This window comes from Harpia harpyja, chromosome 2 (assembly GCF_026419915.1).
Source record: "Harpia harpyja isolate bHarHar1 chromosome 2, bHarHar1 primary haplotype, whole genome shotgun sequence".
Classification (NCBI taxonomy): Eukaryota; Metazoa; Chordata; class Aves; order Accipitriformes; family Accipitridae; genus Harpia; species Harpia harpyja.
The window spans coordinates 62,249,624-62,321,712 of NC_068941.1; the positions used below are offsets into that span (position 1 = coordinate 62,249,624).

The 72,089-nt window shown below is 38.3% G+C and overlaps 2 protein-coding genes across 3 annotated transcripts; one reads left to right on the plus strand and one right to left on the minus strand.

Annotated features, from left to right (window-relative positions):
* Nucleotides 1-22,527: 22,527 nt before the first annotated feature.
* Nucleotides 22,528-30,486, plus strand: GNPDA2 (glucosamine-6-phosphate deaminase 2). Its single transcript, XM_052780147.1, has 6 exons — nt 22,528-24,144; nt 24,446-24,543; nt 25,037-25,219; nt 25,553-25,737; nt 25,833-26,007; nt 29,439-30,486. The coding sequence occupies exons 1-6, from the start codon at nt 24,017-24,019 to the stop codon at nt 29,495-29,497; spliced, it is 828 nt and encodes a 275-aa protein (XP_052636107.1). The 5' UTR covers nt 22,528-24,016; the 3' UTR covers nt 29,498-30,486.
* A 1,797-nt stretch (nt 30,487-32,283) lies between these two features.
* On the minus strand, nt 32,284-55,008 carry GUF1 (GTP binding elongation factor GUF1). Of its 2 annotated transcripts, XM_052780148.1 has the most exons (18): nt 54,630-55,008; nt 53,438-53,549; nt 51,713-51,861; nt 51,419-51,499; nt 49,628-49,705; nt 46,430-46,513; nt 45,870-45,934; nt 44,666-44,869; nt 44,168-44,212; nt 42,940-43,079; nt 41,515-41,638; nt 41,022-41,154; nt 39,358-39,501; nt 38,211-38,344; nt 36,592-36,693; nt 34,474-34,593; nt 33,620-33,656; nt 32,284-32,635 (listed from the first exon to the last, which is right to left on the minus strand). In XM_052780148.1, exons 1-18 carry the CDS (start codon nt 54,765-54,767, stop codon nt 32,498-32,500), a joined length of 2,028 nt encoding a protein of 675 aa, XP_052636108.1. In that variant the 5' UTR covers nt 54,768-55,008; the 3' UTR covers nt 32,284-32,497. The 2 variants fall into 2 exon arrangements, with proteins under 2 accessions (XP_052636108.1, XP_052636110.1); XM_052780150.1 differs by lacking the exon at nt 44,168-44,212.
* Nucleotides 55,009-72,089: the final 17,081 nt, after the last annotated feature.

A 72,089-nucleotide genomic window follows, 5' to 3' on the forward strand; every position in this document is an offset into this window, starting at 1 on the left:
AGAAGCAAGACTGAGTAACTTGTCATTCTGAAAGTGGTGAGACTTGCTCAGAACGACTGAGCAAAGCAGGAGAGCATGCTGCAGTTCCCATGGGAAACTGGAGACTGAAAGAGCAAAGAAAGAGGGGTATTTTTTTTTTTTTTTTGTAGGGAAAAAAGACACCTTCTTTCTTCCAGTTTGTTCAGTGAGGCAAATTACATTGCACCAAGACATGCATAGAAACAGAGATCCATATTCAATGTTATACAGTGCATAGGTCCATCAGGTTTGCACTAGCAGCAGGCATATAGCTGCTTTTAAATCTTCCTTATGCACCAGAACAAAAGCAGAACCTGTGTTCCCACAGTGGGGAAAACAGTCCTGACTCCTGTGAGAGGTGGCCTGCAAGGGGGATTATAGAGCAATCTGTATGACACTTGGCAGGTCAGAGTAGTGTTTCTGGCTTTGGGTGTCTGTGTATCTCCTTGACACAACTTGTTGGGGGACACTACTTCTCTAGACTCATTTCAAACTGTTCTAGTCCTGCCTGTTTTAACCTAGCCCTAGACAATGTTATTCAGGGCTCTAGTTTCAAAACAGCACAGAATACTACAAGGAAACCCAGCTCTCTCACACCTACCTTTCCTTGGGTCTCCTTCCCATCAACCTAGTTAATTTACAAATATTTAAACTTCCCATTAGTATTTCCTCAAGGCAGATCCTCTCTTCATCCCCAATAGCTGTGGTGGTAGAATAACCTATTATTACTGTGCCTTTAGCCTCTTCATCTCCCTCTTCTATAGAATCAAGATAGTTTGGGGTTTGTTTGGGTTTTCTGGTTTGTTTGTTTGTTTTCTGCAAGACTGACTCAGTCCCTCCCATCAGTTTGCAAATACCATCATTTGGGAGGAAAATCTGGCATGCTTCTACATTGAGTCAAGAAACCCTTAAGAAGCCTCTCTCCCAGGACATGGTTACTTTCTCTTTACTTAGATCTTTAACTGTGGTAAGCAAAGAATGATTTTAAATCACTTTTGTTGCATAAGTGAAGAGATCACTTTTTAATGGTTCAGGTTTTTATATTCTGCTATAGTATATACATTAAGCTACTGCACTCCTAAAGCAGTAGTCTTGTGTCTTCAATGTTATTAACTTTAAGAATTACTTTAAAATTCAGTCTAGGCAGAGAAAATGAAAATTCAATATTCAATACTAAAAATGAATACAAAATTAAGACATTTATTTCAGGCAGTGTAATCTTGAGCATTTGCTGTCTCATACCCTTTGACTGCACTCAGAAATGAACACCCACAAGAACATTATTATTCCAAAAGATGTAAAAAAGATATAGCTGTTTTTCTTACTTCCAGCACATGCTGTGTATTTTCCTTCTGCAGTTTTTCTCAATCATCTCAGGAACTGAATGTCCATACACATGTAAAGCTGCTCCCCCCCCACTTAGGAAATTTCAAGGGACAGGTGCTTTGAATTAGTTTGGCTTGCAATGAAAGACAGCTATACTAACTCAAATCACTTGTTAAAGTGTAATAGCAATGACAAGTTTACCATAGATTAGTCTGCTTTTAAGTACCTTGTTGGCAAGCCTTAAAACTGGGAATACAGGCTTTTATTTAAACCATAGATATTAAGAGTCAGGATGACTGTTTAACTTGAAAACTGTAGCTGTAGGTCAAGGCAAAGTTTAGTAATTCAGGATCCTTAAAAAAGGAGGAGATGAGCCTGACCACAGTATTTCTCTAGAGGGTAACGGCTTCACTAACACCTGCTTTTTTTTATTTCTTTTAATAATTCAGACTCTAAGAAAGAACATATTTCCCCTCATATGCCAAAGTCCTTTCCTATTGTTTTTCAAAGATAGTTCTATAAATATCATTTCAGTTAGCTTAAAGACATTCAGTTGATCTTTCTACAAACTGGCTTAAAAATAACTATCTGTGTCTGTTTTACAGACTTTGTGTCCCATCTGGGTGACCAAGTGATACCACGATCAACTGTCATTGGACCTTGTTTTTAGAGAGAGCTCAGATATGGATCCCTGACACCTCCCTACAGCCAGTTTACAATAACAAAGGAGGGAAGGGCAATAGATGAAGGGACCCTGATGCGCACCACTTTACAGACCTTATTCCGTTAGTTGGGCTTCCAGGTGTACCAACATGAGAGAAAATGCTGGGAAGTGGGGAAGGTGAGTGTAGATCTGAATAAACTTGGGAAGTGGGGGATACAATTAAACCAGGGAACACAGAGGAGAGAAGCAGGGACAGCAGGTGATAGACAAGCAATGTGATGAAATCCTGTGTGTCTTCAAAGTGTGGATGACCTCAACAAGCTCAAGGCACTTGACAGTATGAAGATCTGAGGTGAATCTGCTGGACGTCCAATTCCTTTAGGAAGAGGATGTTCCACTATTTCTACGGCTGGATTAGTGTAAAAGTGCTGATAAGAAAAGGCACCTTTCTCAGATCCAAAGATAACTGGAAAAGGTGTAGGAGTTTTCTGTACCAACCGTTTCTCTCTAGACCTGATTTATCTAGATGCTTAACATATTTAAGAAGTTAAAACCATAGTGCAACTACACTGTGGTTTTAGTGCAATGGTATCTACTTACTAAGTTTGTCTCAGTTATAACTGATGTTTTTCCTGAAAAAGATCTTCCATTGTCTGCACACAAATCCATATTCCTCTCACTTCTAAAAGACTTCAAGTGTGGCGTGACTAACCTGTCTTTCCTTGACAAGAAGCTACATTTCCAATGACCCTCTTGGGATTACCTGTTTTCAAATATTGAAAGTCTGCTGTCTTACTGATGTAAGACTCATCTCTGCAATGTACCAGAACTGTTTTCTGAAGCAAAGACCTAACAAACATATGTCTGAAGTCTTGCCTTTGAAGGACAATTTCCACACCAAAACTCAAGCTCCACGTTACTATTTTCTCAGCAGGGTAAGATCCTTCATCCCCATCACTCATTCCTGACTTTGGTAGCAGATTTAGCATTTTTTATGGGAACGATTCTGTGGCAGTACTGTTAATGAAATCTGCTAAAAGAGTCAAATAAAACAGGTTGGGTGAGCCAGGAAGAAGGAGCTCTGGGTTTTTTTCCTTTTTAAATGGATCATTTAGCAATCTGGGTACATCCAAACTGTTGAATCAGCCCAACTGAGGGGACTGATAACATCCCAGAAGTGATGAAGGAAAAGGGGTTGGAACTTCTTAAACTAGGTTAGTCACCAAAAGAGTCGTAACATGGATCTACAGTTTCTTTCATGCTTTTGTAATATAGAAAGAAACTGTGCCTCAGACAAAAATCATGGATAAAACTGTAATATATATTCATAGGTTTTTATTATGTCTCTGTAGATGTGTGTCAGTCACTCACTGATCCCTATAAATTACATTTCAAAAAGCAGTTGGGCATGCAAATAGGATCTCTAAGGGGAGCTAGTAGCACAGCTTACAGATGGCATTAGTGAAGCAAGTAAGAAAGATATTACTAAAGAAATCATTACTTTTTAACTGTAATATTACCCACCTCTACATACAAAGATAATGTGGTAAATTGCTGTGGCTGAGAGCTGCACAAAATGAAAAAAGCAAATTGAATACTTGCTAATTTGAGATTTAAATGTATATATTCATGTAGCAGAATGATGGCTTTTTCCAAAAGTTCCAACTGTGAATATCTTCTGTATATTGTGCTGTGTATACCATGGGATTAACCTGAACAATCCCATAAAAAACACTAAAATGCACTTATTTCCTGCTAAAGGTCAGTGTTAGCAACATATATTGGTGTGGAATTGCCCCTCTGCACATCCCAAGTGGCAAGGATACAGCTGCCTTAACGTAGGCAGCTAGACCTGGCTTGAACATTCATCCCCTCACATTACTGCTACCCTGTTAGCACCTGTACCTAGCAGTGTAGATTCTTTCCGATCATATATCACAATTCTCTCCTTCACCCACAGAACATGCACAGGTTGTGTCTAACCTGTGATTAACAGTTCCCTGCCATCTTCATCCCTGACATTACTGTTTACAGGCCATTATTTCCAGGTGAGCCCAGATCACAATTTGACTACCAAAAGACCTCAGATGTGGCACAGCACTGCTCACCCTGTATTGTAAAAGCATGAGCTTTACACAGCAATAAGCCTAAAAGAAACCTCATTACATAGCAAGCTGCTCTCAAAAGGTCTTTCATAATGCAAAATATTTGTATGCAGTACTCTTCATCAGAATGTAATGGAACAACACAGAAATGCCTAACTGTGAGTTGAACTCAGGTGTCTGGCTTAGAAATATACTTCATACAAGTGCCAGAAAGTCCATGAAGTCTACAGAGGAAGAATCCAAGTAATTGTATGAATCATTTTGTATTGAAGCTTCAAACTAAGTAATATGCAATGGGATCTACAATACGCTCTCTCCAGCAGGTGAGAGTTAGTTATTAAGGCCTGAAGTCAAGATTTAAATTGAATGACTGGGGGGAGAGGGGTGTGAATGTGTACAGTGCTTCTCAGTGCTAACTGAACTATAATTTAGCAAGAAGCATAGCTGAAGAGCAGGATGGGAAGGCATAACAGCAGCTGTACAACATTTTTCTTAGCATCTCCCTTGTATGCAGTCCCCATAAGTAAAAAAAAAGGCATCAGATTTATCTTCTGACTTCATTCTCTTTCTCTGAAATTTTCCAAGGTCTTATCTTGCTACCTTTTCAATCCTTCTAAAATGCTGCTGTTATGTAGGTGCTGTACTGGGGCCAGACTTTCAAGGCTGTTTCCTACATTCCCAGTCCCACTTGTTTTTTTGTTCTCTTCCCCACTTTTTTCAAACCACCTTCCACATTATGTATTATTCCATCCTTCAGTTTTGCTCTCTCCCTGATGGGATATCTTCATCTTGCATGTTTCTAAACAATTAATGCTTTGGTACATGTAGCACTTCATAATATATTTTTCATTCTTGCACCATTTCAGGAACTTCATTAGCATAATGGTAGGATAGATGCATATTGAACTAGAAGTTGATTTAGTGCAGTGCTCTCGGTTCCTATTGTAAGGTCACAATTGGATTTCATTAGAGACTAAGAGTAAAGCTGCTGGCATACACTGTTATTGTTTGGTTCTTATTTAAGCTTTTGAAAACAAAAATTAGCATTTAAAATGCTGAGAAGAGTAAATTACTAAGCCCCTAGGCACCAGAGATATTCACCTAGAAGGACTCAAGGTAGGTCAAGTCTCTCAGCTATACTGGTTTACCCTGGATTACCTTGGTATCTGCATTCATGCTACACCATGCAGTGGGATTCTTTCCACACACAACTTTGTTGACACCAGCAGCCAACTGGTGTGTGCTTTTGCACAGCAGTTGTGCGCTCAGATTGGATTCCCTCCAGCCAGAACCAGGGCTGGCACTGAATCACAACTGCACAGTGGCAGATCAATCCTAAAGTCATTCCTGAAGAAATCTCTGTTCAACACATCAGTGCAACCCCATATCTAGAGGTGATGACACACCAGTGCTGAATCTTCCCCTGACCTCAGGAGCTTTGGATTTACTTTGTTTTGTTTGTTTCTTTCAGGGCACAGGTTTTTGCCTCATAGAAATGTAATAAAAATAGTGCCCAAATAAAGATTTCTGGTTGCTAATTCAGATCACAGAATTAGGCTTTAATGTTGTTCAGTTACCTATTCAGTGGCTTTGACTTATGGCAAAGTGACTGATAAAATGTCTCAACAGAGTATAAGATGATGGTGATGCTAGGTCATGACCAGCTAGTAGCTCACTGACCTTTTAAACTAAAACAGGGATGTGATTAATTTAAAGAAGTCCTCAACATGTTAGTGAATCTGGTTTTAGCTTTGGAACAACCCTGTAGTAGTGGCAAGGTGGCACAAGAGTGAAGTCTTTCTTTCCCCTTCTGAGAAGCCTGTGTATCATGTCACATACTGCTAGACCCCAATGGGAACAGTGACAAAGCTGTAGCAGTTGGCTGCATGTAAAGCCCCTGCAGAAGATGGCAGTGCCCCAGCCTCGCTAAAATCTTTCACCAGTTTCTTTGTACAGGACACAAAAGACTCCAAAATGCACTTTCAGTGTTGGCATCTCAATGATCTTTAGGTGGCTCCACCTTGCTGATAGCTTGACAAGTGCATGCTCCACCTTGCAGCTTCATGAGGAAAAGACATTGTCAAATTGTTGTCAACAGTCTGCCACTGTCCAGGTATAGCCTCATTATCCACCATGGAAGTGAGTATGCAGGTGCTGCCATGATGCAGACTGTCATCATGACACATATTGCCCTCTCATTCTGAATTCTGGAGCTGGTGCTCCCCACCCCCTGCCCTGAGCACTGCACAGATGGGCAGTTCTGGCCCAGATTTTGCTGTTCACATGAGGTAAAGCAAGCTGTATGGCCATATATTCAAACCACATGGAACCCTTGCTCCGAGACACAAGTTTGCATAAAGCCATAAACTTACTCATGCCGTTTGATTGAAAACTCTTGCCAGTCTTCCAAAAACAGAACACTGAGTCTCGAGGATTAGGATCAATCAGATCATTGATCTCTGTAACCACAGCACTGTCCTGAACACATGATGGCATTAAAGGTCTGCATAGTAAGATCAAAGAGGGGAAGACAGCAAAGGTGAGTTTTCCTAATTCGCAAGAAACTGAACAGACTGCAGAACAGACCAAAAGAAAAGAAAGCTTTGGCTAGAGAGACATGAGTCAGAGGCCGGCTGCCTCTGAGCGAGGCACACAGATGAATGCTTTGCATTGCCTGTTAGGTGGAAACACAGGGTGTACACCCAGGGCCAACTGCTGGCATGCACTTCACTGCTGGAAAATGCATAAGGAGGACGTAGAGTCCTGAATCAAAACAGTTCTCATGAAATTGAGCATAGGTCACTCCCTTCACTGCCTGAGGTACAGGCACCCTCTGGGATACACTGTCAACTGTTCAATCAGTACATTACTCTTACTTTAAATATTGGATTTTTGGATTATTTTTAAACAGAAAAGACTCCATGAGATGTACCAGCTGAATTACATACAACAGAAGGAACACAAGTTTCATCCAGTGTAGCTTGCATGCATCCATCATTTCTAGGGCACAGAAGAGTTTATTCTTCAACTTCTTTATTTAGATAGGCAAGCCGAGTGTAAAGGATTGGTAGATTTCTTGTAGGATAAACTGGTATATGTTACATATTTTTTGGCAATTATCAGCGGTCTACCAATTTTGCATTTTAGAACAAATCCCTGAGCAGTTCTCCAGTACCTGTGGGTAACCCACATTTTCAGTTTTTTATGATGATTTATTTCTATTGATATACTAGAAATAAACATGATTTGCTTATTTCTAAATAGATCTCAAACTCATTTCAATGCAGTTTCTGTTAGCAAAGGATTTAACTAAACAGCAAAGGCTTCCATCAGAAACCTCAGCTGTCTCCCCTTCAGAGCAGCACAGTTGATGAAAAGGCATTCTTTCATATATCCTTGTAGAAATAAAACATTCCTCCCATCTTCTCAGTACTCAATCATGATCGTCTTCATCTTCACTGCTGGTGAAGTGGAAAGACCTGGAAATGGGTTCTGTTTCCTTTCTGACAGTGCAGATAAGTGATTTCATCTTATCTGAGCATCGCCCATTACTTTCCCTAGCTTTGTAGCTATCCTGAATCATTTCCTTCTATTCTGTGCTTTCACCAAAATTAGAGAAATTGAAATGCTTTGAAGGATCAAACTTAAAGACACTTGCACTGATGCTTACAGTTACAAAGGTCATTTGGCACTCGTGAAAAATTATTTGCGGCAGGAAGTGACACTAAGTTTTCTTTCCCTTCCTTCCCTCCTGCTCTGGCTTTGTTGTCCTTCTGATATATCTTTATTAACTCTTCAACAGTTTGAGAGGAAGAAAAACCATTGCAGTTTTTCATCACAAGGTCAAGAGCAGTATTTTTCTCTTATTCTTTATAACAGATTTGCAAGTAACTTTTTGTGGCTGCAACTTTCTGTACTTTAACCATAACTCTCTTGCAGAAATGTTGCAAGAACCAGAATTGTTCTTAAAAAAACCCATAAAAGATAGGAGGGGGATGGCAGAGAGAACCATTTTAGTGCTGAGATAGAAGTTACCTCCCTCTGTGATATCCCATGCACTTCTTTTCACACACAACTCCTTCTTCTAGGCGTTAAACTAAATCCTACATTCAAAGCTTTTATGTCCTACTTTCTTTTACTATGATTTTGGAGCAGTTTCTGTCTCTATCCTGTCTTTGTTAGATGGGTCTCAGGCCCACTCAGAAAATTATACCTAATGGTTATTGAACAGAAAAGGTGAACCATGCTTAATATTCTCAACATGCAGCTAGCCAGAAAAATGGGAAAAGCAAGCTGTTTTTCTTCTCTTACACAAGGAGAAAAAAAACTTATCAAGACTGAAAGACTGCGACCTGTTTTGTCTAGGGATGGGAGAACTGAAAGGAAACATCACAGTGGTCTTCAAAGAGAAGAAAGGCTTCTGCAATGACAAAAGGAATCCTTGATGCCACGACCTTTGTGTAAGGAGCAAATGTAATCGTATCAAATTACACAAAGTGGAAATTTAGGTTAGACATCAGAAGAGACATTACAATAGCAAGGATAATTGAGCACTGAAGGAGACTATGAAATAACCATCAGAGAAGGTTTTAAAAAACAGGCTAGACAAGAAACAGTCTGGAAAAATATGGCTACAACTGAAGCTGAGTAATGGACTAAATGGTGTCTTAAGGTCCCTCTGAGTCCAATACTTTTTAATGACTTTGTGATTCCACATAGACTTATGGCCTATTCATATGGCCCTGGATTATTTCCCAGAAGTAAAACTAAACACCCAGAAATATTTAATCTCTATTCTATAATAAAACAACACATACTGCAGTTTTTCCTCCTGATCAAAAACACAAGTGGGAAGCCTTGATCTGTGTCATGTACCTGGAGGCACTGGCAAGTACCTTTCCTCTTGTTGCTCACCTTCAGCACCTGCAGTATGCCACACAGTCCACTGCATTTTTTGGCATGAAGACCTCCCACCACATTTTCCAGAATGTCTCATTTAGCCCCAAGTGGTCCAAATTTGCTCCTGGTATGGAACATGAGGTAAGTGACAGAGACAGCAGCAGAATGGTCAACAATTCAGCCATTTTATTAATGACTATATGAGTGTTTTATCACACATATTATGCAACTGTACTTATGACTGCATAGCTTCAATGACACCAGAAGAGAAAGGACAGCACAATACAATAGCAAAAGAAGAAAAATAAGCGCTTCCTTGAAACATGATCAAAAGATCTTGATTTCATGGTCGGGTTGCTGTTGTCTGAAGGGATCCTTATCATACTGCAAATTACGTAAGCCAGCACTAGGAGCAGCAAACAGTGGACTAAAAAAGCACTCTCCGAGCTTTCATACACTGAGTTTGCACAAAAAGTTCACATAAAAATCTGTAGGTAGAAAAAGCATTTTAGGAGAACACAGACTCCTACGTTCAGAGGAGCAACCCAGAAAATCTCTGCCATTCTTACCTCGGTTCTCGAGAACTGCAGAGCACAGTTTTCTAATGTCTTGGTGTTCATTTTATGGCTGGAGTTGTTTGCAAGCCAGAAGGTCAGCATTCAGAAGCTAAATCACCTACCACATCTGTCTGTGCACCTTGCATTGCTGATGGACTCTTGATTGGCACTAACACATACAGAAAAAGCCCAACTGACCACTTTTGAGACTCACCACAAAGTGATTATCTGTGATAAAGGTGCTATAATTTTACCCAGCTGTAGAAAGGAGCATAGGGTATTACTGAGAGATCATCCCAGACCATGTGTGTTACTGGGAGACAGAGGGATTTGGGCACAGCAGGTCAAATCTTGGTGAAAACCCTGAACTACCTTGCACACACCACTTACCAGTTTGAAGCCCACAGCAGCCTCTGTGATTTCTTTTGCAGTGATTTTGCTATTTTCCAGGGAAAAAAAATTGACTTTATCAATTAAAGTTCAGGGCTTATCTTGGCATTCCTGCTGCATCTCCAACACATGGCCAAAACCCACCAGTATAAACTTGCCTGTAACTTCAAGGAGTCTGAATAAGTTCCTGTAAGAAATAACCCTCCAGCGACAGAGTATCTGAAACGCTTTTGTCCTCCTACCTACAAAGCAGCAGGAACAGTGGTGTACGACTATGTGACTGTTTTCACTGGACTGTGGCCTTCACAGCCAGGAGCACACGTAAACACAGCCAAAAGGCCAAAGCTTGTATCAATATGCTGATAGTCTCGAATGACTGTCACATATCATGTGTATTTAACTGTGTCAAGAAGAGAGTTTTAGTTCCTTATTGTCCAGTATGTGGTTTCCACAGAAGTTCTCAGGTTCTGGACATTTTTCTCCCCCACAACTGTGAAAAAAAAAACCACACCAAAAAACCCACTCTTTTTTTAAAATACCACACTTTTTTTTACCTTTTTATTTTTTACTTTTTTTTTTTTTTTTTTTTACGTCAGAACTATCCTCCTAGGATGATGTGTGCATCCCACTTTTAGCCAACGTCTGTGCCATAATAACATCTCCATGACATAGCATTTATTGAAAATGACAGCCTGACAGATGGCAGGGCAAACCCTTTAATCCTAGTTCTCGACAGCATAGTACATTGCACATCTGATGCCAAAGAATGTTTTCCTCATGTATGCGAAGCCATGTGCTCCCTGAAGCCTTCAAATTCCTAAAGCTACAACGGAGGTGTCTCAGTTGTTGTAAAAAGTACCATGCACCCTCAAATGGTTAATAAAACTTCTTTGGTATGATATATATTGCATGATATAGCACCTTACTAGCTGAAGAGCTAGACAGAAAGGAAGAGGGTAAGGGTGTAAGTGGAGGAGAAAGAAAATTATAGATTTGAGGAGAAACTGTCAAAAAGTTCCTTCCATGCAACTGCCAGGAAACAGCAGCTGACCACTGTAAGAGGCCACAGGAGAAAAAATGGCCTTTTATGGAACATCTTTCAGGTCACCAACTGCCAGAACTAGGAAATCAGAAAAATGAGATGGACAAGCAATTTCTATAAATTATGCACTACAAAGAAAAATGCACATTTTTCCCAGATAACAATAATTAGGCCCAAGGGGAAAAAAAAAAAAAAAAAGAAAAAAACCAGCAACAACAATTTCTCAGTTTTTCTGCCTATTTCCATATGAACAACATGGATAAATTCAAAATGTAGGCTAGGAAATGTGGATTACAAATGATTTTACAAGCCTTTCTCTGAATCAGAATTTTACTTTACAATTCCTGTCCAAAATAAATTTTCAGACTTAAATAGCACAGCATAAAATTTCTTTGTGACCCTCTGCATTGGAGGATCATCAGAGGACTTTCCAAGCCAAAAGTCTGGGGTCTCCCAACTTGGGAGACATGCAGGAAAGATGTACAGTTCAAGCAAGTGCCATGCCTTTCAGAACAATCTTGGGGACTATGTGGTGAAATATGTAACTGTTTAGTTGCTGCTTGCCCTAAATACATTGCTTTACCAGGGTGTCAGCAGCTGGGACTCAAGTGAGGGGCACCAGATTCAGAGGGTCTCTTGCCCAGCCCATTACCTCTTACTGCACACAGCTTGTTGCGTACACGCATTGCCCCACAAACCAATATGGTCATGCAGACCAGCCACCCCATGATTTGGGGGAGAAGTGGAGCTAGGAGGCACTTGAACTAGGAATTTGGGAAGAAAAGGAAACCACTACATTTGGGCTTTGATGACGAAACAGAAGGGTGAACTGGAAAAAGAGGTCAGGCAATCTCTCTTGGGGAAGTTCACTAGATGAGGTGGGGTAGCACAATGCACAGCAAGAAGCACAATGAAACTTGTACAGATAAGAGGCTTTGCAAATTGAATGCATGTGCATGACTGAAAACCTGTAAGAGGCCACTATGTAACTTAAACACTGACAAAAACTTCTTTTTGGACCATTATGCACAGAGATGACACCCAATGCATACATGATGGGCTTTCCATTCCGGAGGCAGTAGGACCATTCTTCCTCTCCATATTGCCTCCTCTCTCCAGTGGTTCTCTCCTGCAAGCCTGTCTTCACTTTTCTCTTAGGGTCTCTCATCTTTTCTTTGTATTTCCAGCTTACACTGTTTTTCCACAGCATTGACCAACTTCATCTCAGTTGGCTTCTGCTGCATCAGGAATGCTCCCCATCTGTAGATAAGTTTGCAAGCCAGCAAATTTTAATTTCTTTTTCATAAGAATACAAGAACAGCTGTACTGGGTCAAACTAAAGGTCCATCTAGCCCAGAAGAATGTTTTATGATGGGAGAAGGAATTTAGCATTGTGGGTGCCATTTGTTTTTGAACTGGAAGCAGCTGAAAGGATGGAGGCAACTGTCCCTTATTCTTAGTCAAAGAGCATTTGACATATTCCCAGAATGAACACAGAAGGTCTTTCAAGTGGTCTTGCAAGTGGTCATTTGTATGCAAAAAAAAATCTGTGTGATTTGTTCTTAGTACACTCCTACTATACATCAGCAAATCAGTTAAGAGCAGACTCCTTCCAACCATTTGTAGATTTTTGTTTGTGGATTCATGCCTTGCCTAAATTGAAATCAGCAGGAGCGTCTACTCCTAGACATAATCTGACTGTGTCAGTTGCCAACAGCAATTACAGAAACTCATGGGGAACATTGGCTGCAGTTTACAGAAACAGATGTCAGTTGTAGCAACACAGGCATGAAACTGAATTTCAGAGTGCAAGCAGCCCAAAGTGCCCCATGTAAGTTCCAACAGCTCTGGCCACAAATCAGACCAACAGCTAAAAATCACAATTTTCAACCATCATTCACATTCAGAGCACTCCCTACTTTCATTTGCCTAGTGGAATCACATACATATCACAGTATTAAAATGCTTTTTCATTTCCTAGTAAGGTTTTATAACCTTACCAGAGGTATGAAAATTAGGGAGGTGGAGATGTGACAAGCAAATAGAAACACAGGCTCATTTCTGTTAGAGGAGAACAGTCATTCTTGGAATAAGGCTAATAAAATTTAGAGATTAATTGTACTGGCAAATTTTTTTTAATCTACTGAATATTAAAGCAAATGGCAAGAAAAGTTTCTGCAAGTTTTGTGCTGTCATCACTCACAAATGTACACCCTTTTAAATTCACACCTTCTGCATAGGTGAAGAGAAGAAAACATTTTGAAAATGCTAAATAGGCTAATCCAAATCATCAGTACGGGCAGGTCTACCTCCATGTTAAGATCTGGCCTGAGCCTGCCCCACCTTGTCTTCTATTCACAATCTTATTGCCACAAGCACAGTCTCCTGTCCTTCCAAGGTAAAAACCCTAAGATGAGACCAGGATCAACACAGCAGGGTGAGTTTTACCACAGTTTTGTATGCAGCACAAGTCAGGCCCAGGATCACAACTTCTTCAAACACTTTACAAACCTGCAGGTCATCCCAGCTCCCAGAGTATGTCCTATACTCTCTCAAAGTACCCCTTGCCCCTCAGAGAAAGCCACAGGAGGTAATATGCAGCCTGTTTTCTGCATTATCTAAATGTCCTGGGGGAGTGCTAGAGCAGCCTGAAGCTCCCCAAGTACTAGCTGTTGTCCCACTAAACACAGGCAGCAACCAGCCTGAAACTTCTGAATGGAGTTCAGCACAAAGCACAAGTTTTCCACTAACAAGCAAAACAGTCACATCACTGATAACACACAAATTAACTGAAATTGGGCACTGTCATAAACATTGCCCAACAAAATGAAAATAACCTGATACCAACAAGCAGTGTGACAGCTCCAGAAGCCTGGGACTAGTTTTATACGGAGCTAGACAAATTACTCGCTGAAAACTGTCTTTAGCAGTTGTCTACATAGTTCAAAGCAAGACTAGGAGAGGCCCTATCCTTCCTGCCAGAGGAAGATGTCAAGCATGGTAAAACCTCAGCAGAGGAAGACTATGAGAGGAAGGTGGAATAAGAATAGGTGTGATCTTTAAGGATAGCACACTGATCATGGAGAGTCACACTCATATAAAGTCTTGTGTGCAAATTCTTAACCAAAGACCAGTGACATACCATAACTCCCTGCTCGGGTGAGTCTTTTGGCCATTCCTACGCCACCCTTACATCCATGCCCACAGGGAGAGAGGTTACTCTTTTTGTCAAATTGTCTGCAGGTGCAACTCCAGGTGTCGAGAGCTCAGCAAACAGTAGACATCCTAAGCATTTGCCCATGCTTTCTTGCCTTTCCTACTTTGTGACTATGTGATTTGCCTCCCTATGCTCCTAGAAGATGCAGGAGATGCTGGAGTGGCAGATCCTTTCTGCCTGCTCTGCCTACCTAAGCCAGATCCTGGCATAGTTTCAAGCTTCCACGAGTGGCTGCTAAAACCAACATTTAAAGTCAAAGGTAATGTGAACCACAAATTTATTTCCCTTCCTAAACTGCACTAACCTTGAGGTGAATAAAGACATGCACTTTTTTTCATATTCTGTCTTTTGTGCCAGCATTATCCCACTTGTAGAATATGAACAGATTTTATAGGTTTTGAAGTAAATGGGTTGCATTCTATATATTTTTAGATCTTAAAAAAAGAATATGTATTTGGAAAGCCTGGCTCTACAAGGACTTCATTAAAGAAAGGATACAGTGTTAGAGAGTCAGGGACAATTCTGGCCTCAGGTCTTTCAAATCCTCTGCCTACTGATCACCACCCCCTTAGCTTGAGAGGTGGCAATAGACATCAAATGAGTCAAATAAAATAATGGGCTCTTTCTGTTTGGTACAATAAAAGATACTTTGTGGGGGCTTTGTCATGTCCAAATATCCTCTCTCATCCCATGTTTCATCACTCAAACCAAACAGACTAAGGTAGCTTTAGGACATACAAATAAATTTCCAAAGGGAATATTTAACTTTATAACAATTTTTATCTCTCAAAGTGCAAAATTACACTAACAACTCTTAGTGTTGACACTAACAACACTTAACTCTCACATTGATGAGAATGATCAATCAGTACTTTCCAGTGCCACGGTCCGAGGGAAGTCTTGACTGGTCCCAGGATGGTGGTAGGATGGGTGGGAACGACCCCAGCCACACACCTGCATTCCTATAGGTGACCCCTGGGTCCTCATATGAGAACAAAAATCACAGGCAAAAGAAAAAAAAAAGTCAGCTATGCATTAAGAGAGAAAAAGGGGTTGTAATCGGGGCTCACATGGAGGCCCACTGTTTTGTCTCTGGAACTGCATGAAGCAGGTACAGCCACAAACATAAGGTCAGCAGACATCAGCTCTGGGGACGGGCGGCCGCTCCCGTTTGCAGGGATTAAAAAAGAATTCTCCCGGGAGAAGAATTTGTGTAAGCCTTCTCTGTTTTCCCAGTTCATTTGTAACATCCCCAGGCTGGGCAAGAACCATTATCTTCCCTTTCAGGAAATAATGACCAAAGTTGATTATTATCGTTTCATGCCAACCCGAAGCAAAGAACCAAGGCAGTAAGCCTATAAAGAGGACAAGGTATTTAACGTGGAGTATGTCACAAACTACTGATTTGCAACGCTGAATTCAGAGGTTAAGACCACCACAAAACCACAGCAGAAGCTGAAAGACGCTCCGTAAGGGAAGGCAGCAAGCTGAAGAGGGAACACCGCACAAACCGGACCGGACCGGACCGCACCGGACCTGAGGCAAGGCGCGCGGCGGCGGCGGCCCTCTGCTGCCACCTGGCGAGCGCCCCGCGCCCCCAGCCCCACCGCAGCTGAACAGGGCGGCTCGTTTCACGTAAAGTCAGCCTGCTGAAATAATGACATTTTAAGAGAAAAAAAAAAAAAATATTAAAACGAAAACGCAGAGGATGATATTTGAAAGGTTTACTCAATACAGAGAGAGATAATAAGTCCTAACTACATTTCTTGAAGCTGTTTTACAACTCCTGTCTTTCCAAGCTTTTCTTAAAAAAAGACAAAGTCGATTTCATAATAGGATGCAACGTTATTCTCCTTACAAGTACTAATAAAAAACACTGAGCATGATTTTTCTGGTTATCTCCCATTGTCTTCAAAAGCCTAGCATGAAACTTTAAATCCTGGGTTAGTTTTGCACAAACACTGTCAAAGGAGAACATTTTCATGAGCACTAGGGACTCACAGAGTTTCTTGATACTCATAAATTACATATACGCAGAAACATGCCCAAGCACTGAGCTGACTGGCACGGGATGGCCTGTGGATAAGCTAGTAAAAAGTTTGCTGGCTGCAAAAGCAGGGAATGTATTTCCCATGCGCGTGGCTGGAACGGGGTGAAGTATTAAACAAATCCTGCATATTTTTGTGCCCAATCTCATCAATATCTCTACAGAAACACCTACTACCTCCGCTGCTTTCTCACTGGCTTTGTGCAGCATGTGGCAATATGCCATTCTAGATGCAGCACTCAAGATCAGGGTTAGTCCCTCCTGTTCCTCTGTACTTTACCGTGGCCTCCGTATCCTCTCAAAACATGATGGTAGAGGAAGCAGAGAAGTGCAGGCAGCTGCCTATTTGCCTGACAGTATATTGTGACACAGGACTACAGATACACTGTGTCCCTGTGTTGTGACTTCCTGAGACAAGATAATCAGAATATTGATTTTCCCATCATGTGTGCAGTTAAAATGGAAAGCCTATTCGCATAAGAATCTGAAATGACCGATGCTAGCTAAATTTTGAGATGCTGCCACCTGGGCTGCAATTCATTTGACTCCATATTCATATATTCACTCCATATTCACTCCATATAAACCTCCATATTCATGCCATTCAAATTTTTCTGAAGGAGATGCTTAAGATTAGCTAGAATTCAACCACCCAGGACAGATGTCTTATACCCCCCCATCACTCAGCAGATCGCATTCTGGCGATTGTCCTGCAGATGGTGTGAATCAGCCCACCCACGCTTTAATCAGGCTGCCTAACTGGGCAGACAAGAGTCAGCACCCTGAGCAAATACCCATACCCAAATTGCTCGTCATTCACTCTTGCTCCTTAACAGCTCTCACAGCACCCCGTGCAAAAAGACCTCAAAAAAAAAAAAAAATCACTCTTCTTCACTTACAAAACTTCCATGAAGCACCACACCAAACAGGATTCCCTGTAGAGAATCAGACCATGGGAGGAGCAGATTAGGAGAGGGGAGACAGATAAGAACGGACAGAAATGGTGAACATCTAAACTGTGCACTGTGAAAGGAACAGGCTTAAACAGTAGCTGAGAGCACTGTCAGAAATTTCTCTCGACACTATCCCTGCATACATCAAGAATGTTCCCCACTACAGGGGCACAGCTAACCATCGATTTATGCACTCATACCTATGAGGCAGCTGACACTCACATCAGTAACAAGGGAAAGATCTGATCTGGAGGCAATGTAGCACGCAGCTCTGCCTGCTGGTTCAAGCAGAGATGCTTGTGGAGAAATATCCTCGCACTCCAGACACACATGGGAAAATGATCAGCATCCGCTCTCTCTATGTGGCAAAATGAAGTAGTACTGAGTAGCAAACTCCAGCACTGAACCCTTACTCTGAAAAACTGAATACTTTACCAGCAATGAGGTAACAGGGTGAGGGTACAATATTTAAATCACACGCCTCTCCCCTCATCACCTTTATTGCTTACTCTGTGTGATTGACTCTCATGTTCAGAACCAGTTGGTACTGGGTAACTGTCTGTTTTGGTACAGGTTCTATCAGAATCCATGTAGGAAGCACCAACACGTGGCAAATAAGAACAGAAATGGAAAACAAAACATAGGGTGCTTCTCTGTAACTGTGTATAGTTTCACAAGCTGACTCAAAGCCTTGCCTATGAAAATTAAGATGGTGCTAAATACTAGCTAGATGCTTCATTTGTGTCTCTGTTGGCATATTCCTGGTGTTGAAAATATTCTGATAAAGAAATTAAAATCCAATTATATATATATAAGAGTTTGGTTTGATTAAGAAGTAGAAAATGATTGCTTTTAGGTATGGGAATGTTAAGTTTGAAATGTAGTCATAGGAACTTAGGAACTTTAAGAAATGTACTATATGTGACTATAAGAATACAAGTATTGTCTAAAATCAGTTAACCACAGAAACTTTGACAAAGATTTATTGGTTTATAGTGTTTTGTTCTAGGAAGCTAAGGAAACCGTCATGGACACCAGTTTGCTGCTTGGAAACCCCTTACCCCTCCCATCTCGATCTGAGTATCGAGGATTCTAATCAGTAGAGTTAAGAAAGATTAACCAATGATTGTTTTAACATAAGAATATTAATAAAATGGTGTGACTGAAGGACCAATCAATATAAAGGTTAAATTTAAGAATAGACATAGTATACATTTTTATGTAAACTAATATAGATGATAGTGAGAATCGTACTGCGCAGAATCACCTGAGAGGTCAAGAAGCGGACAAGTGAGGAAGACTATAGAAGACCACCAGAGGGCTTCTGAAGACCACCAGAGACCTTTACTGCGCTTGCGTAAAGGACATTTACATATGTTAATAGTTTCCCGGAAAACTAAGGATTATGTATAACATTTCTCGGAAATCTAGTGAATATGTATAACAGGTATACATTTAACCTGCATAGTTAAACCAGACAGGTGCACACGATAGGTGGAGCGATCCCCCATGTGCCCAGCGCTGCAATAAAGGAGTGCCTGCTTCTTAACTTCTCATTGCTGTTAAGGAGTTTTATTCCGGATTTCGGCAACACTGGCATCACAGAATCTTATGTTTCCTATTTTACTGGAAAATCGTTCCAATGGGATTGTTGCAGAAAACATATCCAAAAGACATCACATGCCATGTACTCCCTGGCTCATAGAAATGTGGTGAGATCTAACCAAGGCAGCTTTGAAGAAAGCTGTTGACAAGCACAGGGATGCATGAGCATGTGAAACTATCTTCAGTCTTTGTGAGCAGTAAGCAAAGCGGCCAAGTGGATTTAGTCCCCTCAGGCTTATGTCCAGAAGACAAATGAAATTACCAGAAATTCAGCATGCTTTAGTCACAGGAAAACAGAAGGCTATTGACCTTGTGGCATTACACGGATTACCAGGGGTAACTACCACTTTCTTCACATTCTTTTAGAGCTCTGAAAATTTAAAAAAAAAAAAAAAACCACAAAAACCCCCTTCTCTCCACAGCAGTTTTCTTCCTTGTCCCCACACAGTTATCACCCTCTAAAAGGTTTCAGTTGCTATGTTATTTTGTATCCTTATTCTTGATTTGCACACTTGTTACACAGCAGAATTTAATTTGGCAAGGTGATAAGAAGTAGTATTTTTTTTAAGTCTTTTCATCAATTACTTGGTTCTCAACCTCTACATTTAATGCCTTAGCAAATACCTTCATTGCAACCCTTTTGGCTGCTTCTCAGAGTCTTTCCTGCATGTCAATGTCCATTTGAGTAATTTTCCTTCATAGGTCCCAACTTTGGGCAGGATCCTTTGTTCTTCAAATTAAAAAGGAGGGGATCTGAAGGAATAGCTGCCTTGTTAAAAGACTGGATTCAGCCTAAGTTCAGGTGGCCCTCCTTACGTAAAACTCGATGCAGCTTGGTTACTATGGAAGTACATCCAGTTTAAATTCCTAGACACTTAAACACAAGTTTAAAAAAAGCAGCACAAAAGCCACCTGATCACAGCAGATATATAAAAATAAGATCACCATGACTAGAGTAAATGAATTAATACTTAACAGAAGGGGCCACTAAGAAAAAAAGGAAAAAAAATTATCACAGAAAGACTGTTTCCAGAAACAACAGAAAGACTCTGGGATTTTAAATACCATGACTGTGAGGTTTTAAGAAATCTCTAGTCATGCTACTCAATGAGACTTAATAAGGAATTAAGACTTTGCCTAATTGCTAGCAACAACATTCAGTGCATATAGAGCATTTTGCATCTGCTACTAATTAGAAAGGAAAATCTGAAGAATGACTTGGGGAAAAATCATACCCTAGGCGTTAGCATGCTAGCAAGGAGAGGCAGAATTGAATATGCTCACAAAGGACATGGAATTTGTCTGAGAGTACATCTAATAGAAGCAGTTGATAATATTGCCATGTCTGCTAAAAAGCAACAGACACAGAAGGTTGTTCAGAATTTAGAGACAGCAGGAAAAACTGCAAGAAGATCCACTGAGCATAGAACAGTACATCACGTATTCTCTGACCTCCTGGAGAATATGCAACATGGCGGAGCCTATTATCCGAATTTTAAGAGTTTTTCATTAGTGATGAACAAAGTGAATTTTCAAGTTGTGGCAACGAACAAAAGTGGTGTGAAAGATCTCAGTTTCCTATAACAACTTCACATGCAGAGTGATGAACAAAGCCAATGGACTACAGTAGGATAAGGAATATATGGTAGGGTCATACCTGCAGGGTAGAGCTAGGAATGGGATCAGAGATGGGAAGCCTGAAAGTTAAATGACTCTGTTTTGCCAAGGGAAAAGGGGATATTGAAAACAGCTGCTCTTGCTGTACCATCCATTTGGGCATGCTCCATTCTTACCTTGTCAAGGTAGCAGGTAGCAAGTGTACACTAGAGTAAAAATCCTCAGAAACAATTTGCCATCTTGAGATCAGGGTAGCTGGTAAAGATTTTAAGGGAGTAGAGAAGCCCATTGTTGCTACCTTCAGCTACGAGCTGGCAACACTAAGGATGCAAAGAAAGTGAACAGACAATCCTAGCAGGATAGCAGGGAGCTGATGAAGAGAGAAGCACAGTTGGATACTTGACAATGAGAAAACAATTAAGTAATATCTCACATTGAGCGTACATTTCAGAGCATAGGGCTCACCAGGGGAAGGGAAGTATCTCCCCTACAGTTCTGGGGATATGATTTCAGGCCCATAGGTACCTAGGTGTGTAGTAATACCAAAGAAATGTGTTAACTAGTCGGCTATATGCAGAAGTAGTTTACCACTGAAATGTTACACATGGCCCATATAGGTCGGAAAAACCAGAACTGAAATCTAGAAGCAAAACTTAGGTTGTTAGATAGGATCTGATAATCACCGCCTCTACTGCAGCATACTCTGAAACAGCAAGAGCAGCAGAGGTTCAGAGCATGACTCAAAAAAATGGTGCAAGAGGAAACAACATTCTTTAGGACCTGGTAATGTTTCTGAGATAAAGATTTTATAGGAAGAACAGGCACGAGCTATATCAAATTGCTAATATTTGAAAGTTAAATTCAAATAAAGGGCAGATTTTGAAACAAAGGATATTTTTATTAGTTGCCTGCTAAGCCCCAGAGACTCCAGTAAAATACATTTTTCCTCACAAGGTCGCAAACGCACCTTTCATGCCCTTGGCAAAGCATTACTCAATCTTTCTAAGCTACCTTGCAGTAGTTCTAGTCAAGCTACCAGAAAACGTATTACTATGTTCACATGAGCATGACTATGGATTTTTTTTACACCCCCTCCCCCTTTAGCCTTCAAACGTGATGTTTTTCCTCAGTCAGTTATACTCCTGCCCAATAAACAGATTCATCCTGGTCTTCTAATATGGTAAGGCCTCAGTGAAGCCTACAGCATGTGCATACACATGCATTCAGCATTATGTAGCTTGCTCTTTTACATTTTCTCTCCTGTTTCCCTACTCGATTCTGAAGAAGCACCCTTTAAGACTATTAACCCTTTCCCAACCAGCAAGATATATCACACTGTAGCTGTTTAGATTATAGCTTACTACATCTATAAAGTTACTTGACTGTTTTTAAAGCAAGAGAAAGAAGTTCATGGTTTACCTATTATTTTCACAGTAACTATGAACAGCCTCTTTTGCAGCTACTTCAAGCAAATACCTAAGTTAAAGGGGAGCTTTCCTCATTAAGATCATAGTGTACCGCCTGCTTCCAGCAAAACAGGGGCTCCAAGAAAAGGGCTCATGCAAAGACCCTACTCTAGTTCAGTCTACGAAGCAGACAGTTAGTGCTTTTACGGCAGTCTCTACCCACCCCACGCCACCAGCAGTTTCCTAGGTCCCTCTCTGAGGGCAGGCGCCTCCTTCACCCATGCCCTGCCCCCGCAACGGGCGCCAGGAGACACACGAGAAGCCCCCGATGCCCTCCCAAGACACGACACAGCCCTGAGGGCCCCCAAAACCCGCCTTGAAGAGGCCGCTGCCCCCGCGCCTGCGCGGCACCGCCCACTCGCGAAGCTATTTCCGGTCCTCGCCAGGTGTTTCCGGGTTGCGCGCCGGGCTCCGTTGGAGGCGGAGGGCCGGGTGGCGGTCCCCGTCGTCCTCCCTCCATCCTGGTGCTGCTTGTGCGGCTGCGGTGGGCTCTCCTGGGGGTGAGCGGGGCCGGGCAGGGTCGCGCTCGTTGGCGGGGTGACGCTGGGCCCTGCTGCCGGCCGTGGGGGATGCAGCGGTGCCCGACAGGCCCCCGGGCGGTGGGAGAGGGGGAGGCCGCGGGGCCCGGGGCCGGCGGGGCGGTCCGGCAGTAGGTCTCTTCCGCTAACAGTGTAGATTCACCAGTTCTGCCGAAAAAGTATTAGCCGACAATCCGCGGTGGTTCTGGTGCCGTTCGCGGGTCGCTCCTTGTGGAGAGCATCACCGTGTTCTCAGGGTAAAATCGTTAAAGCTTTATCAGGCCGCCCTACGGCCACGGGATCTCTCTCTGGTGGCCTGTTTTTCTGTCCTCCTTAAGGAAATGTGAGTGTTAACTTTTTCGGTACCTGTGGAATAGCGTTTCCTCTGCAAAGGTGAATTTGACTTGTCATGGTTTTACTGTCCCGGGAGAGGAAGCAGCACAGTCAGCGCAACACAAGGTGGTGTTCGCTTCCTTCCTTGTTTAGTGGGACGAACAGAAGTTACCCTGTTAAGCACTGCTGTAGTTTAATTCGTATTTCTTCTAAAACTGGCCTCTCATTTTGGGTCAGCTAAGAGTAGTGTGTGCTACTGGTGGTTTGGCACTTAGTTGGCCTTAAGCTTCTGACAGCTGTGCTGTTTTCTGGCTAATGCCAGGCACGCTAAGACGGGGGAAGAGTAGAGTAGTACATCGCTAACTGGCCAAAGAGCCTCAGTCTTTCTGATAATTACCTGACTCTGTTAAGCAGAAACTCATGGAAAAATGAGTTTTACTTAAATGCGAGAGATGCTCACATACTTTTAACAGCCAAGCTTGTTTTCTAGATTCATCTTAATAGTTGATGTAGTTGTACTCAGGATCAGAGCCTATAAAGAACGACTGGCTGACTTCTGTTTAAAGTTAGGTTGAAAAGAAAAAATGTGACCTCATAGGTATTTTTTCCTGTGAATTGTAAGGATTTCAAATATCTCTAATGCTTTAACATTTTTTTTGCAGATTAATAAACTTATGGAAGCATTATTGTGGAGCTAGAATGGGAGTGAAAGGAGTTTTAATTGTTTATTTCCAATTATGTATTTTGAATATAGAAGCATGGGGTTATTCTGGACCCTGTTTTTGAAATTTTAGGCATTCAGCTGGTCATAAGAAACAGGAGTTAATCTCAGTGTTTGTTTACTTAGTTGTTTGCTTTTATTTCAGTCAGAGTATTTCCTCTTTTCTAACAGTAACAACTAATTAAAAGATTGAAGTTCAAAATGGCTTGTTCTTGTTTTGTTTTAGCTTTTTCCTACCAGTTACTTCAAATTAGTCTGTGAATTTTAAAAAATATTTTGACTGTAATCTATCACTTGGATTCTCTAGCTTTTTTTTTTTGATTGTCCAACAGTCCAGCTTGAACTAGGACTGCAAGAGTGCAATATGCTTATGCAATTAAAATATTCTTTATTTAGCACTATGAGTATAAAAGTTAATTTTCTATCTCTTCTGGTAATCTAAGAGTTTTACAACTATTCATATGGTGCTTATTTTTAACACTTTGACATTTTCTCCAGGTTTAACTTCATTTTATCATACAAGTTCCTCACTGCCATAATGAGGCTAGTAATTCTTGAAGATTATGATCAGGCTAGTGAATGGGCAGCAAAATACATCTGTAATCGTATTATTCAATTCAAGCCAAGTCAAGGAAGATATTTCACGCTTGGTCTACCAACAGGCAAGTTTTATTCAAAGCTTGTGTAAATGACTAAACCTAGAACTAGTTTGTATCATTGCTAACAGACAGAGTATTTAAAAGAACACAAATATATTTTTGGTAATACTCCCAACATTTTTCTTTTTAAATATGGATTTGATTTGTGTAAAAAGTTGTGATAAAGTTTGAGAAGCTGAGAAATACAAAATGAGAAATAACATTTCTTTTATGTTGAAAAGCAAAAATTTGACTATGAAGACATTTGAATACACTGAAAATGTTGTACGGATACATAGAACAGTAGAAAAACTTTATTTAACAGGGAGTACACCTTTGGGATGCTACAAAAAGCTGATAGAATATCACAAGAATGGAGATCTCTCTTTCAAATATGTAAAGACTTTCAACATGGATGAATATGTAGGTAAGATGTGCTAATTTTTTAAGAACACACTATACTGATGATTTTTTTCCATTATTAAAACTGTTAAATACTTTGCCAAAGCACAGGGTCAGTCTAGTGTGTTGGTACTCCTACGTTAGACTTCTGGCCATGAGGTCATCTTAAGCATTTTTCTCTATTCCTTTGTCCACAAAAATGCAAATAATAAACAGGTAGATCCTGTGCTAAATTCAGTGCTTCACAATACTTCTGTAAAAAGTGTGTTGTCATGTAATACTGTGACTACATTACTTTTGAAGACTTTACACTCTTTGTGATGTATGTGAAAGGAATGTAAACAAATTACCTTGTGCATGCCAACAGGAAATCTTTCTTACCAATATAATTTCAAATATTGCTTTATCTGACTGACTTAGGTTTGCCTTGCATGCCCTATGTTGGTTACACATAGACTAGAATTAAGGCTGTTTGGTTAAATCTTGAAATATGTTAATTTTACTCTAAATTATTTCAGGGCTCCCCAGAAATCATCCAGAGAGCTATCATTCCTACATGTGGAATAACTTCTTTAAACATATTGACATAGATCCAAATAATGCTCATATTCTTGATGGGAATGCTCCAGACTTACAGGCGGAATGTGATGCATTTGAAAAGAAAATTGAAGAAGCGGGGGGGATTGATCTGTTTGTTGGAGGTATGAGGAAATGCTCTGTGGTTAGTTATGATTCAAACAAATACACTGACTCTCTAATCACTGTTTTCATAACTTAGCTAAACCCATTTTTTTCAGTTATGGTGTAAGAAAGTTCTGTGACTAACAAAGAATCAGTATGAATGCCAAAACAGAATGGTTGGTGTCCAAGTTTCTAGTAACTTAATTTCAAGTAAGTTTTGAATGTTTTTTTATTGAAAATGGGGAGCCAGAAGGAAAGAATGAGTCCTAAAACTTTTTTATTAATTTACGATGTTTGAGGATATTTGTTGACTCGCAGGTCTGGAATGATTTACTTTTTTTAACTTTGAAAAGGCATTGGTCCAGATGGCCACATTGCATTCAATGAACCCGGATCAAGTTTGTCTTCAAGAACAAGATTAAAGACTTTAGCAATGGACACCATTTTGGCAAATGCTAAATACTTTGATGGAGACTTATCTAAAGTACCAACTATGGCGCTAACGGTTGGTGTGGGTACAGTGATGGATGCTAGAGAAGTAAGAACTTATTTAGTTCTAGTTGCATGTGTCTGTTTTCAAGACTAGTTGGTATTGATACTGGCATTGAAAGTAAAGAGACCTTTGTTTTGCAGGTGATGATTCTTATAACAGGTGCACATAAGGCTTTTGCATTGTACAAAGCAATTGAAGAAGGAGTCAATCACATGTGGACAGTTTCTGCTTTCCAGCAACACCCTCGTACTATCTTTGTGTGTGATGAAGATGCTACTTTAGAACTAAGAGTTAAAACTGTGAAGTACTTTAAAGGTGAGCACTGAATCAGAAGTTACGTGTATTTAAAAAAAACCACAACAAAACAAATTTTAAATTATATTGATTTAAGTCTGGGCCTTCCAACACTTTACAGTAGCTAATGTATAATATTATATATTCAAAATACTAAATGTTAACTTATTTCTTGTGAATGGAAAAGTGCTAGGAGGCAGAATGTGTGTTCCTTACATTCCTGACAAATCTACTTTGGAAAAATATTTCCTTTGCTTCCAATTGGAAATGGTGGTTTAGTAATCTTCAACTGTATGTAAAACAGCAGCAGTCTGGTGTTCCAGAATACTGGTCTTAAATATACTGGAAAGTTTCACTTAAAGAAAACTTAATACACTTATTAATCCTGATGTATTTTCATGCTGCTTTTGCTATGTGCAGTAATGTGCTGTCTAGTAAACTTGAAATGTGTGATACAGACTTTGAAGCTACCTGAGGACATTTTTCATCCAGTGCAATTAGCATAACCATCTATACTAACATAGAATACATTTCAGCATCTTACTGTGCTTTTCATACTTGTAGTAGGTATATTGAGCCAAACTTAAAGTAAGTTGAGATTTTTGATAGTTGTTCGAGACTTCCTAGATGTGAATTCTGTTTCACTGAGACTGTAGAAGCTGAGAAAAGTCATTTTCTCCTAACTATATTAGCACAGCAAGTGCAATTGTGTAAATCAGTCATCTTTCTCACTAGCATGGATACCTGTAGTAGTTGAGGCATCTGAGATCAAGATTGCGATTTATGAAATTATTTTTGTGAGCATTATATCACTAGTGTCCATATATATATTGGATTGCAATTCTGACATTAATGTGATTTTTATCCTGATATCACTTTTGGCCAACTGGTTAATTTTGGATTTTTTCAGTATGCTGTTCTCTGCTATGTATTGAGGGGGTGGGGTGTGTTAGTCTTTACCTGTATCACACTGCTAGATAGTACTTGTTGTTTTCAAAGGTAAACTTCTTTAACTGCTTGGGTAAATTTTAAACATTATCCTGTATTTCATATAAACAAAAGCTTGCTTGAGAAAGATACAAACCTAATGTAGAATTACTAGGTATGAATGACACTGAACATTGCTTTAAAAATATCAAGGGCTACAGTATATGAATGTGTGCTATTGTGTCACACTGTATTTGATTACCCTGTAATCCAGAGCAATAGAGTTCTTAAAAAGATTGTTTATTTTAAACTTGCTTAATTTTACCAATTCTCAAATCAGTGAGATTTGCCCCCTTTAAGATAGAGGAGGAATCAATGTGGGTCAAATTTGGAATTATTTCTGAATCTTGATCTTCAGGTCAGACAACTTAGGAAGCTAGGTAGTTCTTAATACTGCTAATTATGGTAGCTATTTACTGTGATTTTTCACCATTTAAAAAAATCTCGAGGTACTGTATGAAACTTCAAACTTTTTTGATGATCAAGTACCACACTGGCTGGTAACTAGAATAACTCTTATTCCCCTTCACTTTTTTCTAACTTCCTGAAAACTTATTAGAGGCTAAAATTATCAAGTGTACTTAAATGTTCTTATTGGAAAAGGGAAAGGTAACTTTCTTGCAGAATGAAGCAGAAGATGAATTTTGAATTTACTAACTAGTCTGCAGATAAGTCAATTTGGGATAGTTTTTTCCATACTTGTGCATGCTCTTCTTAAAACTGTATGTGGAAGTCTGTTTATTCAAAGCATACTTGAATATACAGTGAGACTTTCCTTTGAAATAATTATTTTTGCATCTATCTGTAAGGACTCTGGTGCATACCTTTAAAAAAGATTTAAATATCCTTCATTAAATATGGCAGAGGCAGTACTTTAAGCATTTTTCATGTGTCTAGGAAGTGGGTAATTATCTCCTCTTCATTTCCGTTTTTTAGAAGAGAAAAACACTGTTAGGAAGTGAAATGCTTTAAAGTTCAAAACATGGTTCTAGTTTGAGTAGTGTGTGCAGCTGTTACTCTTTGAGTACAAATGGCTTTTGTAGCAAATGTATACTTAATATTTTCTCACTATTAAACTCCTGAAAAAATATTAGACTTGATCTTTCCCATGTACATCAACACAATAGTTATCCTTCATGAAATCTAAAACCATTTCCTTTTGTTATGTTGCCTTCTAAGGTTTGGTGCTTTTGCACAAACATCTGAAGCCAAGTCGTTAACCTTTAGAGACAAAATGAGCTAGGTTCTTGAGTCAATTATAGGTGTGTTGGCTGTTTAGTATGGCTGAATGTGTCACTAAGTGGAGAAGGAAATAGTAACATCTGCATTTATATTAAATCACATGCTGCTTAGAAATAGATGCTGCATAAAATGCCTTTTGTTGTGGTCACCTACAGTAATGACCTCAGATTGTATAGTTATTCAAGTTTCATATTGCTGCAGTGACACAAAGTTTGCCACCAATGCATCATGTAGCAAAGGTATTTGAATATTCTTTGCCATAGATAATCACTAAAATGTATGCTACTGTCAGACTTCTTTCATGGTTTTTAAGACAATTTCTCTACTTTTAATGTTGCATATTACTTAAATCTGTAATTTTAGAAGTTAATCTTTAGTTTGGTGCTAAAATGGACTTCTACTTTGCAGTTTGTGAACACTGATCAGTTACTGTTACTAGTCCTTAAGGTGAAATGAGGTTAAAAACATACCAGTTACCAAATGTCCTACCTACCTAGATGTAGGTAACACTTTTACTAAGTTGTAACAAAGTAAAGAAACACCTTTTTTTTTTTTTTTTTATTGCTCTTCGGCACTTTCCAAAATTAAAGTACTTGAATAGGAAAAAAATACTCCCCTAATCACAGCTATGGATGACTTGTATATGACAAAAAAAAGCCTAGCTAGAATAGAAGACAGTTGAACTACTGAAGTTCTTAATCTGCATGAACAGTCTGGATACTTCTAGTTTGGTTTTGCCTGTCTATAGGACTACAAGTACACTATTAATTACAAACACAGTAATACCACAATGCTAGAACATTGCAACTCAAGCTGTAAAAGTATCAGTATATGTACATCTGATTTTTATGACAAATTGTGCTATGAGGGAATATTATGTTGCTGTTATGGTTTTTAATACAAAGGAGAGATGGGTGTATCTCATGTATTCAATTCATTTGGAAGTATTCCAGATCTACTTTTTTGATGGGTCTGTTATTAGAGAACTGTCTCATCCCTGCTCACTTTATACTGAAGATGTCATTAGTATGCAAGTGATACAGGAATATATATGATGTCTTTAACTTCTGATTTTAAACTACTTTAAATAGCTAGTGCTATTCTCTTCAGTGAACTATTTAAAATGTATACTTTGAAGCAAACTCCAAATAAAAATGTGGATAGAAGGACATGTTGAAAAAGTATAACTAATGTAAAGCTGGCATTGTTGCTTTCCCCTCAAGGTTTAATGCATGTGCACAATAAGCTTGTGGACCCACTGTACAGTATGAAAGAAAACTGAAAGAAGAATTGAAGAGGAACTCCATGTGGGTCAACAGCAACAGTTTTAGGTAGCAGATGAGTTCACTGCTATGCAATATGCTGAAAACTGTTTAAAATGGGGAATCCTAGGTACTGTATTTTTTAAAAGGTCCAATATCTGTACATTCACATTCCATCTCTTTGCTGTGTTGTGCATTTTGCTTTAACATTTGGAGCTCTGTTGTTGGCTGGTACATAACTAAATGGAACAGAACAAACTTGTGGGAGACTGCATGTTATGTAGGGGGGTGGGGGGAAGCAGAGCACTTATTCTAGCACAGCAATGTAATGCATCTGCCTTGTGTTAGAGAATATGATATTTTATTTCCAGGAATTTGTAATTTGGGGCTTGATTAGTGTAACTACATTTTGCGTTTGTGTCTCTAGGCAGAATGGTTTTGGCCTTTGTCAATGTTATAGACTCGTAATAGTTGTACAATTTCTACTATGAAATGTTCTGTTTACATACATCTAATGTACACTGAGCTTTCGCACTTGGTTGCCTTAAATTTATCTTAAACAGTTTTGGGGCATCTCAAGTCCTGCTGTACAATTCAGGCAAATAAAAATACAAAAACAGTGCCTAAAAATGCACCAAATTCTTGAAAGTTATAACTTACTCCACAGAAAAATATTAAACTTCTGCCATAGCACTTTTTCCTCTCATGTTTTTCAAATTACTTTAGGATTTTTATATTTTTGGTAATTGAGCTTTATATGTAAGGAAAAATCTAAATATTCCTTTCTGGTGGTACCTGTTTAATTGTACCATTGATGTTACCATTAAATGCCTGAAAAGAGGTTAATTTACAGGAATACAATGTCTGCAAGTTTAATACATGATCATTTAAAGTCAACTGTTAATCACTTTGCAATAGTTACCTCTCATTGTATCATTATAAACATTGAGCTGTTACAGGGAATGTTATTTCCTACTTTGAATATAAGTAAAACTTAAATATAAATCTATCATTTCAAAATTGTTTTGTTTCTGATACAAATTCTGACATGAATAAATACTTCAGGGCTTTATGGAGAGGTTAGGTGGAAGAAGGCACAAAATTCCTAAGGAAGAAGTTGAGTTTGACTTATTTTTGGGGGGGTGGGGGGTGGGCAGGGAAAATTCCTAAGGAAGAAGTTGAGTTTGACTTATTTTTGGGGGGGTGGGCAGGGAACAGGGGAAGCATGCCCTTGTATAAAATACTCACTGGGAGAAAGTGCAACAAAGCATAACTTCAACAATTTAACTTTTCACCTAGATAATAGGCAGGTAGCCTTTATTACAAACCACATTACCTCCCCAGGGATGTGGTAGAGTCCCCACTGCTGGAGGTTTTTCAAGATGTGATTAGACAGGGTGCTAGATAATCTCATCTAGGCTCACCTTTCCCATAAAAGGTTGGACCAGATGGTCCTTCAAGGTCCCTTCAACCCTGGACTGTTCTATGATTCTGTGAAATTACAAAAGGAGGGAAGAATTGGTCTAGAGCAGTGTAGGAAGCCAGGCCTTGTGTTTCAGTTCTTAACAGTAGATTGAACAAGCACAGATTTAAAACAGGCCTTCAGGTTTAAGACTCAACTTTTGCACTTTCATTTTTGAAGCATAATGCAGTGTTGGGGGGAAAAGTTTAGAAGACTGTGCTTCAGGAGAATGCTGTTTCATGTAGCATATGACCCACAAAATGCATTGTTAGGCTTGCTATTCTTAGTCTTTACAGCTAAAAAAGACTTTATAAAGTCAACACTTGTATTACAGAAAGTGTGAGACTAAAAATAATCCTGAATTTAGGTTACTATTAAAGGAATTCAAGCACATTTGTCTTAATGATCATGATCCATCCTCTGGCAAAACTGGGAATTCTGTTGAGGAAACAATAGAATTTAGGTTCAAGCATGAGTGGAAATCCATAGTGCTTATATCCTTCTACTTCTAAAAGCTTTTTCTTCCTTGCAACAACTCATTTTTATTCTTTATTACAGAGCACCTTTCAGTCATCTGCCTCTCTTGGCAACCTTACCAACTAAAGCCCTTTTTTGTGTTCTGTCAAGACATGGGAGACCACAGAATTAGTATCTCTTTTCCCTTCATAACTACTAGAACTTCTGTGAAGGCCATTTCATAGTCTTCAGTTGTTCTCCAGTTTGTTTCTGTTGTTAAACTTTTTTCTAACTTTTAAGGGGAGGTGGCCAGGAATCTTGCTTTAGTTCCTTTGCTCGGAGCAATACATGCTAAATCTGTGCTTTCTTAAAGATATCTGTACTTTCTTAAAAGCTATCTTTAAAGATAGCATTCCTGATAGCTTTTTTAGGGGAGGAATAATAGTGATAGAGATACTTGAATTGGTCTTTTTGGTGGAGCAGTTATATCTTGTGTTTTAATATATTAAAACTTACTCTTTCTTTGGAGATTAGCATAGCTAGGCTATATTAATGGTAAACTGACACACTTTAACAAGTTTAAAATAAATAGTGTGGTACATTAAAAAAAAGTCATTAGTTTTTCCTGATGCGATGTCCCAGTATCATCATGATTTCCTGACAACAGCAACTTTAGAAAGTAAAACAGGAAGTAGCTTGAAATTTTTTTTGGCAAACTTTGGGGTTTTGGTTTTTTTTTTAAGAAAAAAAAACAGCGCTGTTTGTCTATACATACCTCATACAAAGACTTGCAATGCAAAAATAAAACATAATTATGTTAAATTTTAAGTGTTAAAAGTATGAAAACAATGAAATACAATGAAAAACAATACAATGAAATCTTTTAGATTCAGTCAAGCAAAATAACTTTAATTTCATAATAATCTACAAGTATCTGTACATTTTAAGTACATAGTCCTTTCAATTTATGTTCCCACATATATTTAATTTACACCACTTAAACTCAAATATGTTCCCTCTCACAGTGATAAATTATACATTAGCTCATTATGCTACAGTCTACAAAAAGTTGAGAGAATAATCAACTGCACATCACTGATCTCTATTTGTCAGTTTGTCTCTTTAAAACACGTATAAAGGCATCTCTTGGTACTTCCACATTGCCAATTTTTCTCATCAACTTCTTCCCTTCTGCCTGCCTCTTTAAAAGCTTCATTCTTCTTGTAATGTCTCCACCATACTATGAAAAGGAAAAGATGTTTTAGTAAGCTTAAATGCAACTACAGTACATTTCAGCAACACTAAACTCATGGGCTTAAAAATAGTTAGAAATGCTAGTTATATTAGGACAAAAGATTATTTTATACTCCAAATGGTTATGCCAAAAGGCTACTAATTAACAAGGGAGCAAGTAAGCATGTTCATTTGGACAACTGAGGGTTGAATTCAGTTACCTAAATATATACATTCACATAAGCCTGGCTAACATTAGACACAACCTATAGGAGGATATCTAAATCCCTTTGGAATAGCAGCAGGATGCCAGCTCAGATACGCTGTGGCATCTTGACTAGCACTAGGTGCTTACATCTAGATAAATTAACTGAACCCTTAGTACAATGTTGAACAAACACCATCCCACATATGTACCTAGCAGAAGAATTCTATAATAGTTGTGAGAAAGGGACACTTTAATTTTTTCCAACATGTTTGCTTCAGAGAGCTACATATAAGACAAGTAAGAGGCATCACACTTTTCTATAGCTTTGTCAAGTCATGTTGATAGGCAACTATTGCATATTTAAGGCCTTATCATGACACATTACTGAAAACCCAAGTAAAAGTCTAATCACAATCAAGTCTCTAAAGAAGCACTTTTACAGTTTCTTAAATCACCTGAAAAACATAATTTAAGAAATGTAAAGTTACACATATGTTTGTGTACACGCACACACACACTTATATATCTACAACCATTAGAAAATGGTGAGGAGACAGGAGTGATCACAGACACGCTCTGCCGAGTTCACTCTAAGTGTGTAATTTTGAAAAAGCCATTACTTTTTCTGATCCACTCTTGCTGCAAGCTGCAACTAGAGGTTACATGAGTTGAATTTTAAAATAAAAGCTTAAAAGTATCTGTTAATACTCCGCTGACATTCAGGAGCACAAGCAGAACATGTCCTTGCTGCGTTTCATTTCAAAAAATGAAAAAAATACCTACACATTTTGCCACAACATTTTTTCTGTAAGCTTTCAGCCTGTAAAATAGAGTACAATATATACATTAACACATTAGAACATCTCCTGTATGTGAAGCTAAATACCGAGTTGTCAAAATGCTAAGCATTTTTTTTCCACTAGTTTTGTAAGATGGATTGGAATCATGACATTTTCATATTTTGTATACAGAAGATGAAGCTCTAAACAGAAGTCTTAATTCACATTTCTCAGTTCTAGAAATACCCCTTAAGGTGTATAATATTACATAAAAATTACAATCTTTCCTTTTTATCTAGGATTTCTGCTATGATTCACAGTGTTACATATGTGTGTGTATATAGATATGTACACACAAATTCTTACAGCACCTCTGCTTAGATCCCTACCTTTAATTCTTTTACCACAATTTAAATCCTATTTAAACAGCAGCAGCAAAAACGTGACAAGAAACACAACATCAAGGAAATGGTTTGCTCTAAAAGAAGTGAGTGCTGCTAAGAAATAGTTGTGTGTTCAGCTTGCAACATACTTCCTTTGGAACAGCACACTTCAGTTCTTTTTTTTGCTGACTCTCCCAGAGATTAAACTATTCCACAACTAGCTAATTTTTTTCAGCAGTAAGAAACTTTTTCCACCGCCAAAGAGGAAGTGGACACATGGGTGTTGCAAGTTATACTCTACCCACTAAATGCAATGATGACCATAAGCAATGTAAAATAAAAACTTTTTTTCAATTAAATTTATACAAAGTCCTTAGTCATAGTAACAGCTCAAACGTTTGGTGTTTCTTCCCTCCCCACCCCCCAAGAGGTCCAGTAACACATACAAGAGCAGGAACAGAAGGGCTTCACTTACGTTTCTCTTGCAATGATTTTCTTGCCAATAGCAGCCTGGATGGCTATTTCAAACAACTGTCTAGGTATAGCATCTTTTAAACGTTCACACAGGAATTTACCAGTAGCATATGCCTTATCACTAAAAAAAGAAAGTCACCAGTTGTTTTCAGAAAGAGTTAATACAACCCCAAAAATATATCCATAGACCAAACTGTTTAAATGGATTTTAGTAGAGGTTTTCCTCTTTTTAACTCAAAAGATAAGCTGATCAGATCATAATTTTACATCTAATGAGTGGTCTCTCTATATCACCTGTTTGTATGAAACGGGTGGTAAGATTGCATTAACAGAAGGTCTTCAAATAGATTTAAAATATTTATAATAAACACCCTGCTTATCTATCACACTGAAGCCATTTTGAATACTGTCACAGCTTCAAATGCAATTTTAAACTAGAAGGTTAAGGAGGATTTTCATTGATTGTAGGCCCGAAAGGTCGAAAGATCTACATATTACAGAAATATTTTTAAAACATCTGTTTTTATATAATAAGAAAAAAAAAACCCAAAACATTTTAATGTACTCCTGTCATCTGCTAATAAAAATTATCCAACTATATTCAGCATCTGCATATGCTTCAAGGTTTTGGAAAGAGAAAATGACAGGAGGTCTGAAAAAGCTACTGAACAGATACTTTCATAAGCCATTGGAAACAAATGGGTCTCTTCTCTCTAAACACATCCATATTTAGCATATATTTTTTAGCAACATACAGCTGCTACATGAAAACATGTACAACTATTTTCAACAATGTGACTCCTTGCTACCTGTATAAAGCAAACAGTTTAAGCATTAAGTACTTAAGTAATGTTCATTAAGCATTACAGTTTTAGAAGATACAGATATTTATTTGTATAATTAGGACAAATAATAACAGCTAGTTTAATACTGAACTTACAGTAATCTTGGTAATTCTTTCTCTGTAAATGTAATTCAGCATAATTCTTTTTATATAGACAGATGTAGTCTATTTACAGTGAGAGGACGCTGAGAATAACTGAAGCAGGAGCAGAATGAATTCTGACTACAAGTTAAAAAATAATTTGTAATCTAAAGCTAAAAGAAAGGCTATCATCAGCTTTATTGAGCAAAACAGTTCAGGAGTGTAAGCTAAACTGATCAAGAAACACATGTTAAAGCAATAACTAACTTTTGCAAGGCTGGCCACTCCATTTTGCATCTTTTCAAACAGATGCAGGTAGACTGCTAAACACTGCATATTTATGAAGAACGCATTAAGTAGCACATGTATAAGAGAGAGTTGCTCCACTCCAGCCCATGATCTTTCTGAACAAAGTAATGGTTTTATTTTCCTATGTTGACCTTCTGAAGTTAAGGAATTCCATGGATTTCAGGATTGCAGTTATGTAAAAAATATGAAAATATACAAATTTTTAGCAACTACAAATTAGTATTTTAAGAAGGACAAAAAAAACCCCAAAACAAAACCAAACCAAACCCTGAAAAAGTTGACCTCAGGATTACTAGAAAGGGATGCTGAAGTTACAGAAGGGAGCCTTATAAAGACTTTGTAGGAAGAAAGCAAGGGGAGAGGCTGGAAACATGAAGACATTATTCTCACCAGCAAAACAGTAATTCCTGAGAAACTTAGGGAAACTGAATCATTTTAGCAAAAAAATTGAGTTAATTATATCCAGTAAATATTTACTTACTCCTGGTGCTCTGGCTGGAGACAAGATAACAACAAACTTCCATAGAACAGGAATTATTGGGAGCATAAAATCAAATTTTTTTCCAGTTTTTCAGGATTAAATAATAAGTGCCATAAACGATTCATGTAGCCTCTCCTAGACTGGTCTGTACTTAAATTTTTCCAGCTTCTTAAAAGATAGGCATTTTGCATTTCCTTCTGCCCTCTGCCCTACATTACCACAAAAGTGTGTCTAGCACTTAAGTGCCTCTCTTTTTCAGATCATCTCCAAAAGTGGTGATGTGGTGAAATCCTCAATGCTCTTTTCATACATATTTGTCATACATTAGTGATACATATATATGTTTTCATTGTATATTAGTAGGAAGTCTTATTTCTTTGGAGCAGAGAATCCAGTCAACCTACTTGTGTATGATCGTTGACAGTTCTTCAACTGGATTTCCATTTAGAAGAATATCCATTTTGATAAGGTCTGCTGCCTGGTATCCTGCATCTTCATAATCAAAACTAAACAAAAGGAGTTTAAAAGTTATTGATGATTTTGTAAAAAATTATATTCTGCATTCTCTGTTCCATAAATTTTAAGTTTTAGACACATTTCTTAATAAAACACTCACACTTTGTATTAAAATAGGAGCACAGTTTTTAAAAGTCTCTCAGTACGTCTCCCTTATGCAAGACTGGACTAGAAATTTACTGCAGATGAATCTCATCTCCAAGGCAGCAGAAGACATCATCCTGTCTTCCAGCTACTGAGCAAAGTTAAATCAATCAAAAATCTACATTCTTGCTACAATCTCTTAAAGTGTTTATTCAAACACTTCTTTTCTATCAGCTGGAAGTTCCTTAAAGCTCCAGGCAACAGAACCCTTCAACACAGCTTTTGAACAGTAAACATCCTTGATGTCACACAAATCAAACACTAACACTGGATTGTTTTCTGTCCATCCTCTCATTTGACAGACTTCTTATATGATCCCTATTACCATTCTCTCTGACAATGAAGTTTTCCTCTTTGTTTCCAAACCCTATTTCTCCTTTGGTAGGTATGGGCCTTGTTGTCTGTGTGTCAGTTTGCAAAAGTTCTTAAAATGGAAGAGATGCAAATATATATGTATTTTTTACATATATATTGATAGATATAGATACATATCTTGTATGTAAGTATAAATGTGGAGAATGCTAATACCACTAACCTGGTCAGATCTGAAATACCAGAACAAAGGGGGAAAAAAAATCCTTTGAGAGTATTTGAAAGTAATTCTGTCTTAATTGGCTTAGATAAACCATAGTTGTATGAATAGAACCATATAACAGAAGTATGATTATTGAGAGCATAAACACACAAGCAACATGAGGGAGTCAATCAGGAAATAAAAATCAAGAAATAAGACAAGGCAACATTGTTTGCAATCACGCCTGTATCAAAGGAAACCCAGCATTGTTCTAGCCTCTGAATTTATAGAAACTACCCACAGCAGAACATTTTGTCTCAAAATACAGATGATTTACTTTACTCCAATAATAAAGCATGTAAGTAAAGTAAGTGTCATTTTAAATATAGTTAATTGATTCTTTTTACTAGCTATAGAATCAGTATTTGGTTATTTTCCCTTTTCCACCAAGAGACAATACAGTAAGAAGTAAATTTTCAGTGATTCCTTTGATAGAAAATGCCCATTGTCACTTCAGACAAGTAAGAACCATCTAGATCTGACTCATCTAGATGACCGAGTGCCACTTCATATGTCACACCTGAAAAATACATGTATCACCAAAGAAAATTAATATTAGGTAGTGATGCACTTCTAGTGTTTTTCAGATGTATTTCCATCAATTTTCACAGTGAGTCTAATTCATTAAAGGTGAAGTAAGACTTGATTTGCAGCATCATCATAAAAGAATATTCTTCACTTGTGCCCTTCCATATCTTCTCCTCAGATCTTTTTTTGTCCCCCCCCCCCGCCCCCTCCTCAGGGTGCAGGGTGGGGGCAAGGTGAAGCAGGTACAAAGGAGGTAGTTACCTTGCATAACCAGAAGACAGAGACTTAAGAGCATCATAAAAATCCACCACAATTTCATTCAGTGGAAAGAGGTATTTTAGCATAACCCTGCGTTCATCAATGTACAACATATCCTTCTGGACTGCCCTACGATCCTAGACAAATAAAAATTGTTTCAGTTCCCCTTAACAGAAGTTTTCTAAAAATAAATACAAAGCAAATTAAAATAAACAGCTATCCAGTTACACAAGAGAACTCCCATACTTCAAGCCCCAAAGTAACTTTCTTATTGGTAGTTTGCTAAAGTCCCAGAACAAATTGCAGCACCATCATAAGTGAAGTCGTTGTAACTTAACTGGACAAATTATTCAAGTCTACCCTCTCTAAAACCTGAATTTCTGAAATCCTTAACAGCTTCTGCTTACTGCTGCCTTTTAAATGTATAATTATTTGTCAATAAAATCTCACTGAAGTTAGATTTTCACATACATTGGAGTACTACACAGTAGGACTCACAGGCTCATCTTCTTTCCTGCCAGGAGGGTGTTCTTCAAAGTTATTTTAGGAATTCTTTTTAATGGATCTTATACTTCACTGTATGGACATACAAGTACTGTACTCTTGTGTATTATGTATTTTGAAAAGTTAAAAGCTAAGAAAAATATTGTAAGAAATTATACAAATTCAATACGTGTAACAGTTAAAACATTTTTAGTTAAAATTATTCCAAATACACTTGGGGAAATGTGTTTGGCCACCACTATCATAAATGTACTCCAGTGAAGTACTGAAAACATATATGAAGCCTCAGTAAAGTATTGACAGAAGCTGTATTTCCATGAATATACTTCTAAAGACCAATAGATCTTATTCCCCTGCTGCAGATTCCATTCTTTCAGGAAAACAGAAGTAGCTATGAATTTGTCTAGTGCAGGATGCTTGACTAAGTACTTTACCGTCACTGAGCTTCATCACTAACTTTCACTATACGGATTTTGTAGTTCAGAAGAAATTTTACACTTAAAGTTTAAATATTCTTGAAATAAAAAATACTTTAATTATTACTGTCAAAGATATTATTTAAGTACGAATATCTAGTATCTTCACTTTAATTATGATATGGTGAGCTTAAGAAATGCAAATGACAAAACTAAAACTATATACCAACCTGACACAAAGCGATTATTTTCCCAATATATTCATGAGGTGTTACAATAGTACCAAGAACAGTTGGCTCTAAATATTCAGATACTGAAAGTTTATCAGGAAACTGAGCAGGGTTAATAATAGTAATCTCTGCTTTACCATACTCCTGAAAACAAACAAATAAAACAGATACTGTGATCTTGAAATAAGTAGACTGAACACTGAAGGAGACAAAAACAGCACTGAAAAAATGCTAAAAAATGTTTCAATTGCTTGGAAACACATGTGAATTATGCAACCCAAATTTATACCACGCACAATTTTAAGAGATTTCAACATCGCATACAGAAGTCCCTCATCAGCATATCTTTAAATATTATTATATAGAAGGATTATAGAAATTACTTTCACTAGGAAAATGAGTTTTTAAGCATTTTATCCAGTGAATTTTAAACAGAAGAATTGCTTAGAACAAGGACTACAACCTAGAGTTATCCACAGAAATAAAAAAGCCTTTCTGTCCATCTTTCCACCTCTCTCTTGCCTGTAGAGCAAGGATCTTTCTTCTTACTCCATCCTGATCCTGTGAGGTATGACACAGCTTCAAGAAAAGACCTGCTCCAAGTATTCTGCAGTTTGGTGATGCAGACATTCTTCTCTAAATAGGACTTTGGGTTCAGGCTCCCTTACAGGCTGAAGTGGGCTTAGAAATTAAGTTTTCCATTCCTGTGCAAGTGCTTTCATTACCTATTTCTTGTAGTCCAACATCCCGATAGGGGCTGGAGTTATCCTTCTGAAGTAAGGATAAAAGGAGGGTCATGCTTCTTATGTACATACAACCTCCTCCACGCACCAAAGCAAGTGATTATATCACTTCCACTGACAAGGCAGTGTCCTTGAACAATGACCTAACTTTCAGCACTGTTTGAAAACAGCGTCCCACATCAGCAATCCAGAATCACTTATGCACCAAAGGTGTCAACTACTTCATTCATTGCTGCTACACTGCCTAAGGAAGAAACCAAAACAACTGGAGAGAAAAAGGGTCTATGCCTTACACCTTGCAAGTACAGCAACCTTTCTTATAGAAGCTGTTTCGAATTTACAGATTTTCTGTCATGTTTAGAGGTACATGTTGGATAATAATGAGCCAGCCTATTTGCAGCCTCCTTTCAGCAGGTGTTCGTTAAGTCCACCTCTCTCTCCCAAAATCAAGCACAGTAATTTTTTTGCACCCAGTTCAATGAAGTTTGCACATGGCTATTTCACTGTGATCAAAAACTTACTTGTCTTCACCAGCCCCTGCCAGTCTACAGTAGCATTACAAGCTATTCCTAAAAACGTTAATGTTTTCTGACTGATAAAACCTGGATGATTATTTCACCTGCTTTAAACTCGGTCCAGACAGTGTGCACTTAAAAGAATACAGCAAGAAATGTGTCCTTTCTTCCCATTTATATCAAGGGCAGGTATAAGGCGTAAAAAGAGAGTGCTTGAAGTGGAAAGAGGAAGGAAAGTTAACATTCTTACAAAAAAAAAATCAATTAAAAAAAGTTTTAAGTTAAATATTGGTGTTTCTAATGTTTGCCATAAAATAAAGTCTACATTAAAAAAAAAAGTGTACATGTTTATTATAGGAGGCTGTTAAGCTGCTATTTATATAAAGCTGTAATAAATTTAACATACCTTTATCAACTTTGCTGAGGAAAGAATAGCTTTATATGGAACCGTAGGTGCAGTCAAAATAACAGACATGTTATACTCTTGCTCCAAACGTTGATTAAAAACTTCCATATGTAAAAGACCAAGGAAACCCAACCTGGGAAAAAAATATCCTGTTGGTGAAAGTATTTTTATATCCCCTGGAATTTCACAGTGTTGGTTCCGCCCCCCCAGCATGTTTACACTGCTAGTCTGGCAGTATCAGGCACAGCAAACAATCTCAAAATGATCCTACAGTTGAGTAGTATGAGTCTTTGAGAACAAAAACTATCAATCACAACAAATTGCATACTCTGCACAAGTACAGAACATAAGAATGCTTTTGATCTTTACCTATCATTAATTTGAATTAAAGCTCCTGATCTTGAATTAATTTTAATTTGACCTTCACCTAACTTAAACTTGCATTCTCAATTTACGAACCATTCCAAAAATGAAAGCAGTATAAAAGCCTCACCTCCATCCAGCTCCTAAGGCAAGGCTACTGTCACGATGAACAGTTACACTGGAGTCATTCAATGTCAGCCTTTCCAAAGCACTTTTGAGATTATTATATTCTGTTTGGTCTACAGGATACATTCCTGTCAAAACGTATTAGATAGAACTTATGTGATAGAGAGCTTTATCTAGTGTGTACTTGGCTTTCAAATATGCCTCTTACAGTGAACACAGTAGTAAAATCAGAAATAGCTTACTTTCTGTTCCAACTTTAAAATGTGAAAAACAATGTAAGGAATTTTTTTTTCTCCCTCCCCCCCAATTAGTTAAAATGTAATAATGTTCTAGATTATCTCATAAAAGCAGGAATTAACATTCAAACCATAATGGTAGGGATACTGTACTCATCTAATTCTTCACAGCTGTGGAAGATGCACAATTGAGTAAAACCACTGTTTTGCAGGGCTTGGGTGTAAACATACAGCTTAAGCATAACTGAATAAGCAAATTTCACTGAGATGTTCCTTCAAAGATAAGAATGAACAGCAAAAAAAAAAAAAAAAGTGCCACATCTAACAAAGTTGCAAATGTTTCTATATTTTTTGAAACTAATAAAAGCAGCTCTCTGTATAATTACTACCTGAAATAGATTCTACTGTATCACTTTTCACATGACCATGTGTTCAGAAAATGTTCATTGCTCTACACCAAGAAGCAACACATGTGCATATAAAAAACATTATTTACAGGATTACACTTTTCTACATTCACTGACAGACCACCTAATCTCCACAAGACAGTTCAAGTGAGTTTTACACATACCCTCACAAGTCTAAAAAGTGATTTCCAGAATTTAGTTCTTTCTAAAGCCATCTTCCATAGTATTTGTAGTAGTTACTGAAGCTGGTGGAAACAGCTCAATAGAACTATATAAGCTTAAAAAGTCAAGTATTTTACAGAATCATTCCGAATATTAGCTTTGGCAGTTTACCATGTTTAATGGAAAAGAAACAGCTGCTAATTTTTAAAAGAAAAAAAAAGTCACAATAATTATGAAAACCTGATTATCTAGGTGAAGAATTACCAAAAATGGACTTAGTTTTTTAAAGCCTCAACCCTTTTCAAGCTATCAAGAGTTTACTGGCATTAGAAGCTATTGATAATAATGGCTAAATAATAATAATAATAATAATCATGGCTAAAAATACATTTTAGTCTTGTATTTATATAAAACCAGTCTGCAACTATTATTAATCCTGTCTGTTAAGTCACAGGGAAAATTACACGAAGCTATATAAATGACACACCTCTTAGCTTAACTTTGCTAAAATTCTAATCCTCACAACTCTTAATATACACATATATTCTTTTAAAAGCTCCAATAGCTCTCTTACTCTTGTTACTAGAAAGAAGTAATTCCACTTCATATCAGTTTACTCCTCACCTGCAAAAACCATTGGCTTCGCTGACTTAAAGCCAGGCAAAGGCTCCACTGGCTGCTTATACAAAAACAGTGTGTCTCCTATTTGGGCTTCTGTTACTTCTTTCATTCCAGCAATCAGGTAGCCCACCTGTCCAGCATATCTAAATAAAATTGGCATTATATGGACATGCTTCTTGGCATTATCAGTATTTCCACTATTCTTCCCACTTGACTTAGCTCAATCAGAAATGCAAATAAATCACCCCACCTAAAAGCCCATAAGCCAGGTTTAAGTTGTTTCTCCTCTGAGTTGTGAGCTTTGTCTCAAGGGACAAGCGATCTGTTGACTCAAGTAGCTCTATTTCTGTTACAGTTAAACAGTACATTTATAGTTCTGGATTTTGAATTCTGTGCTACTCCCAGTTTGAAGGCTGTAGCTAGAGGGAAGTTCTTAGGCATCTAAGACAGAACCAGAACAGTTCCCAGCTGCCAGCACAGCAAGCCTCATACACTAAGTGGCAGAAACAACAAAAGACAAATGCCTTCCATCAGCACATAATGCCGTTAGAAGAGGAACCCATGGCTGATAGACTAAAACACAGTGTACTAGTTTTGGCTGAAATGGAGTTAACTTTCTTCCTAGCAGCCCCATATGGTGCTGCATTTTACATTCATAACTAAAACAGTGTTGATAACATACCAAAGTTTTAGCTATCGCTGAATAGTGCTTGCACAATGTGAATGCTTTCTCTGTTTCTTACTCTGCTCTCGCAGCAAATAGGCTAGAGCTTGGCAAGAGGCTGGGAGGTGGCAAAGCCACAGAGTACCTGAACTGACCAAAGGGACATTCCATGCCACATAACATCACGCTTGGCAATAAAAAACAAGCAGTGTAGTCTTTCCAAGGTGGCTGTTACTTGTAGACTAGCAGGGCATCAGTCTGCTTGTGGGAGGTGGTGAGTAATTGATTGCCTTTGCATCACTTTTTATTTCTTTTCTTTTTCCTTCACTTATTAAACTGTCTTTACCTGAACCCAGGAGTCTTTCCTCACTTTTGCTCTTCCAATACTCTCCCCCATCCCACTGGGGCTGAGGGAGTAAGCAAGTGGCTGGTTGGGTGCTTAGTTGCTGGCTGGGTTCAACCCACCACACACAATAACGTAATCTCACTGAGAATCTCCCAGGAAAGTCATTAACACATACATACTTGGATGCAAACTGATAAAGCTTCTCCACTAATTCTAAGTACCTGATTTTCTTCCCACTGCTGCCATGAGGAGCCAGTTTCTGGAAGCTGTTGAATTCATGGATTTTAAGTTTTCACCCTCAAAATATGCTGCAGCAATAACTAAGATGAAGCCCCATTCCCTTCCACTCTCAAACAAGGTAGTTCCTAGAAATAAATTGGACAGCTGAATAAGAGTATCAAATGCTAGTCTTAAAAAAAAAACCTAGCTGTCCAGATGTTCCATGTACTATAGATGATAGAATGGCTTCTTCCCCCTAGCACTGCCCAAAAAGCAGTCCCCAAAAGCTTCTGCCTCAGCATGCCCAAAATGAAAGAGACTGACAGCAAGCATTAAATTACAAACAATAATCATAAAAAAAACCACCACCAAAGAACAAGAACAAAAAACCCAGACATCTCCCAGCCTTTACCATTCAAAGCAAAAATCAAACAGAAATGCAGGATTTTGTATCTTATACCAATTTATGATTTGTTCCACTGTAAGAAATTTTTACTTACAGCTTATGCGTTGGCTGTTCATTTGGAGTCAGAATTCCAACTTCATTAACTTCGTATCTTTTCTTTGTGTGTGCAGACACAATTTTATGCCCTTTCTCAATCTCCCCACCAAAGAGTGCGATGTTAGCTATGACGCCTCGGTAGTGATCAAAGGTGGAGTCAAACACTAAGGCTTTCAATGGATCAGCAGTATTACATTGGGGTCTGTCACAAAAAATTTAAAACAAAATATTAAGCAGTGTTCAATATTGAATGAGCAAGCATCCCCTCCCCAAAGCTTTCATATTAATATAGATAAAACAACTGAGTAATTTTCAGTAAATACATACCAGACATAATTTCAGTGTTTCACTATGTATTATGCAGCAAATCTTTACATTTTATTTCCCCCATGTGCAATAGCAGTACAAACAGAACAAAAACAAATGCATATCCATCATACCCATTTCACAACAGGTGAAACTGATGCTTAAAATATCGTATTATGGGGGACAACAAAAATTCAACAGTTACATTCCAAGAGCTGAGTTTAAAAACAAGAAGTCCACTGATATTTTGGTTTTGCCATCTTTCATCGAAACCTGATCTCGGATTTTCATTGTGGATTTTTTTAGCTATAATTATTAACTAATATGAGGACTACAATTATTAGCTAATAGTAGGAAAAAAGAATGAAATGCAATATGCTGATTGAAACAACTGTAATTTAGCAGCTTTGTCATCAAGTTCTTATATAAAAGTCTATTTTAAAGGTTGTGTTCAGGATATGAAACTCTAAACACACAGATTTCAATTACCTTTATCATTTTAACAATGCAATGTTTGAAAGGAGTAACAGCACACATCCTCAAACACTGAGTTTCATGGAAGCTGTATAAACAGTCATAAGTATCACCTTTAGTGGCTTACCTCTCATCTTTCATTTCAGACTGAATCAATTTTCCTCTCCCACTTTTTAAGAATAAGGTCTACTGATATTCACACATTCATTTTTTAAAAGGCATCTCAACTCTGGTGTCATTTTTTCTGATTTGCAATTTGAAACTGACTTAATCAGCTCCAACATTAGATTTCTCTCACATCTCTTCCTAAAGTATTGACTTTAAATCAGATGAATATTAAGTGCAAAACTACTGCCATGTACATGCAACTCATGGTTTCCTAATTAACTTTACAATGGTTCATAATCAAAATACAGACTTACGGAGGAATCTTCTCAATGACCTTTTGAAGAACTTTTTCAACATTTGTTCCTTGTTTAGCAGAAATCTAAAAAAAAGTCCAACAACGTTATAAGACATGCATATACACTCATTCAGTATCTATTAAATAGCGTCACGTTTACTTAGACAGTTTTGGTGGCCACAGATATTACTACCCATAAAAGCACACTGAAGAACACTTTAGAATGCTATTACTATGAAATGCTTATTTGATTATAAATTATTCTGTAACTTTTTTTTCTCTCCTGAATGGCAATTGTTGTTAGGATAAAAATGAAAACAATTTATGGACCCACCATGAGAAATAATTTTAAATGTATCTGATGTCATTCATCAAGACATACCAGAATTTTTAACCAACAAGTATGTTCTCCACTCTTGTTTTCCAGGAGACAATCTTTAAAGAAATAAATGTATGTCAGACAAAGACAGGCAGACAGATGACACCCTGTTGCTTTACTACGTGTACATGTCTTTCATTAGCTAAGAAGTACATATAGTTATACAATCAGCCATGTTATAAAACTGTAAGAGATCTTACCCTTACACATTCATCTATAGGGATATCAAACAGCTTCTCAATTTGTTTTTCAACTCTTTCAGGGTCTGCATTCTTCAAGTCAATCTGAAAAACAACAAACTGCTAAATATACAGGCAACCACATCTTCCATGTGATCCAGCACTGTAGCTTCCAAATATACAAGTCAAAGAACCTTTATGTATTTCTGAGTAAATACTGGATGTCTTCAGGAAAAGATCTTTATCAAGATTCATTTTAGAAAAATTCTTCCTTGCTTGACTTCAGGAAGGATCCCCTCTGTAACTAGACTACTTTTTGTTTCATTAGGCAAAACACCTTTGTCCAAGAGCTGGTAAAAATCTTTATTTTACAAAGTAATTTGAAAGCATAAGTGTTACCTATACTGTTTATAGGATCAAACATTAAGTACAATATACATCTACAAAAAGCAATTAATTTAAGCTAAGCAATAACTAATCTTGTGATTCCAATCATACAGCCCACAAAAATCGTATAAACCACAACATTTGGATTTCATTTAAAAGTAAGACTACACTTTTTAAATATCAAGCTGCTACTCATGTAATCTCCTCTGTAATCATTAACAAAAAGAAAAAAAAACCAAAACACTAAAGCACATGGAGGAATATATGGATTATCATAGCAAGAACCTTTCAAGTTATTTCTGTAAAAAGCCACTCAAAGATTCACCAGAAAAAAAAAATATTTTAAATGGAAGGAATTCCAATGTTCATAAACTGGCACATTTAAATTATGATAGGCTACAGGATTGTTACATATATCCCAAATTATTTAAGTCCTTCCTATCCACACACCGTCCTATCCACAGATAGGAGTCTTAAGTGTTCTCAGGTTAAAGAGTCAACTAAGAAGTGACACAGAAATTACACAAGTTATACATCACTAAGGCGAGTGTATACGTACAAATAGAAGACAACCTAAGGTCACACTGACAGCCTTCTAAATTGCTCTCATCTGTCATTTCCAATTTGAAAACCCCAGCTGCTAAAAATCTGTCAAAAAGCAGGATTAGTAGAATCATAGAATCATTTAGATTGGAAAAGATCCTTAAGATCATCAAGTCCAACCATAAACCTAACACTGCCAAGTCCACCACTGAACAATGTCCCTGAACACCACATCTACATGTCTTTTAAATACCTCCAGGGATGGTGACTCAACCACTTCCCTGGGCAGCCTGTTCCAATGCTTGATAACCGTTTCAGTAAAGAAATTTTTCCTAATATCCAGTCAAAACCTCCCCTGGTGCAACCTGAGGCCATTTACTCTTGTTCTACTGCTTGTTACTTGGGAGAAGAGACCAACACCCACCTCGCTACAACCTCCTTTCAGGTAGTTGTAGAGAGCGATAAGGTCTCCCCTCAGCCTCCTTCTCTCCAGACTAAACAACCCCAGTTCCCTCAGCTGCTCCTCATAAGACTTGTGCTCTAGACCCTTCACCAACTTGGTTGCCCTTCTTTGGACATACTCCAGCACCTCAACGTCTGTCTTGTAGTGAGGGGCCAAAACTGAACACACTATTGGAGATGCGGCCTCACCAGTGCCGAGTACAGGGGGACGATCACTTCCCTGCTCCTGCTGGCCACTCTATTTCTGATACAGGCCAGGGTGCTGTTGGCCGCCTTGGCCAGCTGCGCACACTGCTGGCTTATGTTCAGCCGGCTGTCGACCCGCACCCCCAGGTCTTCTTCTGCCAGGCAGCTTTCCAGCCACTCTTCCCCAAGCCTGTAGCGCTGCATGGGGTTGTTGTGACCCCAGTGCAGGACCCAGCACTTGGCCTTGTTGAACCTCGTACAATTGCCCTCAGCCCATTGATCCAGCCTGTCCAGATCCCTCTGTAGAGCCTCCCTACCCTCGAGCACATCAACACTCCTGCCCAACTTGGTGTCAGCTGCAAACTTACTGAGGGTGCACTAGATCCCCTTGTCCAGATCATTGATAAAGATATTAAACAGAACTGACCCCAATACTGAGTCCTGGGGAACACCACTTGTGACTGGCTGCCAACCAGATTTAACTCCATTCACCACAACCCTCTGGGCTCAGCCATCCAGCCAGTTTTTTACCCAGCGAAGAATATGCACATCCAAGCCACGAGCAGCCAGTTTCTCCAGCAAAATGCTGTGGCAAACAGTGTCAAAGGCTTTACTAAAGCCTAGGTAGACAACATCCACAGCCTTCCCCTCATTCACTAAGTGGATCACCTTGTCATAGAAAGAGATCAGGTTAGTCAAGCAGGACCTGCCTTTCATAAACCCATGCTGACTGGGCATGATGCCCTGGTTGTGCTGTACATGCCGTGTGATGGCACTCAGGATGATCTGCTCCATAACATTCCCTGGCACCAAGGTCAGACTGACAGGCCTGTAGTTCCCTGGATCCTCCTTTTGGCCCTTCTTGTAGATGGGCATCATATTTGCTAACCTCCAGTCAACTAGGACCTCCCCCATTAGCCAGGACTGCTGATAAATGATGGAAAATGGCTTGGTGAACACTTCTGCCAGCTCCCTCAATACCCTTGGGTAGATCCAATCTGGGCCCATAGACTTATGTGTGTCTAAGTGGTGTAGCAGGCCACTAACCATTTCCCCTTGGATTATGGGGGCTGTACAAAGGCCGCATCACAACCAGCCCGCTTGGAGCATGGCAGACCACATGTAGGTTAATCTGCACTTTTCTGGCCATTCATGCCCAAATGCCCACACCAGCTAAACATTCTCACCTGTATTTAACATCGAGACAATCTGAAACCTTGGAATGCCACAGCTTCAGCTTGTTCTCATTTGGATAAAATACACAGTACTGAATATTACCTAAGTGGTCAGTTGTTCTTCATACCATAGCCCTTGTTTGCATCAAGCTTATTTGTTTGCCAACGATAACTGGTTCAGATTTCCTTATCAAGATACAATTTACACAATGCTTCTGATCTTTATTTACCATACAGACTCCAATATTTTTTCAGTGCTGCTTGTAAAATGCTTCTACATGTATTTTATGAAATAAAAACTGAAGTTTCCAGCAATGACTGTAAAATATTAAACAGCAAATACACAGTTATTACATTCTAGTTATTTTTTCATTATATACTTCTATTTGAGAATACTTTTCTTACCAATCTTCTAAACATTTAAACAACCCAACTACTTAATATGAAACTCTAAAACCTTTATTACCTTATTTATGACAGGAATTATTGCAAGTTGTGCTTCAAAAGCAAGATAGAAGTTTGCCACTGTCTGAGCCTGAATACCCTAGAAAATAAGCAATAAAAAAGTTTAACATGGAATCTTCCTGAGTTTTGGTGGTTCGGGGTTTTTTTTTATGCATACTATACAGATTACTTCGCTAGTCTAGCCACTCCTCCATGTGGGGGATGGAAAATAAGTAAAGGTTATTGATTATACACATTGCTGAGAAAGAAAACCACATTCCTAATTATCATTTCTTGTAATCTGAATATAAGTAAATGAACTAATAATGCTTTGTGTGATCACTTACATGGATTTATTTATAGATAGCACAGTATTATGCATACATTATGCACCAAGTACATATTTTTGTTATTTATTTCTGAATAGCAAAGATCATAACAGGTACCTCAAAAAACAGATGCTTTGTCCACAACAAACTATTCAGAAATGGACTAAGACAAAGAAAAAGGGATGTTTATCATGGTAATAAGACTGTAGTTACTCCATAGGGCAGGAACATACCTTCAACTTACCTTACAGTTATTTTCAAAACAGAAAACAGATTATAAGGTTTGTACCTCACATTTCTTTCAAAAGGATGGAAAAAGAACAGCTCTCATTAGAAAAAAAGGAAGATTACCTTCCAGATCCAAGTACCAGATAAGGGAAAACAAAGAGATAGAGATGCTAATGAATAAGAGTATAAAGCCTAATATCGCAATTGGACAGGAGAGAGCAGAAGGGGGGATGAGGGGGAAGAGAAGGAAAAAAAAAAAAAGAAGTTACTTCTTGTCTTCCCCTTTGTTTACAACAGATCAAGTGGAAAATTACTTCTATGGGGATATTCACTATGGATATATGGGCCTAACTCTTTAGGCAATGTAAAGAAGAAGCAAAGAACATTTATTAAACACCCCCCCCCCCCCCCAAAAAAAAAGAAGAAAAAAATATATAGAATGCAAAGAATGGAAGACCTAAACCTTTAAAGTTATTTCCGGAATTCAGGCTGGCAGAAGAAACATTAGCAATTATAATGAAAAAGTTGAGTGTGTAAGCATTCTGACTTAAAGGCAAATACTGAATACCAAACAATCACATAATATTTAAATATAACATTAAAAATATATACACAATAAATATAAAAACATCAGCACATTTAGAAAACGTATTTATTACCAAAGCTTACTTAAGAAGTCCACTTGCCCATCAAGCTAGGAAGGAGCAAGTGTTCATAAGCATTGAAAGGTAGTTACTTGTTAGGGTTTTGGGTTTTTTTTCATATAACAAGGAAAAAAGTAGTATTCATTTGACCCTTGTACAATCCAATAATAAATATGCCATAGAGAAAGTTATCAAAATACTTTGTGAGAATGTGTCCATATTTAAAATCATGATCCCATAATCCTCATATTCATCTGTTAACTGATTCTTTAAAATGTTTCTAGCACTGTACAAATAAAAGTACAACTAAGATCTCTAATTTCACTTCGCTCCTAGTATAGACTTTGTAAATTTATGAGAGTATCACCTTACAAACATTTTACTCCCTCACCCTCCTGCTTCTCCTGAAAGATCAGTCAAGAACCCATTAATCCAGTGAATATAAAACTTCTCAAGTTTCCAGAATAAATTTATTCACATTTGGCTTATAGTGTCCTTTGCCTTTAATGTTGCCAGTATCAGTTTGTATTACAGATGATCAAAAACACAAAACAATGCAGATTAAAGAAATTGCTGAAATTCCAAGTAGAAAACAAGAATTAAGAACTCCACCTCATTTGCATCCACTACAAGTATGACACCTTGACAGGCAGACAGTGATCGTGATACTTCATAGCTGAAATCTACGTGGCCCTGTGGAGAAAATAAATGTTTACAATTTCAGGTATTTCTAGAGTCTTTTGCAAAGATTTCTATATTATGATGTTTTCATTTGTACATATGTTCACAATTCTTAGAAAAAAAAAAAAAGAAATTGAATAAACACAAGAAGCTAGAAATCTCCTACTTTTAAATATAAAGACATTTAGCTTTGTGCGATTTAAACATTGTTTATACTTAACTTACTGGCGTGTCAATAAGATTTAAGAGGTAGTTTACTCCTTCATGATTGTAAAAGATTGATGCAGACTGTGCTTTAACTGTAATTCCTCTTTCACGTTCCACTTGCAGTTTATCCAGCACTTGTTTATTACGGTCAGTTTTAGCAATTGTTCCTAAGATAAAAAAACAGTTTTATTATCTCATTTAGAACATTAGCTCCCAAAATAAATAATTCTTGAAAATGCCATTAACCAAGAGAACATGGGACTTGCAGCTGCAAACGAAGCTTTTCCATCTGATTAAACTAAACTTAGATTTTAATTTAAAAATAAAATTATGCTTCAAGTCTTAACATTTGTTAAATAAATTTTTACATATGAAGTTATATAAAATACTGAATAAGCAGGATACAAAACATCACGTAAGTCTAAGCCAGATATTAAGAAGTAGCAATGATTCCATTCAGTGCTAAATAATTTTGATGTTTAAAGAAACTTCACCTCCTATCACTTGAGAGGAGCTCCATGGCCCACAGCTCCAACCACTGCCAGTCTCAAGTGCAAAAGGAGCATTATCATAGAGCTTGACAGACCTGAATTCAAAACCCCATTCTATCACAGGCATCAGGTAAAATTGCCCACTGTGACATATAGGAGCTAATCATAAAGAATAACTTTGATCAAAAGCTTCTTTCCCAAGTTTTGTTTTGCTCATCCCTTAAATGAGAAAATCAAGACTCTTCCTAAAGAGTATATCCGAGTAGCTAATTTAAGCTCTGCCCTGAAATTAGTCTCCTCTTGGGAGATACAGCAATTGCTTAACAGCTTACCTTAGAGAACTGTCTAAGGCAACCTCTGCCTCTCTCTTCTAAGGAAAGCCTAGTTTCAGAGTAACTTACAGTTACAAAGATCCCTTAGCACTTCTGTTTCTCACTTTCACTTTAAAAGGGGGATAGTTTTCCTTATGCTCAACAATAACAGAGAAAAACACTGAAGTCCAAGAAGCACTCTGATGAGGACAAAATAAATACCTCTGAAGATGAAAGTAACACAACTTCACCAATACTCAGAGTAAAGGAAAAAGCAAGTCCATATAGCAGCTGAGAATCCATGGATTTTACACTTAATTACTAGCAGTTATTCTACACACTAAGTCTAAACCAACATAGGGCTGTACCTTTCTACAAGTTACTACGCAGCATCATATCAGCTTCAGTACCAGTGAGCTTCACCACCATGAAAGCCAGCTCTTCATGGTTTGCTCACAAGAGGACATATCATTACTTTCATCTAAGTACAGGCAGCTGAAGTTCCTCCCTGTTTCAGTAACACTTTTGAAAACTACTCTGTCCAGAACTCCTAGGTCATGACAGTTCCATTCTGTCCACCCCAAACACTGGCAGTAAACATCATAAACTTGCTGTGTACCAGTCTAATGGACAATTGGTCAGGAATTACAGGATTAGCATCTTGAACAAGGAGGTACACTCCTTTTCAGTCTCCTTCCGAAATACATACTTCCTTGAGTGAATTACACACTTCCTTACCCCTACTGGCAGGCAGATCTCAACCAGAAAGAAAGTATATCATATTCACATCTGTAACACCACACAACTGGCAGCCTAAAAGCACAAGCAATCTGGCACTAGAAGACCAAAGATATTAGAAATTTTAGTAATAATCAAAGCTACAGAAACTTACACACCATCTTACATGTCAAGAAAAGGTAGCATAAAATGAGAACACTTACCTGTAATTTCCAACAATCTGTCTGCTAGCGTGCTTTTGCCATGATCTACGTGAGCTATAATACTGAAGTTTCTAATGCTTTCAACAGGATACATCAACATATCTAATTTTTCCTGAAAAACAGAAATTCATTTTCATATACCATGGTTACAGTCTCTATGTACAATCTGACTTGGCCTTTAAAAAAAGAATTAACTCTCTTCTCTAGAAGAGGCATAGGTTGAACAGAGATACAAAAACTTAAATTGTCATCAGTGTTTAAAATGCTAGCATTTCATTTTAGTCATACATACATATATATTTATTATTACTCTGAATAATCAGTATGTATGCTGGAAAGCATCGTGAAAGGTACTACATTCCTATGCATACAGGGAGTTGGAAAACTTAAAATGGTTTCAAGTTTGTTAAAATACTAAACTTAGGGATTAAGAAAAACTGGATTCAAGGGACCACTAAGGACATCATTCTTCACAAGCATGATAAGAATACAGTGACGTTACCTAGCGGCTCAGGTAGCAGTGACCTCGTCATAAGGAGCAAGCAGACTTTGTGGAAAAGGAAGCTACAGATAACAGTTATCTTGGCTAAATTAAAAAAAAAAAAAAAAAAAAAAGCAGAAAACCAGCCTGACTTTCTTGGTTTGCACACATAAAGGTCCAACACTAAAAAACTTTTCTTTGTGTTATTCCTGCTCTTTCCAATTAATACGACACATTAAAGAAAAGCGACTTCTTTGCTTTTCAAAGCTTCCAGCATCAAGACCCAGGAGGCCCCTCGTAGCAGTCAGTTAACACTTTACTGAAAAACTCTGGTCGCCCATTTTAGAGATACACAAAGCTCCTCTCTCTCACACAGGCTACGCATGGCAGCTCCGGGCCAGGCAGAGAAGCAAGCAAGCCCGGAGCTCTTTGCTAGCCTCAAGACACAGCATTAAGCAGCATTATCTGGCGTGTCCCTTGCAAGCAGCATGCCTCGGCTCGCAACGGCAAGTCCTCCTACTGCCCAGAGGACGCAAACGCCCCCGCAGCGGGAAACGGCTTCTCCAGGACGACATCGCCTATCGGGAAAGGCCACCTTCTACACGCAGGACCGCCGCCTTGCCTTTGGGGACCCGCTGCAGGCCAGCTTCGGGCAGCCCAAACGACTCCCCGCACCCCCACCCCTCCCGGGCAGCCGCCCCGCGGACTCACCTTGCCGCGGGAGCTGTACAGCCGCTCGCACGCCACGGGCCCCGCCGGCAGCCAGGACGGAAGGCAGAGCGGGGCAGCAGCGGGGCAGGGGCTGCGCAGCCGGGCCCACCACGCCGCCGTCCTGCCGGCGAGGGCCATGGCGCTCGGGGCTGGGCTCACGGCCTCACAGCGCCGAGGGGCGCTCGGCAGCCCCCGCCTCCATCGCAGCCCGCCGACGCTCCGCTACCCTCGGCCCGGCCCCAACGGCGCCCGTGCCCGTGCCCTTCCGGCGTCGCCTAGCAACCTGCCCCACGCGCGGGAGGAGGGCGAGTTCCACGGCACGAGGCGAACACTAAACGGTCGCCCCGCCGAACGCGGCGCCTCACGCGCCGGAAACGCTTCCCGGCGGCGGCGGAAGTGGTCGGAGCTCCGCCTGCTCTCTCCCGTGAGGGCGGTCCGGATGCCGCCGTGCTCCGCTCTCCCGCCCCGCCTCTCTCGCGCCGCTGGCCGGCGGCTTGGCAGCCCGGTGGTTGCGGTGTGCCTCGGGAACCAATTTCCAGCCTCGCCGCAGGAGGCTGTGGGTGTTCGGGGCCTGCGGCCTGCCGGGCCGCGCCTTCGCCTGCTGGTGTGTGGCTGGTGTCCGCACCTTCGGTGTCGGCTCCCCGCCGGGGCGGTGGGCCCGGCTGAGGACCCGGCCGGGAGGGGTTCTCGTCGGGGTCTGAGCTGTGCCCGCAGGGCCTCCTCCATCGGCCTCGTAGTGCGCAGAAGTCTCAGAGGAGAGCTTCCGCAGGGCTTCCCCCTTGGCCGTTTGTCCAAAAACCAAAACCAAGGCAGCAGTTTGGTCCCGTTGCTGTTATGTGGTGGCCTAGCAACAACGGTGTCTGGGACATCTTGCCTGTGTATTTTTTTCTAGGCACCATTAATTATTTGTGGAGAGCACCAACTATTTTTACAAGTTTTACAAGGTTTTGGAACTTTTTTTTTTGGTAAGAAATTGCTCACAAGAACAGCTTCGTTTGTGATTGCAAAATCTCAGTGCTGCTGCAAGGCATAGAATGCTGTTGTCTTGAAATACTTGTTTCCTGGCATTACAGAGGGATCTGTTGCCTTACGTGTCTGCTGCTTTGCCAGCACATGGCTGTTCTGGCCTTCGCTGTTGTGCTTTGTAAAATTCTAGAAGCAGAGGAATGTCGTCATGTTCTCAGCTATGTTTTGCGTGTGTTACTCTTTATCAAAGTCTTCGTGGGTTGGCATTGTCTGTTCCAGGTATTTTTCTAGCTTGTATTTTTCCTAGTTTAGCTTTATTACTGCCTGCATGTTCCTCTGTTTTTTCCTTACTTCACAATTTTGCATTAAGGTTTCACAGACATGGGAGAACATGCAGGTGTAGGGCCGCTGCTCAGTTTATATGTATTGGCTTTATATTTCTCAGTTGCTCAGTCTAATCAGGATTTCAGCTGTAGCTACATAAAATATTTCAGAAATGCCAGCAGACCACTTAGCTAAGAAAATATATTTTTATCAGATTCACAATCTAGAGATGTGCTAAATAAAGCAAGAGGGAGTATAATTTGAGGGTGAAACCATTTAACGGAGATTTAATTTCAGGATATCAATATAAAATTCATACTCCTTTTTAAGTTACAACGATTTGGTTTCAAAAGGCTGCATAAAAGTATCTGATATGTAGTGCAGAGGGTGCAAGAGTTCTGCATATACTGGCTTGGGAGCGTGCAGTAGTGAATTTGCTAGCATAGTTCACTGTGCTGTGCTGATCACATTGAATTTGGGTAGTAACGGGCAAAGAGAGTCCTTCAGCAAATTCATGAAAATATATAGGGAAAGAGAAGTATGTTCTTGAGTGGAGAATGAGTGTGACAGGATCCATGAATCCAAAGTCGTGATCCAGAGCATACATAATAGTATAGCGGCCATGTTTGGAGGAAAACATCGTTCCTGCTACACACAGATTAAGTTTGATGCATTATAGGTATTGGCTTACCCATGTGCAATAACAGAGAATGTAAATAAATACATAGCAATCCTATAATTCCTAAATAGATATTGTCTTCACTGTCCCAAGAGACAAAAATACCAACCAACAAATCCAAGAGGGTGCTCGATTAGCAGGAATTAAACTAATATTCTTCACAGACTATCTTCAAATATCACCACCACTGAGCAAGGTATATAGATTCCACATCTGAGCAATTCCAAAAAAGCAACTGCAGAGGTAGCTAAATCACACATTCGCGCTAGCAACACATGTTGTTCGTTATGTGTAACGACATGCACAAAACCGCATAGTCACAAAAATACCTGCGAAAGCAGAAGTTACTACAAACCAAATAGCATGACTAAAGGTTGCACTTGCACTCCATATCTACTCCTTAGAGCGCCAAGGCTTGTATTTGCACCACTTGCACACCAAGCTGGCCAAATACAGCCAGGACTCGAGGAGGTGTGCCGGGGTAGTTACTGAATGAGCTTATGAGCTGCCTCTTCGTGCTGGCACTTGTCCTGTTGGCATGGAGTGGACACCTGTGGAGTGAGTGCTGGTCCGTGCGGGGAGACATCAGTCCTTAATGTTAAACTATTGGCAGGTCTACGTGTTTCAGAGTTCTGAAATAAATGAAGAAAAGCAGGAATGGAACTGCGTTTCAAATATGACTCCTAGTCATGTGAATACAATACATTAACTATAAGTTCAGACTGGTGAAAGTAAGCCAGGATAGATGGAGCACAGTAAAAATGACAGACAGTCTCATCTGTCTTTACCTTCACTTTTCAGCTTGGATAAATACATGAAGCAAATATTAAGATTTTTGATCAATTTGCTTTGAGCTGCATATGCAATGGAAAACGCATACTAGAACAATTATGGAAAGTTGTCCAGTTCAGCAGAAAATAAATGTTACAGTATCTACGGGACAGCAGATCAGTAGCATAAACATGGATTTTTCAAGTGATCCATTTATGTGTCAAAACGTGATGGATGTATTACACAATTATAATTTCCTGTGTTTCAAAAGCCATTAGTTATAATGAGGATAAATTAAATGTACATATCATTAGCTATATTGGGTAACACTGAAGCCAACCACATAAAATGGTAAATTCAAATATTTACAGATTCATGACTGAAAATATGAAAACAAAATATCAGCATGAATTTCCTGATTCCCAAGTATCTTATTATAGCTACACATGAATGCAGCATTGAATGTCCTATCAATAATTATTTCAGTTGAAGACAATGTAATTCTGTCATAATTGCAAATCAGTCAGTGTTATGTGTTACTTCTTGGCAGTTGTGTTCAATAGAAACAAGCATGTTCCCTAATTGACATGGTGTCATAGCCTGAGTTTTAACAGGAGTTGTATGTTTTCCCACAAACTGACAAAACTGCAGAAGTAAGTATTTACACAGTCAGTGATCTGAGTCATCTCCTAAACTTCTGTTAAGTGTGACAGTTGCACAGAATGGAATAGCATACCATAATGCAGTGAATAATATAAAAGGTAGAGAAGCATTTCCCTGATAGTAAGATATGAGCTGATAAAATGCAGCTAAGATTTCTTAGCGTAATATATGTATATGCATGCACAAGGCCAAGCAGATTGGTAATCAATGGTATCTATGAAACACAGCAAGGAGTGTACCGCTTGCTATTCAATCAGCAATGCACCTCATTTAGAAGCAATCTTTGGTAGTACTGTGAGACTGTCAAAATATAGAAATAAAACCAGAACAAGATTCCATGGTGCTATTAAAAAAAAAAAAAAGGCGGGGGGAGGTGGTATTTCTTTATCTCATTTGCGAGGATTTCTGTGACAGAAGCATGGGTAAATGAAATCACAGATTTGTATTCTCCGCAAATAGTTACTGTGCAAATGGACTAGCCGTGACAAAAACCTTTCGTGTCACTGGGAGGCGCTGCTGCCAGCAGACGCTGAAAGGGAGTGACTTCCTTAAAGATAACATTAGCAGAAATCTCCCTTTTCTGTAAAATGTATTCTCCTAAGCCAAATTCACAGGGTTTACATTGCACAGTAATGAACTGAATTAAAAGGACAAAATTTACCCTGAAAAAAAAAACCAACCAACAACCCAAAACCAAGCAAACAAAACCAAGGTTAATGAATTTCAGCCTTGGAACTCCTAAACTAAACACGTTATAGGACAGGTCACTAACTCTCATCTTCTCAATACATGTCTAGGTGGCAGAGTGAGGTGCCTGAACAGACACCTGAATTAACTAACCTGGTCTGCCAGTTTCTAGCCAGAAGATGAGTCACACAATTTGCCTCAGGTTATCTATTTGAGTTTGACAGGCCCTTATTGTTCTTGGGAGGACAAAAACTGGCAAATCCTTTTCCTTTTTTCCTTTTTTTTCCCTTTTTTTCCATTTTTCTTTTTTTCCTTTTGCAATCAAAAAATGCCAAGTGCAATGCCCACATTGTACTTGCCATCGTATCTGCTATAGACCTTTCTTAACCAAAGTTATGATGAAGGGAGAACAGTGCAAAGGGACAGCAGTGACTGGCGTTAGTATTTTGCTTCAGGCTGACCGTGAATTTCTGTTTTGGAGCCTTTCCTTGACATTGACTCGCCACGTTACCGCAATATGTCAAGTTCTCCAGTTATGCTTGAAAATGCAGCTTAAACTTTTATTTCTTGGCACTTTGTGGTGATGATGGGCAAACACTTCTGTCATAGCCAAGCTGACAAAATAGAAGACACGTGTATTTCTTGCCTTAAAAGTAAAGCAGAAAAGGTAGTTAGAAACTCGCTGTCTAATCTTCAAAAGTCACAGCAGAAACTGAGTGAAACAGCAGTGATTTATTCTGTGAAAAAAACACCCCAGATTATTATAGTCTGTCTGATAAAAAGAAAAAACAGAATGTTTCCTTTTTTCTATAAGTGATGCAAAATTACACGCTTCTAGGCCATAGCCTACAGAGGAAAAAGAATATACACTGAAATACATAACTTAACAGAATAATTGCTATTTTACTTTGCATTGGAAACCTTTGTCATTTAAGATATTCATCTTCTATATTCTACTTGCTAGAAAGACAGTATTTTAGAATGATATTCTGTTTACTTCCCTGGGTTCATAATTCCAATGTATTTTAATGAGCAGTGATCAAAAATATTTCTTCCCCTTCCTCTCCCCATATTAAGTTCTCAGTATATAGACTGTGATTACCAGCTTTGCCTGAGTTTACCAGTCTAATGGAAAATTGTCTATTTTAAGATCTTCTTGAGAAGGCTTAATGAATATTAGATGGATTCCTGTTAGCTTGGTTTGTGTTTACAAAATAGTTCAAACATGTTTAATAGGTTGCATCATTTTAACAAACTGCATATTGACAAAAATGCTTGAATAGTAAAGATTACTGTTGAGAAGAGTTTTATTTCTAATAAAATATCTTCTGCATAGAAACATGGCATTTTAAAATGTGTTTTCACCCTTGTATTATCCAGTTAGTTTTAAAGGAATGTTCTAAATCTTAGAGGGTACTTTGTAAGTGATACATTATAGCATGCTGGCTAGATAAAGCATATATTTAATAAAGTAAACGGTCTTACAGGAGATATGACCCTGAACTAAAGTTCCGTCTAGACATTTCAAAATACTGAAAAAGTGTCATATGTATCTGGATAAAAAGATGAAAAAAGGGAAGATGTCCTTTATGATTCACCTGTACATAATAAAGTTTCTAAGACTTTCTGGATTTAATTCCTCTTTGCACTAGAATATGATTATTAATCAAAAGCAAGGAGTCTTGATTTAGAAGGCTGTCAGTGATGCAGAATCTTTTTCCACATGGGACAATTACTGTAACAGCTGCCTAGTATTAAATCTTTAAAAACGTGGATTTATTTCTATTCTGAATTACCCTATTATCAGTTGCCTGTTGCCAAGACTGAAAAGATTATCAAGAAAGTTTCTCTCCTATATAAGTCCTTACCTGATCAGTAGGCCTCCCTTAATCTCTTCTTTGTAAACCGGGCTAAGTTCCCTGAGTTTTTCATGGCAGAAACTACATTTCTTTTCTTGTTTTTCTTTCTTTATTTCCCAATTGATTGATTTTCCTTTTATATTTTCATCATTCTCTACAAATGATTTTTTAAGGAGAAAAGGCTAGTAGCGTAGCCTTCACTTTCTCATTATTGACCTATTTATGTGTTCAAGGACAGTTGTTTTTCCACAAAGTTTCTGAAGCTGATGCTGCTACCATGTAAGCAGAGACCACTTTCTTTGTTCCTAAATGTGTAACTTTAGTTTTGGCTATGTCATAAATACCTGGTTTTATTATGCCCACCTTACAATACAATTCAGATTGCTTTGCATCAGCGACTTGTCCTTCTCATTATCTAAAAAATCCTCAATCCTTGCCTTATTTTTAAGTCTATTAGAAATGACTTTGTTTCCCAGAGGTAGTAGAATTGTTAAAACGTATACAGCCAAGGAAAAACTCTACTAGACTTCTGCTAGAAACACAAGTACTTGATGATCATACGTTTGTGATGAAAACCCTCCCTCTCACCATACGTTTGAGACCTAACAAGTAGACCCTAACAAGTAGACCAATCCATTTGATGTGCAGTGTAAAAGTTGTTTTGTTGCAATTTCTTAATCAAATATTGCATGTTATCAAAGTCACATAATGTATAGAAATCTACATATTTTATATTGAGGGTGTTATCTACCACCTCTGTCAACCTAACTTGTAACCTCATTTTAAATAAGAAATCAAGTTACTCTGATGGGACATATTTTTCACAAATCCAGGTTGATTGGCATTAATTATGTTATCTTCCTTTAATTCTTAATTATAGTCCTGGAGCATCCATTCCATTATTTTGCATATGATTGACATCCAGCTGACAGGTCTATAATTGCCCTCCTTAAAAGCTGAAACACTTTTGCTCTCTATCACTCTTTTGGAACTGACAGAGGGCTTCAAGAGTTACTGAAAAGCAATGTTAATGGTACACAGAGCTTGTCAGCCAGCACTTTCAAAAGTTTTGTATGCAAATTATCTGGAGACAGTGATTTTAAGTCTGCAACGTTTTCTGGTATTGCTATTAGAATGTAAAGAATTCAACCCTCATTATCATGTGACATATATATATTTCTGGTTTGTATTTCAACAGAAATTAACTCTTCTGTATAATAAATATTATTTTTCATGGAACAATATGATTAGAGGTTTTTTCTACGGAGGAATGGAGTTCATTCCCCAAAAACATTAAAGAGTCGGCACTTACCATCTTTAGCTCTGCTAAACAACTCTTTTAACAAGTATCTGTACTTCTTATCTCCTTATTTACAGTAATTATTATCAACTTCCATTTTTTTTCATTTCTGGATTATTTTTTTCTTGTATCTTTTCTTCTCTTCTAAGACTAATGGTTTGTTTAACCAGTGTGGCCTCTGTCTTCGTTGACTGCCCTGTGGCTCCGGGCACCTAGCAGGATGCTTGTCGGTGTTCTGGATTGCAGTCAGAGCTCTGTATCCAAGGCCCATATTTTTTTTTCTGTTATTGTTAACAGGTATTGAAGTCATAGTTTCCTACAAGTTCCTTTGTTTTAAAATGTTTAGAGTAATCTCCTCTCAAAAACAAATCAAGTCTATGAAATTGCCATATCAAAGCAGCCCAGCCCTAGCAATTCTCCAAGGAATCCTGGATTTAGGATGCCACCCTGCATTTTTTTCCCTTCCCCATCCTCTCAAAAAAGGTATGAAAAGACTGTTCATTTCCCAAAAAGCCATTTTCTTTCTCTTCCAGGGAAAAGTAAGTGGCACTGACAGAATTCAAGAGCCCAGATTCACCATGCGTGCCACTAGTAATCCGGTCATGCTGAAGAAGATACAGTCTGATTAATTTTGTGGTTCTGGCTTCTGTTAGTGTGAAGAGATGAAGGACAGCAAAGTACTTTTCAAGAACCTCTTAAAGTGCCTCACAAAAGTAGCATCTTGTCTCTACACTTTGTTTTGTTTTTAAAAAGCCATTAATAGTTGTAAGGTCCTGAGTTACATTGCCTGTAGATACATACAATGAAAGAAAACTAGTTAAAAAGGCTAGCAGGCTGATGAGTAATTGTAGAATTGTTATCTTTTGGGAGGCCTTGACTAGGTAAATGACAAATCAATAAATGGAATATTATTTACCTTGTATTTTCTTCTATTTATATGATATGGACCAAAATATTGTAGCTTGTTTAGTACAGAAACCATTTTGCTCTTTCCCTTTGTTAAAGCTGTTCTGTTTCAGCTGACGTTGTGCTCTTTCTATAATTCAGTGATTATTTATCTGAGTTAATATTTAATAGGAATACTGCAAGAGACATTCTATAATTAGGTATGAGTAAACAGAGTTAGGAAAGGCAACAGATTGGCTTGTTACTATAGAAGATTGATTTTCTGTGCTTGGATAGCTCGCTTGTAGAGCTTAAAAGTGAGCCTTGGTCTATCACAACTGTTTCTTTTAACCATTTAATAAAAATGTTGCTTAAACTTTTGAAAATAATAAGCTCTTTTACGGATGGTGCTTCATAAACATAAAAAAATGCTATCTTTTTCATACTGCACATACATTCCTTATCTTCCACCAAGATGGAGAAATTATATGGCTTTTTTAGACTACTTACAAATTGACCTGATTTTTACCAAATTAGTGGCTCCAATTCTGCTTTTACATAGGGGCATTCAACCAATGTAAGTCAGCGTGAACTGACTTTCAGGACAAAATTCGGTTCTTTGTATGAAACCACCAGGTATAACGTTATTTTACATCTATATCATCACAATAACTGCCTGGAAAACAATTGATACACTGATTAATAGAAAGCAGCAAAAAAAAAGAGAGAGAATTATTAAAAAAAACAACCAAACAAACAAAACAATGCTGTATGTATGAAAAGATGAAATAAATAAGTAATTTTATTGAAAAATATTACCTCAGTCAGGCAAAGAGTGGGTAAGTCACTGAAGCAGCAATACCTTTCAGCTACCAGCAGTACGTGAGAATGAGTACCTACTAGTTATAGACGTTCTGAATAGTACTGAACCTGCAGCATCAAAGTGATAATTAATTCCACATTTTTGTCTTATTTCATACTAAAACTGTTTTTTTTCCCCCAAGTTTGTCTTTGATATAACACTGTAAGTGCCTCTGTACATGTGGTGACTTTAATTACCACTGCTTTAGTGAGAATAAACATTGCTGCTACACTGTATTATGCTGTATAGTCTGTCTGCAATATGCAAGGCCTGGAGATGTATTTTCAGGATGCCAGTGGTCTACTCAGTGATGCGTTGATCGATCCATTTTACCTATTCCTAAAGTGACTTTTCAATGGCACTAAAAGAATAAGCTATGAAGGGAGAGAGTCTACAGAGAAGATAGTCCATTTGCATTATTGTTTTGTCTTTGAGATGTCATGGAAGACAGCCAGGTCTCATTAGAGAGGGACAGACCTAACAAGGAGAAGAGGAAGACCTGATAATCACTCACTATGATACCCAGAAAAACATTAGTGCTAACTATTTAATTTATAATGTCTGTAAACAAATAAGAAAAAACAGATGGGATGGATTAATGGAGAAAATTATGTCAAATCAGACAGCTATCTTTTCACAGGCTGCTTGGCCTGATGAATACAGGGGGAAAAATCAAAGGATGCAGCTCACTTTCAATTTTAGCAGGGTTTTTGACAATCCCAGCTTATAAGAAGCTACAGCTACATTGTCAAAATCAGCAATTCCCAAGCTCAGGTGTGAAGGCAGATGGGGAACTTACTCCCCCAGTTTCCATGAGCCTGTGTATTTCTAGTTAATATCGACAGCTATCCTGTGAAGTGCTCCTGTCCATCTCCACCTTCAAAAGACAATTTCTGAGCTACTCCAGCCTGTCGAGCATTTGGTATCTTTTCAGTTTCTCTACGGCATCGGCCTTTTGGCCTGATTTGCATTTGAAGTCTGAGCAAATCCTGTGTTACTAAGCTCCCCATAGAAATAGGTATTTCCTTTGGTGTCACTGTAAATAAGTCAGTCACTGTCTGCTGCAGCTGCTAGTTCATTAGGCTTCCTTCCAAAACATGTCTGCTATCTGTTCCCGTTTCAGGGATTCCTTGATTCTGTGCTGTAGGAACAAAATCTCTGTGTGCCACATGAAGTGTGACATGCTATGGCATATTGTCATGTCTCTGTTTCTCCCCACCCGAAGGTCTTTCATCTTCTGTGGTTGGATCCATTCCATTCTGCTGCCCAACTGCTACCTGAGGTTAACCCTTCCGTCGTAGGAAGGAACAACAATAATACTAAGAAGTTTAGAAAATGACTTTTTGCCAAAATGGTAAAAGAATGAGTTTAGATTCTTCTAGAAAAGGGAAGGCTAGCCAGCCTATGATTGCATGGCCTGTGCACTTAGCAATGTGGTTGCCTGTGCACAGAACTCATATCTGATGGATTTGTGTAGTGCAAATCTAAGTTTCATCATTGCCTTCCCGCCATCTCAGCCACCCTCACAACCATATGACTGATACCTCTCAACACTTTTGTGAACCCGGAGCTGCTAGGTTTTTCTCTCAAAAAAGCATCAGTCACATCTTGCAGCCCAAGGCATACTTTGTAATACAGTATACAGCGGTAGCAGGAAGCTGGAGATTGATGGGAACACTAGCATTTCTTAGAAAATCAAAGAGGGTATATACAGCTTAATATGGCTAATTTCATTATCCACAAAAAATGGCCTCACTTTAATTTCCACATACATCTAATAGAACAAAACCTTACATAACTCGATAGACTTAACTCACCCCTATCTTTCCATTGATTAAATGTATACTTTAGGATAACTTACAACTGTAGCTGAAAGCAGTAAGAACATAAGAAACACTTCATTGAGTGAGATGAATGATTTGCCCAGACTGGTATTTTTCCTTCAGCAGCGGTAGCAGGAGATGCTATTTACTGGGAGTATGCAGGCTTGGCCAAGGCCTCCAGTGCATTCCCCTTGTCCTCAATCATACCCCTCTTTGCCTTCTCTCCAGTGTGAAGAATCCCATCCTCCATCCCTTTTATTGTTTTTCTTGTCTTTCCTTATATCCTCTTTAACTCTATTGGCTCACCATCTCTTCTTAAGGTCTTATTTTCTGGAAGCAGAAAAGACAATTTAGCACTTTATTGTTTAAACATGAGGTCCCAACATACGGGACAGTCCTGAGGATGACAACAGTATTCATCAGGGCATACGAACCATATCTGGAGGAACACAATCCACATTGCTTGCTATTTCTATTCAGTTCCCTCCAGACATGGATCAGGCCAAGGTCATTAATCCCAATTTTAATTGCTTTTCTCTCTCATTAAGTCTGTGTTAGAAAGCTAGTTCCATCCAGCTGTGGAGAAGGGACAATTAAAATCTTTTTGATGGTTATTGCCTAAAAAGAGTTAAAAGTAAAGAAAATGTTTCTGAGCAGAAGAGAAAGGATTGTTCATATTGGACATAAGTATTAAAGGTATTCCAAGAGGACAGCTTTGAGGATTTGATTTTTAAAACATGGTATCTTGTGAATGACAGTTATATCCCTGCTTTTTATTTTCAATGACAATAGAAAGATACATGCCTTCTGTACCTTTGTGCTTAATTTTTTGGTCTATAGAAGTTTCCTATGATCTAGCAATATCTGTGTTGTGTGACTTGTCCAGCCAGATAAATGGATGTCTCTGTTTGAAAATTACATGATATATTTCTGGGTACTTCTTCAATCTGCAGCAATAAATAAGAACTGCTTAGTAGTACAATTCATGACAGGCTTTTCTTTTTTATCTTTCAGGAAGGAGTTTTAAAAGGAGTGAACTGATATACAGCAAGCACTGTGGTAAACCTTGCCAGAAAACATTTACATTTTTTACTTTCTTAGTTATCCTAACAAAACTGTTTTAATTTTTTTTCTCCTTATTTAGCTCCATGTTAAAATAAAGTTAATAGTGAACAGTGATCATTTTAATAAGCAATTCCAAAAGCAATTCACCCATTAGAATTTTGGCTCCGGTATTTGTACACCTATAGTTGTAGTATTTACTTCTTATTTATTTATTCTGCTGTGAATCTTTTCTTGTTGAGAGGAAAAAAATACCTTGGCTCCTTGTTTGTTGAAGTTCTGCTGTTGGCTTTTAGGCAATAAATTTTATCCTGTTTCTGTATCCATCTCTTAAAATGGCTACTGTGATATAGAGTAACAATACATAAAACCTGGGCTAAGGAAATGTCAACTATGAAGTCTGAAAAGTTTGAAAGCATTGGGAATGAGATTCTCTTTACAGATATGATTTGAATTAATACTGCTCATTCATTTTCATACTTGATCAAATACTTTTTCTTTCATAAACCATATCTTTTTTTTCCTAAAATGATTCTCAGAAAACAGAGAGCATTTTTGTCACTGAATTTCCTTCACCTTGAAAATAAAAGGCATGAAGAGTCTAAGCTCAAATACTTGAGATTTTACGAATTTATAAGCAACAGTGTCTTTATATAAGGTCTTTAATTACAGCGTGGGCTGCCGCACTAATCCATTGCTTGGATTACAACTGAGTGTACAGTCTGTGTCACGACAAGCCTGCACCCTGGATGACCTTGGCTGGGATGAATCCTGAATTCACAGATCCCTGTCGCTCCATTTTGGCATCCAACATTCTGTCAGTGTGTGGAATTTGCTTCTAGACAAATGTGGCTCATACATCTTTTTCCTATTCAGATTGGGCTGGGCCCGGGAAGGGCTCATCTGCAGTGGCAGATTTGCTGCTCAAGGATAGACCCCATGCTGTTATCCCCTTTCTTCCTAGCAATAACTTGCAGGATCCATGTGACATCTCTCTGACTTTTGGCAAGGTCAGGATATATTCAGCTGAATAGAAATTCATTAGGAGGTCCAGATTAATTATTAGTAAAGGCTTTCTCTGGTGATTTAGGTTTATTTCCAAGATTTGGATTTATTTCCTCTTCCCTTTCCTCCCCTCCTCCAGGAGCAAAATAATGACAACCAACAAAGGCTTTTACCATATGCTTTTCTCTTAGTTTAACATTTCTGTCCTATGCAACCCCTATATATGTAAAATAATATGAGCAAAGCAGCATATATGTCCAGAGGTCTACTGCATGTTTTACAAATCACCAACACCTTTTTTCTCCTCTTTAACTGGCTCCAAGCCTGCCTATGCTCCTCTGTATGTAATTTCTCTGGGCACAGAAAGGAAGCTGAAATTTTGCCTGAGAAGCCCTTTAAGGATGCCAAATTCATCTACGTGTTTTTCCAAAAAGTAAAACTTACTTTCTGGAGTTAACATTCCCTTTAGACAACTTGTGATCCATAGATTATTGACACAAAATGCTGTAGCTGCTCTTTTGAAACCTTTACAGCTTACAGACCCTGCGTGTACTTATTCTAAAGAAATAATTACAGTTTGTCCTTAGGAGCTTTGTGAACTCCACACAGAAAAAACTTTTTTGCTGAAATGTTACCACCTCTCCTGTTCCCAGTCCAATTTCAGAAGAATCATTATGATTATGCAGGGTGCAGTGTTGCAGTTTTGTTACTCTAAGAGTCCTGTGAAAAGTAGGTATTATGCAACATACTTCTTCTCAAATGTTGACTATTGTGTTTGAATAATGTTACATTTTATTTTAAAGCTTGTCCATAGTCTTATATCAGGCTTGCCACAGAACCAACATTTCTATGAAAAGTAGAAAAAATTCTGTCTCAGAAGTTTAAGATTTCATTCCCAGCTGTACTGCTGGCTTAGTGAGTTTAATAAGGTTCCTAAACTCCCTTTTCAGTTGTATAACAGCAATGATACCTACTTCCTGCGTAAAACACGTCACAATCTATTGAGCAAAAGCCCTACAAAACAGTAAAAAAATTATTGTATTTTCTATACGTTAACTATTGTTTCAGTATTCCTGGAAATTATCTTCTCTTAATTTAGTGCAAGGATAAGCCAATATAATTAGATACCTACACTTCAAACAAGTGTACCTCAAGAAACAAGTTTTTTTTCTTCATCCTTAATCATGCTTTATTTCAAATTGAGCTCTTTTGGAGTGTAAATACATATTGTACTTTATATGCCTCTATATTTTGATCTCTCCACAAGAAGATGAAGATTTGAAAGAAACTGCAGTAGGCTGACAAGACAGAAAGGATACAGCAAAAAATAAAAAATGAAATTAAAATTAAGATGTTGCTGTCTTTTCTATTACATAAAAATCTTTATTTTCTATACATAACAGACTGGTGCACCATGCTGCTTATCTACCTGGTTTGGTATTCTCCACAACAACTTTTCAGTCTGTCGGCTAATTTTGAATATGTTGAACAGAGAGGCAGAGCTCTTAATGTTAGTTAAGTTTCTACAAATTTCATGAGAATAGGCAACTACCATGAGGTAAGAAATCTTGTTAGTACCTCCACTGAGAAAAAAATTAAAACACAATCATGGTTATTAGACACCAAAGAATCAACCTGAGAACAAGCTATTATGTGTGATTCAGCCATTAAAAAAAGCTTAAGCTGAAGTTGCCGTCTTGGTGGGTATTAGATATTAAAGAATTCAACCACGAGATATTAATCTATCATCAAGTAGGCTCTGTTAGTTCTGATACCATAGGTTTCTCTCAAAATTATCTTTCCTCTCATAAGAAACATCCACAACATAAGCAGACTTGTAATGGTTTTTTGGCATATTCATATCCAGGTGGTGTCTCCAAGCAACAGAAACTGAACTCTTCCAAGATATTTTGTACGTAAGGCAAAGAAGCACAGAAGTTTGGGGTTTTTTTCCAGCAATCCTAGTACAGAAGTGTTATACAGGAAAGAGATTGTTAAGTTAAGAAACTCTGGAAAAATCAAGAAAAGTTCCTTTCACTTCTTTGGAAGTCATTAATCTGAGCAGGTCAGTTAACCCAATTTTAGATTTTTTTTTCTGCTGGAAGCAGCAGAAAAAAAGCTGGATGGGGAAGATACGTATTATGAGTCAGAAGCTGAGAGGTAGCTAACTTAGAACAGAGACATGAGAACAAGGAGTCCAATTTGAAGTAAAAAGCTGTGTAGGAGAGGTATAGTTGAAGCCATACAAAGCAGTAGTTTTGGTAACTGTTGGAAGTCAACAAATCCATCCCACATAGAATTAAGGATGTTATGGTCTCATGCAGTGGGTTTCTGCCCTTTTCTTAGATTTGAATCTATATTCTTTTGGGTTGCTTTCCTCCTTCACAAACATAAAGAATATGAATGGCCATATAAGTCAAAACAGAAAGTCTTCCCTTCAGCAATGACAGTGATTGAATGCATGGGGAAGAATATGAGTGCTTCCCCCAAATATTTTCCTAGTCTTCTACTAATTCTAGTTTATGGACTTCTTGAGCTGCATACTGTTCCTATGCATGTAGTAATTCTTGGTGGATTTTTCTTTCATGGACTTGTTCCAGATCCATATAAATATTCAACATGCATAACTGTTTGACGAGGAGTTCCACAGGTCTGTCACCCATCAACCTTCTTTATTTTGAACCTAATAAATAGCAACACTTTGTGGCTTTTGTTCGTCTTTCAGAAGAAAGAGTCAACAGTTTATTCCTACCCACCAGTTCATGTCACTCAGTTTTGTAAACCACTGCTAACTGTTGCTTTTCCAGCCCAAGGACTCCTCACTGACCTGGTGGTTTTTCACATGGAGCCTATTCTATACACACCTTGCTGCCCTTCAGCACATCACCATTCTGCTAAACACTTTCTGAGGTAGGGGAGCTAGAACTGCTCACAGTATTCAAGTTGTGAGTGAATCACAGATTTATACAGTGGTATAATGCTGTTCTCTGTTTTACTGCCTTTTCCTTTCCTAATAATTTCTAGCAGCAGAATCATGTTTTTGACTGCTAGTGGGTGTTGATATGTAAAACCATTCGTGCAGGAACCCATAACTTCTCACTTGTTTGTTCAAGTCTAACAAATTTGTTCAGCATAAAAAAAGGAAAACACTAATAACTTTGGATTTCACTTTTTTTTTGCCTCTTACCCACCCTCTGAAGACCTGTCATAGGAAAGAATTAGGGTATTACAGTAGATGTGTCTGAGGCCTATATGCATAAAAATCATTTAGTAGACACTTTATATAATGTAAATAAGTAATTTGGTAAAAAAATATTTTGTAGAAGTAGTAAATGGTATATTTCTTTGCAATTAAATTTTCCTCTCCTCTTTATTAATATATTTTAATAATGTTCCACTTACAAAATTATTAATGGGGCCTGTAAATGTAAGTAATTAAGCTTAAGGCTTACTGAATTAATCCTTAATGCGATTAATTTTTACATTTGAAAAAACTATAGAATAATTGACTAATTATTATAATGGATTTGCTGTACTCATCAGTACTTTGAGTAATAAATATAGGGTTACATAGATGATTCTATAGCCAGAATTCTATAGTTTTTTCTATCTTATTTAATCTTGTGCTATCTATTTTTTTTTTTAAAGTTTACCAGAAATTTTTAAAATATTTTAATTATTACCCCATTTTGTCAAAAAAGCTGAAAAGGAAAATGTAAGCTTATGAAAAGTGATGATATTTCACTTCTCCCCACATTGCCTATTTTCCTTTTCAGGAAAGATGGAAAAGTAGGTAAACAAAATGCTAGCAATTTAGTTTAGAAAAAAGTTTTGAATTTCTTGTAGAAATTCTCACATCTTTCATCAACTCTGTTCATCTTTTTTATACTCATCAGGTTCAATTCTTATTTTCATTTTTGATGATTAGACCTCATCCAAACTACTTTTCCCCTAGATTATTAACATCGTGTGTACCTGTCAGTCAAAGAAAGTGAGGTTATATTCACATTCTGTTCTAAAGCCTTAAGGTGCAACAATTTATTTTTTCCTTATGTTAACACATGCGTGACAGCCTTCTCTAATGTGATGTGTCAGTGATGGACTGAACATTCAGGTATCTGAAGAAATGCTCAGCTCCTGCAACCCAGTTGCTCAGTGACCTGTACGGGTAAATATCGACTGAGTGCTCCTTACACACCAAACTTCAACATTAAATGTTTGCTATAGCTATTGTGATCATGGACACATCCATTTTTCCTAGCCCCTCTCTGATTCTTTTCAGCCTTATAGTTTCCTTCACCTCAGAATGGTTTACTTAGTCTTCAAACCTGCCCCTGAGTAAAGTAATTTCTTATTTCTTAAGACTAGAAGGGACCTGTGCTATTGTGGTGGGTTGACCTTGGCTGGGTGCCAGGTGCCCACCAAGCCACTCTGTCACTCCCCTCCTCAGCAGGACAGGGGCAGGAGGGGAGAAAATAAGATGGGAAAAAACTTGTGGGTCAAGATAAAGGCAGTTAAATAATGCAAAAGCAAAGGCCGCATGTGCAAGCAAAGGAAAACAGAAGATTCATTCT

Coding starts and splice junctions, on each gene's coding strand:
- GUF1 (XM_052780148.1), bottom strand. CDS start 54,767: ATGGCCCTCGCCGGCAGGACGGCGGCGTGGTGGGCCCGGCTGCGCAGC. Junction 44,870..45,869: donor GTCATTGAGAAGATTCCTCC/GTAAGTCTGTAT, acceptor TTTTTGTGACAG/ACCCCAATGTAATACTGCTG. Junction 43,080..44,167: donor AGCAGTGGGAAGAAAATCAG/GTACTTAGAATT, acceptor AATTTTATTTAG/ATATGCTGGACAGGTGGGCT.
- GNPDA2 (XM_052780147.1), top strand. CDS start 24,017: ATGAGGCTAGTAATTCTTGAAGATTATGATCAGGCTAGTGAATGGGCA. Junction 24,145..24,445: donor CTTGGTCTACCAACAGGCAA/GTTTTATTCAAA, acceptor TTTAACAGGGAG/TACACCTTTGGGATGCTACA. Junction 25,738..25,832: donor CAGTGATGGATGCTAGAGAA/GTAAGAACTTAT, acceptor TTTGTTTTGCAG/GTGATGATTCTTATAACAGG.